The sequence below is a fragment of the Hippichthys cyanospilos genome, chromosome 13 (genome assembly GCF_059441005.1).
Source record: "Hippichthys cyanospilos isolate Australia breed blue-spotted pipefish chromosome 13, RoL_Hcya_1.0, whole genome shotgun sequence".
Lineage (NCBI taxonomy): Eukaryota > Metazoa > Chordata > Actinopteri > Syngnathiformes > Syngnathidae > Hippichthys > Hippichthys cyanospilos.
The window spans coordinates 18,282,266-18,353,344 of NC_142381.1; the positions used below are offsets into that span (position 1 = coordinate 18,282,266).

General features: G+C 40.0%; 27 non-coding genes across 27 annotated transcripts; 16 read left to right on the forward strand and 11 right to left on the reverse strand.

Moving 5' to 3' along the window:
• Positions 1–26,213: 26,213 nt before the first annotated feature.
• trnal-uag (transfer RNA leucine (anticodon UAG)) lies at positions 26,214–26,295 on the forward strand. Its single transcript has one exon. It is a non-coding gene; the product is annotated as a tRNA-Leu (tRNA).
• A 285-nt stretch (positions 26,296–26,580) lies between these two features.
• trnam-cau (transfer RNA methionine (anticodon CAU)) lies at positions 26,581–26,652 on the reverse strand. Its single transcript has one exon. It is a non-coding gene; the product is annotated as a tRNA-Met (tRNA).
• Positions 26,653–26,856: 204 nt separating this feature from the next.
• On the forward strand, positions 26,857–26,938 carry trnal-aag (transfer RNA leucine (anticodon AAG)). Its single transcript is given in 2 exon segments — positions 26,857–26,894; positions 26,904–26,938. It is a non-coding gene; the product is annotated as a tRNA-Leu (tRNA).
• A 579-nt stretch (positions 26,939–27,517) lies between these two features.
• trnal-aag (transfer RNA leucine (anticodon AAG)) lies at positions 27,518–27,599 on the forward strand. Its single transcript has one exon. It is a non-coding gene; the product is annotated as a tRNA-Leu (tRNA).
• Positions 27,600–28,260: 661 nt separating this feature from the next.
• On the forward strand, positions 28,261–28,342 carry trnal-aag (transfer RNA leucine (anticodon AAG)). Its single transcript has one exon. It is a non-coding gene; the product is annotated as a tRNA-Leu (tRNA).
• Positions 28,343–29,324: 982 nt separating this feature from the next.
• trnam-cau (transfer RNA methionine (anticodon CAU)) lies at positions 29,325–29,396 on the reverse strand. Its single transcript has one exon. It is a non-coding gene; the product is annotated as a tRNA-Met (tRNA).
• Positions 29,397–29,578: 182 nt separating this feature from the next.
• trnam-cau (transfer RNA methionine (anticodon CAU)) lies at positions 29,579–29,650 on the reverse strand. The gene has a single exon. It is a non-coding gene; the product is annotated as a tRNA-Met (tRNA).
• Positions 29,651–29,854: 204 nt separating this feature from the next.
• On the forward strand, positions 29,855–29,936 carry trnal-aag (transfer RNA leucine (anticodon AAG)). The gene has a single exon. It is a non-coding gene; the product is annotated as a tRNA-Leu (tRNA).
• Positions 29,937–30,833: 897 nt separating this feature from the next.
• Positions 30,834–30,905, reverse strand: trnam-cau (transfer RNA methionine (anticodon CAU)). The gene has a single exon. It is a non-coding gene; the product is annotated as a tRNA-Met (tRNA).
• A 182-nt stretch (positions 30,906–31,087) lies between these two features.
• On the reverse strand, positions 31,088–31,159 carry trnam-cau (transfer RNA methionine (anticodon CAU)). Its single transcript has one exon. It is a non-coding gene; the product is annotated as a tRNA-Met (tRNA).
• A 204-nt stretch (positions 31,160–31,363) lies between these two features.
• On the forward strand, positions 31,364–31,445 carry trnal-aag (transfer RNA leucine (anticodon AAG)). The gene has a single exon. It is a non-coding gene; the product is annotated as a tRNA-Leu (tRNA).
• Positions 31,446–32,038: 593 nt separating this feature from the next.
• On the forward strand, positions 32,039–32,120 carry trnal-aag (transfer RNA leucine (anticodon AAG)). Its single transcript has one exon. It is a non-coding gene; the product is annotated as a tRNA-Leu (tRNA).
• Positions 32,121–32,781: 661 nt separating this feature from the next.
• Positions 32,782–32,863, forward strand: trnal-aag (transfer RNA leucine (anticodon AAG)). Its single transcript has one exon. It is a non-coding gene; the product is annotated as a tRNA-Leu (tRNA).
• Positions 32,864–34,224: 1,361 nt separating this feature from the next.
• Positions 34,225–34,296, reverse strand: trnam-cau (transfer RNA methionine (anticodon CAU)). Its single transcript has one exon. It is a non-coding gene; the product is annotated as a tRNA-Met (tRNA).
• Positions 34,297–34,478: 182 nt separating this feature from the next.
• trnam-cau (transfer RNA methionine (anticodon CAU)) lies at positions 34,479–34,550 on the reverse strand. Its single transcript has one exon. It is a non-coding gene; the product is annotated as a tRNA-Met (tRNA).
• Positions 34,551–34,754: 204 nt separating this feature from the next.
• Positions 34,755–34,836, forward strand: trnal-aag (transfer RNA leucine (anticodon AAG)). Its single transcript has one exon. It is a non-coding gene; the product is annotated as a tRNA-Leu (tRNA).
• Positions 34,837–35,429: 593 nt separating this feature from the next.
• trnal-aag (transfer RNA leucine (anticodon AAG)) lies at positions 35,430–35,511 on the forward strand. The gene has a single exon. It is a non-coding gene; the product is annotated as a tRNA-Leu (tRNA).
• Positions 35,512–36,172: 661 nt separating this feature from the next.
• Positions 36,173–36,254, forward strand: trnal-aag (transfer RNA leucine (anticodon AAG)). Its single transcript has one exon. It is a non-coding gene; the product is annotated as a tRNA-Leu (tRNA).
• Positions 36,255–37,236: 982 nt separating this feature from the next.
• On the reverse strand, positions 37,237–37,308 carry trnam-cau (transfer RNA methionine (anticodon CAU)). The gene has a single exon. It is a non-coding gene; the product is annotated as a tRNA-Met (tRNA).
• A 458-nt stretch (positions 37,309–37,766) lies between these two features.
• Positions 37,767–37,848, forward strand: trnal-aag (transfer RNA leucine (anticodon AAG)). Its single transcript has one exon. It is a non-coding gene; the product is annotated as a tRNA-Leu (tRNA).
• An 895-nt stretch (positions 37,849–38,743) lies between these two features.
• Positions 38,744–38,815, reverse strand: trnam-cau (transfer RNA methionine (anticodon CAU)). The gene has a single exon. It is a non-coding gene; the product is annotated as a tRNA-Met (tRNA).
• Positions 38,816–38,997: 182 nt separating this feature from the next.
• Positions 38,998–39,069, reverse strand: trnam-cau (transfer RNA methionine (anticodon CAU)). The gene has a single exon. It is a non-coding gene; the product is annotated as a tRNA-Met (tRNA).
• Positions 39,070–39,273: 204 nt separating this feature from the next.
• Positions 39,274–39,355, forward strand: trnal-aag (transfer RNA leucine (anticodon AAG)). Its single transcript has one exon. It is a non-coding gene; the product is annotated as a tRNA-Leu (tRNA).
• Positions 39,356–39,948: 593 nt separating this feature from the next.
• Positions 39,949–40,030, forward strand: trnal-aag (transfer RNA leucine (anticodon AAG)). The gene has a single exon. It is a non-coding gene; the product is annotated as a tRNA-Leu (tRNA).
• A 661-nt stretch (positions 40,031–40,691) lies between these two features.
• Positions 40,692–40,773, forward strand: trnal-aag (transfer RNA leucine (anticodon AAG)). The gene has a single exon. It is a non-coding gene; the product is annotated as a tRNA-Leu (tRNA).
• A 587-nt stretch (positions 40,774–41,360) lies between these two features.
• Positions 41,361–41,442, forward strand: trnal-aag (transfer RNA leucine (anticodon AAG)). The gene has a single exon. It is a non-coding gene; the product is annotated as a tRNA-Leu (tRNA).
• A 965-nt stretch (positions 41,443–42,407) lies between these two features.
• Positions 42,408–42,479, reverse strand: trnam-cau (transfer RNA methionine (anticodon CAU)). The gene has a single exon. It is a non-coding gene; the product is annotated as a tRNA-Met (tRNA).
• Between the last annotated feature and the right edge of the window lie 28,600 nt (positions 42,480–71,079).

Consider the following 71,079-nt stretch of genomic DNA (forward strand, 5'->3'; position numbering starts at 1 on the left):
TAACGTGCTGCAGTTGTACAATTAACCTACACCTTATGTTACAAAATGCTGGACTGGCAATCGTTTATTTTTCTTCCCCATGAAGATAAACATTCAAGAGAAGTGCAGTTTGGCAGCTTTATTCTTGCATAAAGAAATATATAAAGCATTGAATAGTAACTTTAATTAAACTACAGAATGAGACAGAGTAACATGTTGGATTATGAGCTACTCAAAATGGCAGCCAGTTTTGAGTATAACACTCAAGCTTGGTTTTTGCATGAATACTCCGCGCTGGAATGAGGCATGAAAAATCTAGCTGGCATGTGTGTAGCAGTAGTCTATACTCTCTGCGTCTTGCTGATATTCTCCCATACTGTAGGCTGCAGTTAAAAGCATCTACACTACAGTGTATGAACCACTCTGTAGTACACTATAGCAGAAACAGAAAATACTTGAGCTAGAACTTGACAAAGTTGTGAGAATTTATATACATTGATCTTTCACAGCTTCATGTCTCCCCATTGCGCCCTCAGTGCATCACAGATTTAAAAAAAAATTGAATTGAAATTAAAAAAAAAAAAAAACTACTGCGAAGAGACGTGCTGTGAAGGTTCCCTGCGTAACAGACAAATGAGTTAACCATAAATACACTTGCCATGGGCACTCCTCAGAAGTCAAACAACTGCTGTACTCATATTTAATTAAATCTTTATTTAATTTAATGTATTTAATATTTATTATTATTAAAGCTTATACAGTCACTGTTTTGTTGTCCCTTCCCATCCCTTCGGCTGTACTCTCATGGAGAGCTGCTTTTATATTTGCGTCGTCCAAATGTCTAATTTGAGTGAAGCTCGTAGCTGACCAAACATGATAACAATCACAGTTAACATTTTAAATTTCAATTTTTTTCCAAATGAAATCTAGGTAAGAGGCTCCTTCGCATCTACCTAACAGCATGTCAGAATTTCATGAGGGAGACGGGCCTCCTACAAGACACGTGATTGGCTCGCGGCACAACCAGCGGCAAATGAGGGTAGTAGTTGCAATTGACTCGTGCCCAGGAGTTGTATCTACTCCTGCCCTCATTGGTCGATGGCTCCCAATGCGATCAATCACGTTTCTTGTAGGAGCGCCCCTTGAAAATTCTTGGTTTTCACTTATTGTATATATATATATATATATATATATATATATATATATATATATATATATATATATATATATATATATATATATATATATGTACAGTGGGCCCCCGTGTTACGAACTTAATCCGTTTCAACGGCTACGCTCGTAACTCGAATTGCTCGTATGACGGGCAATCCAAACCTATGTTAATTAGTGAATGCGTGCAACGCGTGCAAAAACCTTAGGTAAAAACATCATGACTTTATACACATATTAAAAATTAGTAACATCATCTACTGTACAGTTAAATTAAATAACATAAATATACAAAGGAAAAATGACATTTACCTTTGGGGCGACGTGACTTGAGCTGGGTGGAGGTGGAGGGGAGCAGAGATGAACCCACAGAATTTATTTATTTATTTTCTTAAACAAGAACTTTTCTCAAACTAGAACATATCACCGGCGAGTTCCTTCTCTTTAATCCATAATAGAAGAAGCCTCTCCATTTTGTTGTCGACCGAGGTTCGTCCCCTGGCAAGGAAAGTCTTGCCCTTAGAAGATTGTCGACCGGTTACGGCCATACTCACTAGCAAGGTTAACTATGCGTGTGCCTCCTTCCTATTTTTTTATTATCTCAATAGCATATCTGCATCTCCATGACTGAGACCGGGAATGTGAACTTAATCGACCAATAGCGTATCGGCATATCCGTGACTGACACAATGACTGAGACAGTGACTGTGACATTGTAAGAGCAATAGCATATCGGCATTACCGTGACATGCGAGAACATTTAGTTATGTTGATGCAACGAAGTGAAAGATTTAGCACGGACACATTGACCGGCAAGTTGGGGCATGTTGGATTGTTCGTAAGACGAAAGGTTTGTGCGTAAGAGGGGGACAATAAACGCCGTGGTCCACGTTCGTAAGATGAAAAGTTCGTAAAAGAGGGAGTTCGTAAACCGGGGGCCCACTCTATATATATATATATATATATATATATATATATATATATATATATATATATATATATATATATATATATATATATATGGGTTATATATGGGTTTTGGACGCTATGTGTGAGGTTGTGTATAAAAGTCTAGTAGCTGCTGATAAATGCCTTGGTACCATGACGTCACCTCACCTATTTACCAGATGGCCTGATAGTGTCGCTGCATGGGGATGTACGCGCACGCACATGGGCACGCACGTACACACGACACATTCACACATGCACATACACAACTACACACACACACACACACACACACACACACACACACACACACGCACACACAAACAGACTGTGGCAGTTCCCACCACTGATACGAATAGCTACATTTTCCCGATAGGAGCACATACAGATAAAATACAGCCAGTTCCACTCATCAAACAAAGACAGTCACCACAAACAGCCCTTTTATTTCTAATCTTAGCACATCTTTATAGAGAAAAATAAGGATTTCTGTTTTCCAACGCTTCTCATGGATTCTAGTGTGTTTGTGAGTGTGTGTGTGAAGGTGTGTGTGTGTGTGTAATGGAAATACAGAGCTGTCAAAACGCATTGAGCGTGGGACACATTTCTGTCCAGCCTCATGTGCTCATACAAACTTTGAATTTGTCATGCAAAGAAAAATACTAGTATTCGATGCCTCTAGGCGCTGGGCCTACTGAGAGAAGTAGCAAGTAGGGCCTTGCTCTATGGATCACAGATTAAGCCCAATGAAATTCCATGCGTTCCTGGCAGCGAATGCACAGATTCGTTAGACTTAATCTGTGATTGATACTGTCATTACTTTATACAGAAAGTTATTTAGTTATTTAGAAACATGCATTTTGAAAACCTACTATAATTTTCAAATTGGTGTAAATAACTGTCTTCTATCAAATCAGCATGTTTTTTTTAAAGTATATAATTGTAGGTCTAGTAATCACCATTATCTCTATCACTATTATAACCACTACATCAGTGCTGCTCAAATGAGGGCAGTCATGTTCCTTTTAGCTACGGAAAGCAAAGGAGGAAAACCTTCGCCATCGTAAGTCATATCACGCTTTGGATGTCAGTTTGTTCTTGTGTGCAGCTCAAAGATTTTTGGTCTATATGCCAATCACAAATAAAAACAGGAAAAAAAAGAATTGAAGGTTTGTATGCCAATTGTAAATAAAAGAAGGTGAAGAAAGAGGGGGTCAGCTCCACTTAGCACAAGTTTACGACGGTGCACAATGACTGGTCCGTTAGTTAGAATCGGTAGTTATTCTACGCATTTGAGTTCACCTACCAAACATAAAAGAAAGCGATAGGAGACACATTGTGATACAACAAGAATTTACCTTACCCAGTGGCTTCCTTGTCTCGTGGACGCATTGATCCTTGTGTAAGAGTTGTGTTTTCATTTTCTTTATACCCACGGAAGCTCGGGGTAACTAACCTGTGTTGACGTATTTTCCAAAGTTCTGTAGATTCTGCGCTATTGTACCCTGAAACCAATGGCGAAATGTATTTGTATTTGCTCGCTCACCTGCTTGCTTGGCGTTTGCTTCCAAAATATGGTCTCTCTGTGACACCGTAGTGAGCGTGCTGCAATCAAGTAACACCAGTAAACAGCAACTCTAAGCTCTACACATTGAATCTTTAAAGCTGCTTGACAAAAAATGCAAAATATTTAGAGACTTGTTATGTACTGCTTTTTTTTTTTTTTACCCATAAAAAATAACACTAGTGTAGCCCAAACAGTTCTTCAAGATTATCAATTCAACGGCGAGTTCAGCAGTTCCCACCACAATATGCATATCACAAAGAGCGCATTGGTCCACTGCACCCGTGGTTATCCTGTCTTTCAGCAAAGGCATCATTACGGTGTTAGCATACAATTCCTAATTACATACGATAATGCTACTTTACAGCTGTAAACTTTTAAAGTATCTTGGAACCATGAGTACCAGACCAGCAGGTCGTATCATGGGGTCTTCATGGGGGTGGACCAGTAGGGGAAACATAGTCCATTTCTATGGAGTCTAGTGACCGGGTAGGTGGTGGCGGCATTACCTTGCGTTTATGTTTCCCTTCAATTCTTTTCTGTAGACGTTGATTTGTCTATGCAGACTGGGTCTCTGCCAGAACAGTCTTACACCACCTTCTAGATGCATCATCTACTTCCATGCCGTAATTTGTATCACTTTAGGAATGACATGAGTGGTGTGCCTATGTGCTGCCCGGCATCTTTGCGGCGGCAATATTCATCTCCATTCTGCTTGAGGATGAAGTTCCAGTGGTCATACTGATCTTCTCCTTCCTTTGATCCATCAGTACAGACAACCCATTCATCGGGCTTCCCTCACGTTTTGTCTTGGGTCGTTCTTTTTTGGAGGATGTTGTTGCCTGTCCAATTTCCAAATTGGGGTCTTGCAGGATATCTTACCACCTTCTCAAACATTTTTGTCTCGGTCTTCCTGTGATCCTGCTGGGTCAGTTCTATATGCGGTTCTTACCAACTGCGTCTCATGCTGTATTGCGAAGGTTAATAAATGGAGGGCAGTACAGGTATTGTCAAACTACCACTATCCTGATCCAGGTCATTACAGTCTTTCAGCTCAGTCTCAGCTCATACATCACTATCGAAAAGTCTTCCCCAAAGTTTTTTGCCATGCCCGAGTAACTTACGAGAGTATGATAGAAAGGAGTTATTAAAACATTCTCCCCCTCCCTGTAAGTGGTTTTAACTGTTACACGTGGTGGAACAAATCACAAATGTAGTTACAAAACTAAAAATACAGTCTGGGGATATACAAAAACATTATTTTTAAACAAATATTATTTACCGTCAGGAGAAATCTGAGTCAAAAAACAAATGGAAAAAGCAAAAAGGTTGGCACGCAAACAAAGGAATCACTCTAAACTATCAAATACAAAATTAAATCACTGAACACCAACTAGGGCAGGGGTGTCCAAAGTCGGTCCTCGAGGGTCGCTGTCCTGCATGTTTTCCAGGTTTCTTTTCCTGACACACCTGATTCAAAGGATCAGGATCTTTATCAGGTTTCTGCTGAGTTTGCTGATGAGCTGATCATTTGAATCAGGTGTGTCAGGAAAAGAAACCTGGAAAACATGTAGGACAGCGGCCCTCAAGGACCGAGTTTGGGCACTCCTGAACTAGGGGATCACACTATCAAAAAACAAGCACAAAAGGGAACTCAACCATAAGTCGAATTACAAAAACACGAACTGAAGGCCAAGAGCATGCTTAAGAGCATGCTTAAGATGCTGCTGTGAAAATTGACAGTTCCTGCTGGCCTATCAAGGAAAGCCCCATCACTCCATCGTCCCCCAAACTGCACAGTCCACTGGCTTGCACTCACTTATTCTTATGCACACTTACACCATTCACTAAACTTGATGACCGGGGCTGTAGTAAATGCTTAGACCCTTGTGTATGTATATATTATGTATATAGTTTTCGGTGCTGTCGTGGGGTAGCTTATGACTCTAGCCTTCTTGTGTGGAGTTTGCACGTTCTCCCCACCCCTGCGTGGGGTTTCTCCGGGTACTCTGATTAACTCCCACATTACAATTACCTGCATGGCAGGGAATAATAGACACTCTTATTTGTCTTTCTGTGTTTTAGTGAGAGCGAATAGTTGTTCATCTTTCTGTGCCCTAGGATTGGCTGGAGACCAGTTCAAGGTATGCCCGACCTACTGCCCAAGACAGCTGGGATGGGCTCGAGCATACACCATGATGGATGTTATTATTATTATTATTATTAATAGTAGTAGTAGTATTGGTCTTTCCATGCTGTATCAGCTAAAGGGAATACATGTTTCTTTTTTGTTTATTTCCATATTTGCTCTGAAGAATGTTTATGTTGTTAATTTTTTAAGCTGCTGAAACACACCTGCCAGTAGCGCCTCCTTGGAGGCATATTAAACAGCCCACAGTCTATAAAATATTCTACCCTCAACATAAAGTCGGCCATTTTTACTTTCCTCTCAGAATATTCCAAATTTCTGGAGGTCATATTTTTTTCATCGTGGTTTCTATTCTGAACTATGTCATTAAAAAAAAAAAAAAAAAAAAAAAAAAAAACTATGTCATAAAAAAAAAAAATCCTAGTGTGCTATTATCTCAATATGCCAGTGCAGTACTCCAATGCTCTAGTAATTATTATTACTACGATTATTGTTATTATTATAAATGTGAAAATGATTTTCTCCTGTAAAATTCACAGTTTTCACAGCTTTTCCTTTAATATCAACCACCACTGTATTGTGTCTGATGTTCATGTATTCATTTTAGCAAATCACAGTTGCTTCCAGCAAAAGCAACTGTTAATGGCTTGGTGCCTCAAGCTTGGTTATGTCGCTCCCCCGCGTTAATCGGAATGTCACAACCGAGAGGCTTTGCATTATGCAAATCACTGGCTGGGAACAGCTGACATTTGTAGTGGAGCAGCACGACAATCCGATGGAGTCTGCTGATTTAGACATTAATCCCTGTCACAACATAACATTATACCCACAAGTACACATATTTTAGGTACATGAACACATAGTAAAAGATTGAGGGGAAAAAGACTGCTTCACTTCAGAAAAGCGGTGCTTAGTTCGAATGTGCCTGGGTGCATTTTCGTTCAGCATTCAAAAATGCACCCATACTGAAGACATCTTTTTTTTTTTTTTCATGGAACACAGGTACTTCCCACATTCCTAGGAACATGTATGGTAGGTAAACTGGATGCTCTATATTTCAGTGAGAGGTGTTGAAGGGTGTGAATGGTCATTCGTGTCTATGTGCCCTGGAATTGGCTGGTGAACAATTCAGGGTGTCTCCCATCTGCTGCCAAAAGACGGCTAGGATAGACACCAGCAAGTCATCAAACCTGGTGAAGACAAGCAGTTGAGTAAATGGATGAGTGGATAACCCGCTTTATTATCACAAACTCCCAACTACTTGTGATTTTCTTTGTGGTTTTAGATTCGGGCACTTTGGCTCATAAAATAACTGGGTACTTGCCCAGGGATTGGCACCCTTTAATAGTCAATGAGCTATTTTGACTGTCTCCCACAGGGGAAAAAAAAAGAAAAAAGAGAACAATCTCCACATAGAGTGAGGATAATACCCTATGTAAAAAAATGTAAAGTCATTCTCTCATTAATAAAATTAAAGCCACCCAAATTATTGACCTGTAGCAACCCCAAATGCAAACTATAGACAGATACCTTTTTTGTCATCATTTTCATTTCTTTCTTGTGGATTGTTCAGTCAGTTCAGTTGAACTAAGTACTATTGTGCATAATGTAAAGAAAATATTCAATATCAACATTTAATTAGTATATTTACAATATCAAAGTATGGCAACGCTTTAAAATTCAAATGTTCTCATACAAATCAGAAGATCATGAAATACAAGCTCCTAACTTTTCAAAATGCCCACCTGTGAACTGAGTGTCAGTCAAGATCCTAAAGTACAATCTGAATCATAATGTTCTGTATTCATTTATATATATCGAGAGAGAGAAAAAAAAAGACTGGTGCTGGCATGTACTGTAAAAATGATTATTTGGTGAAGTAGATTTTAATTTATTTAGATTTAAAAAATATTTTTATTTTATTCAATGGCAATTCATTAAAAAGTAGATAATTTGGTTTGGAATTGAATCCACTCATTCAAGTTAACTCGAACATGGGCATCCTGTTTATTTCATTCCAAACAGAGAGAATAGAGTGAATGGGTGACTAAAATTTAATGAAACCCACAGTTTTAAATTGAAAAGAACTTGTCAAATTGCGAGCGAGGTGCCTCGGAGGCATCCTAAGCAGACGCCCGAGCCACCTCAACTGTAGACCTCTCAACACAGAGGAGCAGCGGCTTGACATAGAGGCCCTCCCGGATGGCTTCTCACCCTATTACTAAGTAAGAGCTTGGACAGCCTGGGGAAGAAACTCATTTTGGCCACTTGTATCCGGGATCTTGTTCTATTGGTCACGACCCATAGCTTGTAACCATAAATGAGGGGCAGGAACGCAGATCGACCAGTAAGTAGAGAGTTTCCACATCACAGCTGTACCGATCCACCTGTCCTGAGGCGCCGGGTTGTGTACCAGAATTTCCTGGGAGTCATCCCCAAGTTGGTTTCCATGGCCTCCTCAAACTCCCTCCATGCCCAAGTTTTTGCCTCAGTATCAACTGAAGCTTCTTTCTGCTTGGCCAGACAGTACTCATCAGCTACTGCCATAGTCCCACAGGGCCAAAAGTCCCAGATGAGACTAATTTTTCAGCTGGACAGCATAATTACCGCTGGTGATCACCAGCAAGTTCTGGGATTAATCTGGTGAACGGCACCAACCACCTTACAGCCACAGCTCCAATCAATGGTGCAAGGGAACATGTCCCACTCAGTCTCACCTTTCCTGCAGGGTGAGCAAAATTCTGCCAGATGTCGGATTTTAAACTTCTTCGGACAGGAGATTGTGACAGACGGTCCAAGTAAACCCGACCAAAACTTTTGGGTCGGCAAGGTAGGACCGGCATTTTCCCTCACTATCAGAGCCAAAACATCACAAGGTGATAATCAGTTGACAGATCCACCCCTCTCTTCACCTGAATGTTCAAAACAAGTGGCCGCAAATCCGATGACATGTAAGGGACCCATGTTGCCCTTTCAGGCTGAGCCCAGCTGGGCCACATGAGTGTAGGCCCAGACACTACTCACTTGCCAACAAGCCCCACCTCCAGACCTGGCTCCAAATGGTGGAGTGGAATGACTTTCACTTCGCATTGTACATTCTCAAGCAGTAATAGGTTGAGTTTCTTTTGATCTTATTGTGTTTGAGAATATTTGAAGTTGTAGGTGATTTCACATTTTTGCCCATATACATATGAAAGTTAAATTAAGTGAAGTAGTGCTTAACTCACTAGAACTGACTGCACAATTTGCATGTGAGAAAATGTTAACAGAACTGGCTTTTTGGTTTGCACTGTTGTGTGGCTACCTTAAAAAGGTTTTGTGACAAGGCCATCAAGATGGCTCAGAGTATTAAAGGTTCTCGACCCCTGGTGTAGGTGTACATCCATTTGACCGGTGCAAGGCAGTATGGATTTATTTCCCACTCAGTGACAGTGTGGATGTGAGTGTTGGTATGTCTCTATATGTGCTAGTGTCAGCTGGGACAGGCTTCTGCTGAAAGCAGTGTGGAAAAAGGATGGGTGGACATTATGAAAGGCTAATAATATGTCACAGTTCCATTTCGATTGTTGATCTAGCAACATCCATCATCATCTTAACCGCTTATCCTCATGAGGGTTGCAGGCGTGCCGGAGACTATCCCAGCTGTCATTGACCAGTGGGCGGGATAACCCTGAGCTGGTCGCCAGCCAATCGCAGGGCACACAGAGACGAACAGCAATTCACACTCAAAATAATATCTAATAGCAATTTGGCGTGTCCGATATATCTATGATCAAGGGTTGAAAAAATATTATTTTTTGATAAGCAGTTTGGTGAATCACCTAACCTAATTTGATGATCAATGTTCTAATTTTGTGGAGCATTTAATTTTTTGGAGATTAATTGATGGGACCTTAAGCAAGGGTTTTTGAACAATACTATGACATTATTTTTTTTATTTATTTTTCTTATTTATATTTGCAACCATTTTTATTTCCTAAATTCATGGCAGAAAACTCTATTTTCTTGCATAGTTAAATTATCAAATAACAATATGGATGTGATTTACTGCAATACTGTACTTTCCATCTTGGAAAAAATAAATAAATAAGTAAAGTATACAGAGAGGTTAGCACATGCATGTCAAAACTCTGGTCCGCGTTCAAATTTTCATGAAGCCTCTGTTATCAAATCAATAAAATGCGCCTTAATGCGTCATGTTTGCACCTAGTTCCAAAATCTGTAAACGTTGCTGAGAGACATCGATGAGTGCTCCGCTTGTCTGACGGAAAACATTTCCTGCCCACACACCGTTTATATAAAAAAGGTGGATGTGATAGAGGACAGGATGCAGAAGTTAAAGGGGGAAGGGTGAACGTGAAAAATTGAATCTGTGAATGACATACAGTGTTCCCTCATTTTACACGCTTAAGGGACAGGCCCAAAAACGCCTCACGAAAAGTGAAATCAGTGAAGTAGACATGCAAGGCAACAATTTCAGAATAGAATGAACCGAGTCTTTTGAACAACGCTTCACTTTAAGCAATGGTAATTGAGTCGTTATAAAGAGCAGTTCAACCCCTTCCCCCTCCTCTGCTTCTGGAGGGAACACCATCTTAGAACAATACGGCTGTAAGTAGAACTCTACATCTGGAACAAGTGCAAAAAAGGAAAAAAAATCATAATGCATGTACAACACTGTTCTGCCCTACAGCTTTAGTGCTTTGGCTTTAGAGGGAAACAGTTACAAAAAGTCACAAGTCACAGGTCAAATAGTCACGGACAGAGTGCAAAGGATAGAAGGAGTAAGCAACACCAGTTGGAAATAAAAGGGGAAGAGGCGGAGAGGAGCTGCTGGCAGCTCAAACTCAGAACAGTAAACGTGATTGGCTACAAGCTAGATTTGATAGCAATGTTTGGGACGATTACCAACATGCCTAATGTAACACCTATAGCATTAATTCACCCACGTCATTCAAACTTTAATATTTTAAAAGAGAAACACGTAAAAAAATTAAAGTACAGGCTGAATGGGAATGTGTGATTAAGCCGAGTATTTAATTTATGAGTAAAAAAAAAAATGACGTTTTGAAATGTGCAAAAAACAAATGAACAAACAAACAAAAACTGAAAATGAATGTCTGTTTTTAGTGATTGGCCCCTGAATGAACGACTCCTCTTTAAAGTCCCATAACTACATTCGGAGTATTTGCATGTACTGATGAGTACATACAAATCTGTATATACAGAAAAATGCACGGAGGATTTTCTCTGTAAATTTGTTCTGACAATGTATTTCATCGACAATTAATCACAAACTATTAGAAGACGCATGTCTAAATTTCCTTATGCATTCTACGAGCATAAGATATTTAAAAACTATTTTTCTTTCAAAAAGTACATTTGCATTTTCATTTTTGGTTGCCCTCTTTGTGTCCTCCTTGTGCCTTCTTGTCTTGCCTACCTCTCTCTTGTCTCTGCACTTCTCCATTTCTCATCACTTCCCTCCCTCCTCCTTCTGGTCTCCAGTGCTGTGGCTGTTGGCAGCCTATTTAAATGCTCCATTGGAGAAGGATTAAGGTTTATGCAAGGTCAGTGTGGGATGTGATAATTATAATCACAGCTTTTTGCCTGGCCAGTGACTGCCATTTGTTATTCTCAGCTCAGTGAATTCAGAAGACCCTGGGGAATGTGTTGACATGAGGCTCACTGATTTAGTGGGCCTCCTCCTCCCCCTTCTCACTCAACATAAAGCTGGCTTTTAGTTTCTCATGTTTGTTCCCCATGCATGTTATTGCTCGTTTTACTGGACTTTGTATTTTTCATTGTAACGTTTAGGGATGGGCAAGTATCAATACAGGTATTCATGCCAATTCCTGATCCTGAATTTTCGTAAGGAGCCTTTGTTGATATTCCAATAACTAGTGATGGGCGGCAAATACAGTTCAGCACCAGTATTGTAAATTAATATCTCCCTTTTGCAGTGATATCACCAAATAAGGTTTAACGGTATCACAGTTCAGTAAACGAAAATACACAATCTGGTCTGTGTCACGTCTGAAAATTCATCCAAATGCAGTGAGAGACAGTGTCTGACTTGCTCTGCTTACTCTTGCAATGCTCATCCTTCCGACAGGGACAAGTAACAGGACTCAGGTAGGATAACACGTTTACCGGGCAGTAACTATGTGAAGAGATCTTGTTGGCTTAGAAGTGCAATGGGACATACGGCAGAATGCGCTGCCACTCAAGCTACTGTATTGTAGTATAACGACCAACCGTTATGAGAAATTAAGCCAATGCTTAAAAAAATAAACTGAATCATATCAAGTACAGTGGGCCCCCGGTTTACGAACTCCCTCTTTTATTTTCATCTTACGAACGTGGACCGCTGCGTTTTTTGTCCCCCTTTTACGCACAAACCTTTCGTCTTACGAACAACCCAACATGCCTCAATATGTCCGTGCTATATTTTTCGCTTTGCTGCATTAACATAATCTACTGTTCACGCATGTCACATTCACATCGAAATGCTATTGCTCTTACAATGTCACAGTCACTGTCTCAGTCACGGTGTCAGTCACGGAGATGCCGATATGCTATTGGTCGATTAAAGTCAGAGTCCCAGTCTCAGTCATGGAGATGCAGATATGCCATTGCCTGGCGTCACGTCAATCACAGAAATGCGATACGCTATTGACCGAACGCCAATGAAGACTGGGAAGACTTTGCAAACTTTATCTGTTAAACATGGCTTCTAAAATTGCAAGTGGCGGTAAAGGAAGAAGTAAGAGGATGATGACAATAGAAACCAAGCAGGAGATAATAAAAAAATACGAAGGAGGCGCGCACATAGTTAACCTTGCTAGTGAGTACGGCCGTAACCGCACGGCAATCTTCTAAGGGCAAGACTTCGCCGGTGATATGTTCTAGTTTGAGAAAAGTTCTTGTTTAAGAAAATAAGTCAATAAATTATGCGGGTTGGTCTCTGCTCCCCTCCGCCTCCACCCAGCTCAAGTCACGTCGCCCCAAAGGTAAATGTCATTTTTCATTTGTATATTTATGTCATTTAATTTAACTGTACAGTAGATTATGTTACTAATTTTTAATATGTGTATAAAGTCATTATGTTTTTACCTAAGGTTTTTGCACGTGTTGCACGCATTCACTAATTAACATAGGTTTGGATTGCCTGTCATACGAGCAATTCGAGTTACGAGTGTAGCCGCTGAACGGATTAAGTTTGTAACACGCGGGCCCACTGTAATTTATGATACTACTTTTTGATCATCTTTACCGCCCAGAGTGATCAGTAATGTAAACAGCATTGTGTTCTTTTTTTTTTTCTCAAATGACTTTCTTTTTTTAGTCTTGAGTTATTTTCCATGTAGTTCGATATCATGAAATTTTGGGTGACCAACAGGAGGCATGCGGTCCACCGGTCAACAGCGATCGACTTATGTAGCGCCTCTGATGTAAACTGTGTTTAACAGTGATTGATGATGCTTTTCTTCTTTTCAGTTGTAGTTTTACCTTTTCATTTTATTTGGTAATATGTTTATTCATTGATCCATTATCCACAGTACAGTCGCTTACCCTCACTCGGGCCGCAGGCCAGTAGGCTAGGGACACCCTGAACTGGTTGACAGCCAATCGCAGAGAACACAGAGATGAACAAACACAGCTAAGGGCAATTTGGAGTGTTCAATACAGCTAACATGCATGTTTTGGAGTTTTGTGGAAGAAAGTCGGCATACCCAGAGGGAACCTACACAGCCACAAGGAGTACATGCAAACTACACAGAGGAAGGTTGGAATCAAACCCAGGATATTGAACTGTGAGACAGATGTGCTCATCAGTCTACGAATGTTCTGCTCATACTATAATTGTATGTTCAATAAATCAAATCAAAATTAAATTAAATCATGTTCATTGTGCAGTGCCCATGCATGCCTGTCTGCTTGAACTTGTTCTTAAGAAAACTTGTATAAACTCACATTTGGTGAAAAATAATGGAATGACACGCTTATATGCAATTTGTTGCATGCCATTCTGGTCAAACAGTTGCACATTTTAGCACTGCATCATGGAGTTTTATTTTTCTTTATGTCCGCTTTTTGTTTATTGTCTATTATACAGCAGTGACTTTGCACACACTATCAAGTTGAACCCAATATTGACACATCCCTGTGTTGAAAAAGTTGCCATAAGTGATATACATCAAGAGAGCGGTATGTTTTTCAGATCTTATGTGTTTTTCCAAACTAAACTAATAAATTAGTATCAATGAAAAATGAAAGGGAGTTTATTTTAATATATCTGGGGCTTTTTAAAGCTCTTTGGGGAGCCACGGTGCACCCCATTTACCATTTTAATCAAAGTGGATTTTTCTTTTGCCGGGATGATAGTGTCTTACGTTTTTTTTTGTCAGCATGGCGGACGGAATACATTTATTGACTGAAGGATTGTCACAAGTGTGGTTAAATGAACAATAACGGACTGACGATCATAGTTCAGATTGGCGTAAAATAATCACAGATTGATTCGTGGCACAGTCATTAGCGAATGACTAACTGACGTTATCACCTCTGGTGTTTATTCTTCATTTTGCTTTTCATGAGTTAGTTGTGTTGCGTCACAAGTGTTTAGAAGGATTAGAAAGGTATACCATTATGGAACAAAGCTCTCATGGAGCAGAAAGTGTTCCAGCTGTTCCAAATGAAACCTTCATCTCCACTAATTTCACCAAAAAGTGACAATTAGCCCCCTAAACCTGTAATTCCAAGCACCACTCAAAAAAGTGAAAGAATTTGAAATATAGGTTTAGGGTGATATCACTATGATATCATTATTAGTTACAGGCAAAACATTTGTCGTCTGTTCAGTGAACTCAACTTAATAAGGGCATGAAAAAAAACGCTCAATAAAAACAAATTTTCATGAGTTGTAATATAGCTGTGATCAATGTTGATATTTGTATTTTTACTTCCCTAGTTGCATTTGTAGGGATGAATGACAGCTTCCTTAAAGTAAATGCACAAGAATAAGTGTAATAAATTCATAAACAACTGAATTAAATTAATTTGGATTCAATAACAAATTCAATAATATGATCATTAAAATTGTGTTTGCTTAATTTGACAACCAGAAGCAAGCACAAGCCTTCTAACAAACTTGTTCCCATGAAATTCCCACATTAAAGTTATAATTTTTACGAACAGAAATATTATTGCATTATGTATTTTAAAACAGTGGTCCCCAACCACTACTGGTCTGTGGATGAACTGGTACCGGAAATGCCCAGGGATTGGCACCCTTTAATACTCGAAATAATGTTTTGGAGATGATTTAGTTTAAGAGTTCATACGTTTGTGCTTGATCTTTGTTTTTTGGCGCCATCTCTGGCGTCGCTGTTGATATTACATACATACATACATACGTACATTACATACATAGTGCGAAGGATGATGTGGTTTTTAGAGCAGCCCCCCCCCCCACCCCAGTCTGGCGATGACCGGTCCGTGGTGATAAAAAGGTTGGGGACCATTGTTTTAAAATACTCATGCAGGTACTGTTGTCAATTTACACTGTTTTTGTTTTATCTTTTGTTGTCACATAGGTTTCATCCATTTCACTTTTCCAGCCTTGCTGAATGTAAGTTTGTTAAATGTTTGATCATCATTTCACATCAGAAACATTGATCTTAGATTAAATTAAACCTTCAAAGAAGCTAAATACAAGCATTAGTCAGACAATTTTGCTTATTTTTACTGTAAATACAGGTCATTTTTTTCATCCGCCGCTCTACAGTCACCCTTGTGTGACAATTACAGTTGTAAAAGTGCAGCCTGGGTCTCAAAGCTATACATTCTCCTTGCAGCAGCTGTGCAATGGCACCGCAGCTTTAAAGGAGCCAGTCACCCATATCCTTGTTTGACCCCCATCTTTTGCTCTCTCCTTTATCTTGGCTGCACTTAGTTCAGGTTCTAGCCTCAGTCATGCAGAAAATACTTTGACTGCTTGACTAGTCCCTTGGGTGTATATGTGGGTGAGCTGGACAAATCCAGCAATCTATTACTCAGTGCTAGTCCTGTCCAGTCAAACACTGCTGGTTGAGTTTATTGACCAAATGAATGATGGCTCATCATAAGTTTTGGAACTCAACATTATGTCCTGAACATCACGTATGTGAATTGCCACTTCAGTCTGGATTATACAAAATAAAAACTAAGAGATATTTTTTTTTTAAAGAAAAGCAACATTACTTTGACTGTGCAAATTGTTGTTTTGAGCATCTCCAGGCCGGTGGAAATATACATTTTGTCGTGATTTGACATGATGAAGTGTGGAGGTGGACAGGAAAAATAGGCAGGGGAAACTGATTGGTTGGCACACGGGGTCGGGTAAGCGCAGACAGGTGGCCAGAATACTACTAACGAGGACAGATGCAAGGGGAGCAAATCAGGAACATACAAAAAAATAAAACAGAAATGAACAGGAAGCCCAATGTTAAACCCACAACCAAAAACCACAACAAACAACAACAGAACGTGACACATTTCTGCCGCACAAAACCAACCTTTGCTATCCTAGGGCCATGGAGTAAGAATGCTTAATTTACTATGTACTTTTAGCCATCCATCCATTTTCGATAGCCGCTTATCCTCAGTAGTGAAAGCAGCATCTGCATTGCCTTATCTTGCCCGCTAGCCTTTCAGGCTAACCTGGTCCAGTAAACAGTGGGGACCAAGCATGGGCCGATCACCTGATTGGCAATTTACTGTGGTTTTATAAGTCAAAGTTATTTAAAACCAGATATGCCAAAGCCAATAACTTCCCTCCCGGGGACAACCACGGCATGTGTGTGTGTGTGTGTGTGTGTGTGTGTGTGTGTGTGTGGATAAACCTCAGAAGAAGCTGCACAAACTGACAGCAGTTCATTGTAATAATGTTTGTTATCAAATTATTATTCGTTTTATTATAACAAAGTTATTTTACTCTGCCTTTTTCTGCGATCATTGAAAGATCCCGATTTAAATGGGGTTTGTTTCATTCTTAAAGTTCCTCTTTTACTACAACAAATATTGCTTGAATCTTTGAAATGAATAACAACTTTAAATATCACTTATCGGCCTCCTTGACTATTGATAATCGTATTTCTATCGGCCATAAAAAAAAAAAATCAAAAAACATCGGACAATCTCTACTTTTTGTCAAGTGTTACTGCATCATCTTATTTGCACAACACAGTAATTTTAAATTGTTCATGAATTGTTTGATCACAGAAAATATGCCAACTAGCATGCAGCCAAACCCTTCCTGGCTTGAATGTAGAAGGTGGAAGCAGCCCTACCCAAAGTTGGTCGCTGCTCTTCATGGATGGAGCTCTGCTAGTTTGTCCTTGGCCCTCCAACTATCATTGCTGAAATTCTTACACTAGGCAGCAGTTCACAATGTGCCATGGGAGGACTCATTACCAACAGCTGCAATTTCCACCTAGGCCAATTTGACAATTTCTGCCTGAGGAGGTCTACTTGCAGTCACATATATACTTTGAACACTTGGACCGCCAGGACAAGCATATCAGACTCCTCTTGGGTGAAGTTTGGTATCTTCCCATTTTCCGCCAACGGGAATGTCTGTGTGAGTCAGGTGCACTACATTTAAAGCGAGAGGGAGGGGCGACAGTAACTGCATGATGGGAGCTAGCATCTTTGACGCCCACGACCTTTGTCTAGCTGGCCCAAGCTGGGTCTGTCTACCAAATTGCCAAATCTTGGTCTGCCAGGTCCGCATCTCGCCAGACTTGAGCATGAAAGTAGGGCCCTTGGTAGGGCCGGGTATTGGGTCTTTGAACTGTATTGTGTTATATTGGGCAATGTTTTTTTAAATAAAAAAAAGTATGGCATACACTGTATAATGGCGACTGAAATAAAGGAAATTATTCGAATCAACAAATTCTATTCATTCTTTTTATTTAGAAGCCACACATCATTAACATCTATGATTCAGCACATATTACAGCATGGAATGTGACAGTAGTTAAAAACAGGAATTATGGAATGGAGATTTGTTTTTCACCTTTTTAGTCAGCGAGCCTCTTGGTGAGTTGCTCTCATATTTCTTTGTTATATTTTTGGAGAACAAATCCCCATTATTGACGATTGAGTTTGACTGTCGCTGCCAGTAGCATAAGTCTTGCCTGGGTCGCTGGATGGTTTGGAGTTGGAGCACAATTTTGACTGTGACATGCTGGTAGACCTTTGGCTGGATGGTGATGTTGCATGTGTTTGTTGTTCCACCCCTTGGACACACTATTTGTTTGCAGTGGTAACAAACAGCAACTTTGTCCATGATGGTGTTGTCTGTGATTTTTTTTGTTTTTTCCAAGGCCAAAATGTGTTCATATGCTGGATTTAGCCCTATTATTGCGGACCACTGTACTCATTTGCTTTTTCTGCCATTTTTGCTCTTCAAACGTAAACAGATCTGTGACGTCACTCGCATTGATGAAAAAAATACGACAAAAAAAAACAAGGAAAAACCTATTGGTAAAATTGATCAAATACAGTGAAACGTTGAGATACGGTTGCTACTGTACAGGTTTTTTCTTCATATTACGAAAATTACTTAGCATATAAAAGAAACAAAATGAAATGAAACAACACAAAACTTGAAATCTCAAAGTTCCAATTTGATTAAAACGCAATATTAGATTTTACTGCTCGTTATTATGGCTGCGCAGATATTATTGCGCTTCTCAGCAAGACGGGGACACATACAGGAGCTTACGAGGATGACGTTAACACTTTACGGAATCCCGAGATATGGCTCCAACAGCAGAAACGAAGAAAAGGAATTTTCAGATCCTAAAGTTTTCTTTTTCTGCTGTTTTCTCTCCTCCTGCTGCTGCCAAGTTTGCGATGGGACAGGGGGTCACTCGAAAGGTAATCTATCATAATTGTGATAGATAAATTTACAAGTAAAAAAGGATTCATAATATGATTAAAATCATGATACAAAAGGAACAGATTGATTTGAAAATGAAACATTATGAAAATAAGGGTTTTCAAAACCGATAAAGAAATATTGGAAAATGAACGCTGTGTTACAATATGTCACTTCGTATCGCAATATATCGATAGTATCGCTGATCGCTAGCCCTTGGTGTTGTCTTGTCCTTGATACTCTTTGATTTTGATCTTTTCTTGGTTGATGTGTTCTGGAAAGCAACACTAGAGTTCTTTATTATTGAAAAACAAAAGAAAAATCTAGCTGAATTAAGTTGCTTTTTTTTCAGATAAACTACATGGTGTGATTTATTACGTGTGATCAAAAAGGTTTTATATAATCCTGTCTTGCCATTGACAATGACACACGACTTTGTGTACTCTAATAGAGGGCAGCATTCCAGCAGCAAGTCTTTGTATCCTGTACTATACTGAAAATTTTCCACCTGTTACAGTGGTCCTAATTGTGCTCTGTATAAGAGATAACTGTGATTATTTCATTCAACTGGGATTATTATTTTATTGATTAAAAAAATAGATTAAAAAAATAGAAAAAGAAAAAAAAACTTTAGCACAGAAAATTAGCTCCTCATGTAATATTTCTTGGTCCTCTAGACTAGTTTTCACCTTAAGGAACACTTTTAATTGTTCTTTCACTTGAACCATTGGCTCGGGCTGTGTGCCAAGCATGGAGCACGGAAATACCATTTCAGGAACCCAATCTTACCAAAAGCAATGTATAGTTTAGTACAATCATATTCTAATGTCATCTTGGGAAAACATTAAGCACCACATATTATTTAGCAATTTATGGACATTAATCTTTTTAAGTCTTGGGGGCTTGTGAAAATCATAGTACAGTGGACCCTCAGTTTACGACGACCCTACCTAACGTTTTTTCACCTTACGATGTGGACAATGATGTTTTCTGTCCCCTCCTCACGCATTTTTTTCACTTTACGACATGAAAGAACAAAGTCTCTTTTCTCAAACATGGTGATCAGTGGGTGTGCGTTCAACCGCTTCAAAATCTTTGAGGGGTTATTATGCTGCTCATTGATACCAGCAACTGTCACAGGAGTTTAGGACACCATACAACCTCTCTACAGAACACCATTAACAAAAAATAAAGAGATTTGGCGCTTCTGAACACCATAAAATCTCACAAATTTTTCCTTAGACAAATATTTTGGCAGTTGCTCTTCTAAAAGATTTCAAGAGAATTTCTGTGGTTGAGTTTGTAAGTATTGGATTTGTTTATTCAAGCACCTCTGCTTGTTGACCAGCTGGTTCTTTGTGTCACGCAATCAACTCTCTCAAACCCCTTGTAGCTGATCCTGCTGTTTCTTATTGTCTCGTCAGTTTGCTTGTAATTAGGTCCTTGTTTTCTTTCGGTCCTTGTTGGTCCGATATCATCACAGTTGTCCACGTTGGCTCATGTTACTTGCTCATATGTAAACCAGTCTCCCCTAGTTGGTGAAGTTTATGTCTATAGGTAAGAGTAAACCCACTAGGCCCATATGAGGCCCAGACATGGATGCCTATTTCTAACACATAACCCTGACAGGACCGATAAATGTTGACCAGGGTAAGGGGAAAGAGAAAGGGTGAATGGCTTGTTATAAAGACACAAGTCCCATCATGCACAGTGAAGAGCCATTCAAAACACTTGGTATGTGAATGCCACCTTACCACGAACCTCGCAAAAATGCAACATGGTGGACAAGTGGGAGGCAGAGAGATGCTGGATGGGCACAAGTTGGAGCATTTCAGTGGTTGGGTTAGAAAGGTTTCAACTGTACCCCCCCAAAAAAACAATAAATAAATACATGAATAAATCCAACCAGAAATGAAAACAATAAACAATAAATATTATTCAGAATAGATCATGTGGCCGAAATTTCTGTTTTATGTTATCATTTAATGAAGCTGTGACTACCTCTGTTTGACCATTTATTTGAAGGGCAGCAGCGCTCATAAGGTATTCACACCCTGAGCTCAGTCCAGTTGAATGCCCCCGGAATCTGAAGATAATACAATAGTTTAATTTGCACACAAAGTGGTCTGATTGATCCAAAATAAACCTCTCAACTTTAAATGTGTGGGTGAAGACAGACAGGGTGTAATTGCATCATTTAGTGAATTGATTTGCTCGGAGTCAATGAAAGGGAATCAGGAAACAGCAGATAAATGGTGACAGCAGTGCATTTTAGAGTAGGAGCTGATCTACCTCAAAGAATCACTCACGCTTTAAAAAATGCATAGCATGCTACGGCTTTGCAGAATTAGACACAGATAGAGACATAATATACACAGTATGGTAATGCAAATGCATGCTCAGACTCAGATTATATTGCCCAAGAGAAATCAGGTCCTCATCACACAAAGGGTCTTGCAGGATAGGACAATGGTAGAAAAATTCATGGCAACAATAGCTTCCATTAAGCCAAACTACACTAAACGAAGCAGTCAATTTGTCATAATTAAAGCAAGGTGACTGAAAAAGACTTTGACACTAAATTAAGCCATATTTAATGGTCAGCTACTGAAGGGCTTTGTGTTTACGCAAGTCATTTACCAAAAAGACACTTGAAGATTAGGGTTATATTAAATAACAAAGTGAAAGGTTTGTGTAATCATGGCAAACGGACCTGGCCCAGTTAAGAAAACAAATTCCAGATTGCTCTCATAGGGTACCGCAAAATTTCTGTTTTCCTGATTATAGTTGCATTTAGGAATTCAAATTGTTAAAAAAACAAAACAAAAAAAAAAAAACACCCAATACTTGCTCAAGCTGTGCCTATGTGTACAAACACCCCTGACATGGTACCGCGACAACCACAATAAGCTTATTCAGGTACTTACAAAAGTCTAAACTCAGGACGGAGACTCAAATGATTAGTGCTGGTTATTGCGGCTTGAAATTGTACTGCATTATATTTCAATACAGCAAAAGCGTATTGCGATACGTATTGCAATACTTTGAGCAATGCTTTAAAAAAAGTTGTTTTTAAAACTTTTATTCTGACACTTAAATCAATTTAATACAGATTGCTTAACGAAAAGCATGAAAAGAAAAACAAAGAATATTTAATTTAAGGCAGGGGTGGGCAACTCCAGCCCTCGAGGGCCGGTGTCCTGCATGTTTTCCTGTTTTCTCTATCAAACACACCTGATTCAAATGATTAGGATTATTCTCAAGCTCCAGCAGAGCTTGTTGATGAGCTAATGGTTTAAATCAGGTGTGTTAGGGAGAGAAAACTGGAAAACATGCAGGACACCGGCCCTCGAGGGCTGGAGTTGCCCACCCCTGATTTAAGGCCTTAGATGTGACCCTATGGGTTCTCCAGGGTTAAATATTCTATTGTATTTTTCTTGGTCTAATCTCTTTTTTAATAAGATTGAAATTAAAACTGTTTGTGTCTTACCTTTATTTGTAGATGAAGTCCATGTGCTAGTCCAGACATTGTCACAAGTTGAAAACAAACGGCAGGGAAAGCAGTAAAGGCGGTTTTTCGAAGGACAACCACATAGCCATTCTTGTCGGGTGTACCACTGCGTTTGAAAAGAGCGCGTTATCTTCTGTCCCGTAGTTCGAAACAAACCTTAGCTCTGGCATTGGTCTACCTGTGTTAATCATGTCCACTTTTGACTGAAAGTCCAGTTTTGAGACATTTTTAAGCTTAGATATGAACTCCTCTTCCATTTTGGCAGTCGCAAAATGCAAAACCAATAGCACTTGACTTGCCTGGTGCCTCTGCGTAGAAGAACGACGCATCAAGTACCCGTTTGCTCACGTACGCCCTCTTCATTGCGGAAGAGAACTATCTGCCTCACCCTGTGGCTTTTCAATGCGGTTTTATTTCCCATCAGCAAAACTAAATACGTCACAAACAAACATTAAACTTTAATGGTTAAAGACATTAACCAGACTGTGGAAAATCAGGTCAAAAAACGTATCTGCAAACATTATATTGGCGACATGCAGATATACGGCAAGCAGCACGCGCCAGTTGCACGTATCAACCCAGTTTGTGATGATTGCGCATTCAGAGGTGAAGCTTGACTCGTCGCTGCCTCACCTCTCGTTTCATCCTTGTATTTGAACAGGAAATTCAGCGATTTTAACAATACAACATTTTTTAAATTAGTCATACATAAAAATCAGTGGACAAATATTATATAAATTTAATATTATAATTCTTTAATTTTTTATTTGTCATGATGACAGGTGAGGCTCTGCCTCCCCTGACTGCACGTCCCTGACAATGGGTATTCTCACGTTTTTTGTGCACCTTTTGTTATTAAAGGTTTCAATTTGTTACTTTGACAGTATCAATTTGGGTAAACCTATTATTCCACCCGGTTACGATTTGTCACACAGTGGAAGGAAAATAAATACAACTTCTTTTCAAGGAGCAGAGTGAAGTGCAAAGACATTAAAATAGAATAAAATTATGCTGTAGTGTCTCATTTTGAATACTGTATGACGCCCATGTAAATCACAAATAACAGGAAGTTATGATGTCAAGTCAAAAGTCAAGCGCTGTGTTCTAACTGCTGGTTTAAAAAGAGGTTATGGTAAAAATGCTCATTTAAGATCGCATTTTACTTGTGCTGAGCAATAGCACAACAAATTAATTCACACGAGCGTGGCAAATGGTCACTTCCGCTTATAAGTTGTAATCCTCCTTAGGGCATAATTTTGATTTTACTCTTTAAGTTTGATTGTGAATATGCAGTAAATATAAAAATAATTGCACGTTATCAAAGTGTAAGAAAACATGCAGCATGGGTTAGGTAGAAACATTAATATTGTAGTTCCCAAATAATAAGTAGACTAATAACTCTTCACTTCAGAGTTGTAAATATTGAGGTCCCAAACATTGTATAGCCCAGGCAAGGGCAAACTATGGCCCACGGGCCGGATCCGGCCCATTGGTCTTTTTGATCTGGCCCGCCCATGATGACACAGAATTAAGGTTTGGTTTGAATGACTTCATTCATATCATCATTCATTTCATTTTGACTTGTAGTTCCATGAATTTCATTTTGACCTATTATGACAGACTACAAACACCAGGTGTCACAGTAGGCGCAATGACATGATTTTCAGAATCTTGAGGAGGAATGAGACAGTGAGAGAGAGAGAGAGAGAGAGCGAGAGAGAGAGAAAGAGAGAGAGAGAGAGAGAGAGAGAGGGAGAGAGAGAGAAAAAGATCAAATGAGCCATTTTCAATTATCGTTCTTCTACTGGTCAGGTTAGAACCCATCTGCATCAATGTCAAAGAAAAAAAGGTTGACAGTGAGTGCCAGGTGTTTAAGAAAGAATGGACAAAGTATCAAAAACAATTATTTCAGTAAGAAGTAAAGAAAGTGAAAACCTAGTCAGGGGTCAAACCAAAGAGTCCTCACGGACTGGTCCAGTACTTTAACCACTATACCAAATAGCCTTTTGTTATGTCACAGACATTATTTCAATTGAGAACGAATGGGACTGTCTCGCATTGGGAATGACATATATACATTTCTAATTGACAACGAATGAGACTGTTTCCCATTGGAAATTAATGTTGGATTGGTTCGAAAAATATGGAATTATGGAAAAAATATCTGCAATGTGTGAATTATTGGAATGTTGGGAGTGATAACATGCTCACAAGGCAGTGAAGCAATTGTGCGATTTGGATCAGTCCAGTGGTTGCATCGTGTTCACGGACGCACTTATAAAACACAGTTTGGCGAGTTTTTTCTTTTGACACAGTTCGATGAGTTCATGCGTTGGACAAGTGATTGTTTTAAAGCAGTATGTGTTCTCTGAGCTCGATATATATATATATATATATATATATATATATATATATATATATATATATATATATATATATATATATATATATATATATATATATATATATATATATATATATACACACACACACACACACACACACACACACACACACACACACACACACACACAGTGCGCCCCCGTGTTACGAACTTAATCTGTTCAGCGGCTACGCTCGTAACTTGAACTGCTCGTATGACGGGCAATCCAAACCTATGTTAATTAGTGAATGCGTGCAACGCGTGCAAAAACCTTAGGTAAAAACATAATGACTTTTTACACATATTAAAAATGAGTAACATAATCTACTGTACAGTTAAATTAAATAACATAGACAAAGGAAAAATGACATTTACCTTTGGGGCGACGTGACTGAGCTGGGTGAAGGCGGAGGGGAGCAGAGACCAACCCGCAGAATTTATTTATTTATTTTCTTAAACAAGAACTTTTCTCAAACTAGAACATATCAGCGGCGAAGTCTTGCCCTTAGAAGATTGCCGTGCGGTTACGGCCGTACTCACTAGCAAGGTTAACTATGCGTGCGCCTCCTTCGTATTTTTTTATTATCTCCTGCTTCGTTTCTATTGTCATCATCCTCTTACTTCTTCCTTCCGCCACTAGCAATTTAAGAAGCCATGTCTAACAGATAAAGTTTGCAAAGTCTTAACGACATTCCTTCCTTCCGTTTTTGACTGATTTTCTTTCCTTCCTTCCATCCCGACCAGCTGAGCCAGCAAGCTAGATGAAGGCGTTCGACCAATAGCATATCGGCATTTCCGTGACTGCCTTGACGTTGTAAGAGCAATAGCATATCAGCGTTACCGTGTTATGCGTGAGCAGATGACTTCGTTGATGTAGCAAAGCGAGGTCAATTGTACGTACACATTGACTGACAACGCGTGGTGAAATCATAGTTGAAACCATCATGAATTTACACACACATTTAAAATTAGTACCATAAACTACTGTACAGTCAATTTAATTAACATGGATATACAAAGGATAAATGACATTGTCCTCTGGGGCGACATAACTTGAGCTGAGTGGAGACGGAGGTGAGCAGAGACCAACCTGCAGAATTTATTTATTTTCTTAAACAAGAACTTTTCTCAAACTAAACCATATCACCGGCGATTTCCTTCTCTTTAATCCATAATAGAAGAAGCCTCTCCATTTTGTTGTCGATTGAGGTCCGTCCCCGGCAAGGAAAGTCTTGCTCTTAAAAGATTGCCGAGCGGTTCCGTCCATACTCACGAGCAAGGATAACTATGCGTGCACCTCCTTCGTATTTTTGTTTTATCTCCTGTATTATCTCCTGCTTGGTTTCTATTGTCATCATCCTCTTACTTCTTCCTTTACCGCCTTAATGTAACCATTCCAGTTCTCATTCCAGTTCTCTAATGTGTTCTTGAAAGAGTTCAACATCTAATGCACAAGGCTATTAAGACCGCACTGACCAGGAGGTTGAAGTGAAGACCAACTCTCTTTTATCCATTTCTTCTCCCCCATTCAACCGTATTTCTTATCTTGGCACGAGTGTGCCTGTTCACATGCATTGTGCAGGTAGTGTGGCCGAGCGGTCAAAGGCGCTGGATTTAGGCTCCAGTCTCTCAGGAGGCGTGGGTTCAAATCCCACCACTGCCATGCAAACAAAATTAAAATATTATTTGCAGATTTTTTGCAGATTAAGCAGTTCTTCCTAACAAGTGACATGTTGTCTTTGAAGAAAACAGCACCTTAAACACAAGGCTATGACTGGATGGTACTTCTTAAAACCAAAAGTTTACTCTGCACATCTTGCCCATTCAACCATATTTCTTAGCTTTCCATAATCTCTTTGAGAATTTCAAAACGTAAGTCACAAGGGTGTCAAGACGACTACAACCTGGAGGTTTGCACAAAAACCTTCCCTATGTTCTAAAATATTGCTAGCAGAGGATGGTTTCGATCCATCGACCTCTGGGTTATGGGCCCAGCACGCTTCCGCTGCGCCACTCTGCTGCTGTTTGCTAGGGTTATGTACTGTAAAGTTCCGGTTCTCTGGTGTCTTCTTCAAAGAGTTCAAGGTCTAATGCACAAGGCTAATCCGAAAGCACTGACCAGGAGATTAAAGTGGAGACCAACTCCCTTTTATCCACTTCTTCCCCCCCATTCAAACGTATTTCTTAGCTAGCCACAACTGTTCCTTTTCAGAGGTGATTTGCAGGTAGTGTGGCCGAGCGGTCTAAGGTGCTTGATTAAGGCTCCATTCTCTCATGAGGCGTGGGTTCAAATCCCACCACTGCCATTTAAAGACCAATGAAACATGAATTCTAAATCATCAAAGATGGAATAGTTATTCCTAATAAGGAAGAAACCAGCATCTTATAAAAAAGGCTTCTGAACCATCAATAACCGCATGGTACCTCTTATAACCAGAAGTTTACTCTCCATATCTTCCCCATTCAACCACATTTCTTAACTTGCCAAGACTGTTTGTTTTCCTAGGCAGGTTCTCTTTGAAGAGTTTAAAACATAAGTCAAAAGGGTGTAAAGACAACTCCCATCTCGAGCTTCACACGAAAACCTTATCTATGTTCTCAAATAATGCTACCAGAGGACGGTTTCGATCCATTGACATATGGGTTATGGGCCCAGCACGCTTCCGCTGCGCCCCTCTGCTGCTGGTTGTCAGGGTTATGTACTGTAAAGTTCTGATTTCCTAGTGTGTTCTTGAAAGAGTTCAAAGTTTAATGCACAAGGCTAATCCGAAAGCACTGACCAGGAGATTGAAGTGGAGACAAACTCCCTTTTCTCCGCTTCTTCTCCCCCATTCAAACGTATTTCTTAGCTTGCCACGACTGTTCCTTTTCACAGGTGATTTGCAGGTAGTGTGGCCGAGCGGTCTAAGGCGCTGGATTAAGGCTCCAGTCTCTCATGAGGCGTGGGTTCAAATCCCACCACTGCCATTTGCAGACCAACAAAACATAAAGTCCAAAACATCAAAGATGAAACAGTTCTTCCTAACAAGGGACATGTTGTCTTTGAAGAAACCAGCATCTTTAACACAAGGCTACTGAAACAACAATAACCGCATGGTACTTCTTAAAACAAAACATTTCCTCTCCACATCTTCCCCATTCAACCACATTTATTAGCTTGCCGTGGTTTTCCTAGACAGGTTCTCTTTGAAAATTTCAAAACATCAATGACAAGGGTGTCAAGACAACTACAACCTGGAGCTTCGCTCAGAATCTTTCTCTAGCTTCTCAAATAATACTAGCAGTTGATGGCTTCGATCCATCGATCTCTGGGTCATGGGCCCAGCACGCTTCCGCTGCGCCACTCTGCTGCTGGTTGTCAGGGTTATGTACTGTAAAGTTCTGATTTCCTAGTGTGTTCTTGGAAGCGTTCAAGGTCTAATGCACGAGGCTTACTCCCAACTCCCTTTTATGAAAGATGAAACAGTTCTTTCGAACAAGGGACATGTTGTCTAATGCACAAGGCTATTTCGAACGCACTGACCAGGAGTTTGAAGTCGAGACAAACTCTCTTTTATCCACTTTTTCTCCCCCATTTAACCGTATTTCTTAGCTTGCGTCGACTGTTCCTTTTCACACGTGATTTGCAGGTAGTGTGGCCGAGCGGTCTAAGGCGCTGGATTAAGGCTCCAGTCTCTCATGAGACGTGGGTTCAAATCCCACCACTGCCATTTACAGACCAATTAAACATAAATTCCAAATTATCACAGATGAAACAGTTCTTCTTAACAAGGGACATGTTGTCTTTGAAGAAACCAGCATCTTTTACACAAGGCTACTGACACATCCATAACCGGATAGTACTTCTTAAAACCAAAAGTTTACGCTCCACATCTTCCCCATTCAACCACATTTCTTAGCTTGCCATGGTTTTCCTAGACAGGTTCTCTTTGAAAATTTCAAAACATCAATGACAAGGGTGTCAAAACAAGTACAAACTGGAGCTTCGCACAGAAACTTTCTCTAGCTTCTCAAATACTGCTAGCAGAGGGGATGGCTTCGATCCATCGACCTCTGGGTTATGGGCCCAGCACGCTTCCGCTGCGCCACTCTGCTGCTGTTTGCCAGGGTTATGTACTGTAAAGTTCCGGTTCTCTGGTGTCTTCTTGAAAGAGTTCAAGGTCTAATGCACAAGGATAATCCGAAAGCACAAACCAGGAGATTGAAGTGGAGACCAACTCCCTTTTATCCACTTCTTCTCCCCCATTCAACCGTATTTCTTAGCTTGCCAACACTGTTCATTTTCACAGGTGATTTGCAGGTAGTGTGGCCGAGCGGTCTAAGGCGCTGGATTAAGGCTCCAGTCTCTCATGAGGCGTGGGTTGAAATCCCACAACTGCCTTTTATAGACCAATAAAACATAAATTCCAAATTTTCACTGATGAAACTGTTCTTCTTAACAAGGCACATCTTGTCTTTGAAGAAACCAGCGTCTTATACACAAGGCTACTGATACATTAATAACCGGATGGTACTTCTTAAGACCAAAAGTTTACTGTCCACATCTTCCCCATTCAACCACATTTTTTAGCTTGCCATGGTTTTCCTCGACAGAATCTCGTTGAAAATCTCAAAACAGAAGTGACAAGGGTGTCAAGAAAACTACAACCTGGAGCTTTGCACAAAAACCTTCCTTATGTTCTACAGTATTGCTAGCAGAGGACGGTTTCGATCCATCGACCTCTGGGTTATGGGCCCAGCACGCTTCCGCTGCGCCACTCTGCTGCTGGTTGCTAGTATTATGTACTGTAAAGTTCCGGTTCTTTGGTGTGTTCTTGAAAACGTTGAAGGTCCGAGGTTCCGAGACAGGTTCTCGTTGAAAATTTCAAAACAGAAGTGAAAGGGTGTCAAGACAACTACAACCTGGAGGTTTGCACAAAAACCTTCCCTATGTTCAAAAATATTGCTAGCAGAGGATGGTTTCGATCCATCGACCTCTGGGTTATGGGCCCAGCACGCTTCCGCTGCGCCACTCTGCTGCTGTTTGCCAGGGTTATGTACTGTAAAGTTCCGGTTCTCTGGTGTCTTCTTGAAAGAGTTCAAGGTCTAATGCACAAGGCTAATCCGAAAGCACTGACCAGGAGATTGAAGTGGAGACCAACTCCCTTTTATCCACTTCTTCTCCCCCATTCAAACGTATTTCTTAGCTTGCCACGACTGTTCCTTTTCACAGGTGATTTGCAGGTAGTGTGGCCGAGCGGTCTAAGGCGCTGGATTAAGGCTCCAGTCTCTCATGAGGCGTGGGTTCAAATCCCACCACTGCCATTTAAAGACCAATGAAACATGAATTCTAAATCATCAAAGATGAAAATGTTGTTCCTAATAAGGGACATGTTGTCTTTGAAGAATGAGCATCTTATAAACAAGGCTTCTGAACCATCAATAACAGCATGGTACCTCTTAAAACCAGAAGTTTACTCTCCATATCTTCCCCATTCAACCACATTTCTTAACTTGCCAAGACTGTTTGTTTTCCTAGGCAGGTTCTCTTTGAAGAGTTTAAAACATAAGTCAAAAGGGTGTAAAGACAACTCCCATCTCGAGCTTCACACGAAAACCTTATCTATGTTCTCAAATAATGCTACCAGAGGACGGTTTCGATCCATTGACATATGGGTTATGGGCCCAGCACGCTTCCGCTGCGCCCCTCTGCTGCTGGTTGTCAGGGTTATGTACTGTAAAGTTCTGATTTCCTAGTGTGTTCTTGAAAGAGTTCAAAGTTTAATGCACAAGGCTAATCCGAAAGCACTGACCAGGAGATTGAAGTGGAGACAAACTCCCTTTTCTCCGCTTCTTCTCCCCCATTCAAACGTATTTCTTAGCTTGCCACGACTGTTCCTTTTCACAGGTGATTTGCAGGTAGTGTGGCCGAGCGGTCTAAGGCGCTGGATTAAGGCTCCAGTCTCTCATGAGGCGCATCTTGTCTTTGAAGAAACCAGCGTCTTATACACAAGGCTACTGATACATTAATAACCGGATGGTACTTCTTAAGACCAAAAGTTTACTGTCCACATCTTCCCCATTCAACCACATTTATTAGCTTGCCATGGTTTTCCTCGACAGAATCTCGTTGAAAATCTCAAAACAGAAGTGACAAGGGTGTCAAGAAAACTACAACCTGGAGCTTTGCACAAAAACCTTCCTTATGTTCTACAGTATTGCTAGCAGAGGACGGTTTCGATCCATCGACCTCTGGGTTATGGGCCCAGCACGCTTCCGCTGCGCCACTCTGCTGCTGGTTGCTAGTATTATGTACTGTAAAGTTCCGGTTCTTTGGTGTGTTCTTGAAAACGTTGAAGGTCCGAGGTTCCGAGACAGGTTCTCGTTGAAAATTTCAAAACAGAAGTGAAAGGGTGTCAAGACAACTACAACCTGGAGGTTTGCACAAAAACCTTCCCTATGCTCTAAAATATTGCTAGCAGAGGATGGTTTCGATCCATCGACCTCTGGGTTATGGGCCCAGCACGCTTCCGCTGCGCCACTCTGCTGCTGTTTGCCAGGGTTATGTACTGTAAAGTTCCGGTTCTCTGGTGTCTTCTTGAAAGAGTTCAAGGTCTAATGCACAAGGCTAATCCGAAAGCACTGACCAGGAGATTGAAGTGGAGACCAACTCCCTTTTATCCACTTCTTCTCTCCCATTCAAACGTATTTCTTAGCTTGCCACGACTGTTCCTTTTCACAGGTGATTTGCAGGTAGTGTGGCCGAGCGGTCTAAGGCGCTGGATTAAGGCTCCAGTCTCTCATGAGGCGTGGGTTCAAATCCCACCACTGCCATTTAAAGACCAATGAAACATGAATTCTAAATCATCAAAGATGAAAATGTTGTTCCTAATAAGGGACATGTTGTCTTTGAAGAATGAGCATCTTATAAAAAAGGCTTCTGAACCATCAATAACAGCATGGTACCTCTTAAAACCAGAAGTTTACTCTCCATATCTTCCCCATTCAACCACATTTCTTAACTTGCCAAGACTGTTTGTTTTCCTAGGCAGGTTCTCTTTGAAGAGTTTAAAACATAAGTCAAAAGGGTGTAAAGACAACTCCCATCTCGAGCTTCACACGAAAACCTTATCTATGTTCTCAAATAATGCTACCAGAGGACGGTTTCGATCCATTGACATATGGGTTATGGGCCCAGCACGCTTCCGCTGCGCCCCTCTGCTGCTGGTTGTCAGGGTTATGTACTGTAAAGTTCTGATTTCCTAGTGTGTTCTTGAAAGAGTTCAAAGTTTAATGTACAAGGCTAATCCGAAAGCACTGACCAGGAGATTGAAGTGGAGACAAACTCCCTTTTCTCCGCTTCTTCTCCCCCATTCAAACGTATTTCTTAGCTTGCCACGACTGTTCCTTTTCACAGGTGATTTGCAGGTAGTGTGGCCGAGCGGTCTAAGGCGCTGGATTAAGGCTCCATTCTCTCATGAGGCGTGGGTTCAAATCCCACCACTGCCATTTGTAGACCAACAAAACATAAAGTCCAAAACATCAAAGATGAAACAGTTCTTCCTAACAAGGGACATGTTGTCTTTGAAGAAACCAGCATCTTTTACACAAGGCTACTGAAACAACAATAACCGCATGGTACTTCTTAAAACAAAACATTTCCTCTCCACATCTTCCCCATTCAACCACATTTATTAGCTTGCCGTGGTTTTCCTAGACAGGTTCTCTTTGAAAATTTCAAAACATCAATGACAAGGGTGTCAAGACAACTACAACCTGGAGCTTCGCTCAGAATCTTTCTCTAGCTTCTCAAATAATACTAGCAGTTGATGGCTTCGATCCATCGATCTCTGGGTCATGGGCCCAGCACGCTTCCGCTGCGCCACTCTGCTGCTGGTTGTCAGGGTTATGTACTGTAAAGTTCTGATTTCCTAGTGTGTTCTTGGAAGCGTTCAAGGTCTAATGCACGAGGCTTACTCCCAACTCCCTTTTATGAAAGATGAAACAGTTCTTTCGAACAAGGGACATGTTGTCTAATGCACAAGGCTATTTCGAACGCACTGACCAGGAGTTTGAAGTCGAGACAAACTCTCTTTTATCCACTTTTTCTCCCCCATTCAACCGTATTTCTTAGCTTGCGTCGACTGTTCCTTTTCACACGTGATTTGCAGGTAGTGTGGCCGAGCGGTCTAAGGCGCTGGATTAAGGCTCCAGTCTCTCATGAGACGTGGGTTCAAATCCCACCACTGCCATTTACGGACCAATTAAACATAAATTCCAAATTATCACAGATGAAACAGTTCTTCTTAACAAGGGACATGTTGTCTTTGAAGAAACCAGCATCTTTTACACAAGGCTACTGACACATCCATAACCGGATAGTACTTCTTAAAACCAAAAGTTTACGCTCCACATCTTCCCCATTCAACCACATTTCTTAGCTTGCCATGGTTTTCCTAGACAGGTTCTCTTTGAAAATTTCAAAACATCAATGACAAGGGTGTCAAAACAAGTACAAACTGGAGCTTCGCACAGAAACTTTCTCTAGCTTCTCAAATACTGCTAGCAGAGGGGATGGCTTCGATCCATCGACCTCTGGGTTATGGGCCCAGCACGCTTCCGCTGCGCCACTCTGCTGCTGTTTGCCAGGGTTATGTACTGTAAAGTTCCGGTTCTCTGGTGTCTTCTTGAAAGAGTTCAAGGTCTAATGCACAAGGATAATCCGAAAGCACAAACCAGGAGATTGAAGTGGAGACCAACTCCCTTTTATCCACTTCTTCTCCCCCATTCAACCGTATTTCTTAGCTTGCCAACACTGTTCATTTTCACAGGTGATTTGCAGGTAGTGTGGCCGAGCGGTCTAAGGCGCTGGTTTAAGGCTCCAGTCTCTCATGAGGCGTGGGTTGAAATCCCACAACTGCCTTTTATAGACCAATAAAACATAAATTCCAAATTTTCACTGATGAAACTGTTCTTCTTAACAAGGCACATCTTGTCTTTGAAGAAACCAGCGTCTTATACACAAGGCTACTGATACATTAATAACCGGATGGTACTTCTTAAGACCAAAAGTTGCGCCCGCTGTACCGCTGCGCCCCTCTGCTGCTGGTTGTCAGGGTTATGTACTGTAAAGTTCTGATTTCCTAGTGTGTTCTTGAAAGAGTTCAAGGTCTAATGCACAAGGCTATTTCGAACGACACTGACTAGGAGTTTGAAGTGGAGACAAACTCTCTTTTATCCACTTTTTCCCCCCCATTCAACCGTATTTCTTAGCTTGCCACGACTGTTCATTTTCACAGGTGATTTGCAGGTAGTGTGGCCGAGCGGTCTAAGGCGCTGGTTTAAGGCTCCAGTCTCTCATGAGGCGCATCTTGTCTTTGAAGAAACCAGCGTCTTATACACAAGGCTACTGATACATTAATAACCGGATGGTACTTCTTAAGACCAAAAGTTTACTGTCCACATCTTCCCCATTCAACCACATTTATTAGCTTGCCATGGTTTTCCTCGACAGAATCTCGTTGAAAATCTCAAAACAGAAGTGACAAGGGTGTCAAGAAAACTACAACCTGGAGCTTTGCACAAAAACCTTCCTTATGTTCTACAGTATTGCTAGCAGAGGACGGTTTCGATCCATCGACCTCTGGGTTATGGGCCCAGCACGCTTCCGCTGCGCCACTCTGCTGCTGGTTGCTAGTATTATGTACTGTAAAGTTCCGGTTCTTTGGTGTGTTCTTGAAAACGTTGAAGGTCCGAGGTTCCGAGACAGGTTCTCGTTGAAAATTTCAAAACAGAAGTGAAAGGGTGTCAAGACAACTACAACCTGGAGGTTTGCACAAAAACCTTCCCTATGCTCTAAAATATTGCTAGCAGAGGATGGTTTCGATCCATCGACCTCTGGGTTATGGGCCCAGCACGCTTCCGCTGCGCCACTCTGCTGCTGTTTGCCAGGGTTATGTACTGTAAAGTTCCGGTTCTCTGGTGTCTTCTTGAAAGAGTTCAAGGTCTAATGCACAAGGCTAATCCGAAAGCACTGACCAGGAGATTGAAGTGGAGACCAACTCCCTTTTATCCACTTCTTCTCTCCCATTCAAACGTATTTCTTAGCTTGCCACGACTGTTCCTTTTCACAGGTGATTTGCAGGTAGTGTGGCCGAGCGGTCTAAGGCGCTGGATTAAGGCTCCAGTCTCTCATGAGGCGTGGGTTCAAATCCCACCACTGCCATTTAAAGACCAATGAAACATGAATTCTAAATCATCAAAGATGAAAATGTTGTTCCTAATAAGGGACATGTTGTCTTTGAAGAATGAGCATCTTATAAAAAAGGCTTCTGAACCATCAATAACAGCATGGTACCTCTTAAAACCAGAAGTTTACTCTCCATATCTTCCCCATTCAACCACATTTCTTAACTTGCCAAGACTGTTTGTTTTCCTAGGCAGGTTCTCTTTGAAGAGTTTAAAACATAAGTCAAAAGGGTGTAAAGACAACTCCCATCTCGAGCTTCACACGAAAACCTTATCTATGTTCTCAAATAATGCTACCAGAGGACGGTTTCGATCCATTGACATATGGGTTATGGGCCCAGCACGCTTCCGCTGCGCCCCTCTGCTGCTGGTTGTCAGGGTTATGTACTGTAAAGTTCTGATTTCCTAGTGTGTTCTTGAAAGAGTTCAAAGTTTAATGTACAAGGCTAATCCGAAAGCACTGACCAGGAGATTGAAGTGGAGACAAACTCCCTTTTCTCCGCTTCTTCTCCCCCATTCAAACGTATTTCTTAGCTTGCCACGACTGTTCCTTTTCACAGGTGATTTGCAGGTAGTGTGGCCGAGCGGTCTAAGGCGCTGGATTAAGGCTCCATTCTCTCATGAGGCGTGGGTTCAAATCCCACCACTGCCATTTGTAGACCAACAAAACATAAAGTCCAAAACATCAAAGATGAAACAGTTCTTCCTAACAAGGGACATGTTGTCTTTGAAGAAACCAGCATCTTTTACACAAGGCTACTGAAACAACAATAACCGCATGGTACTTCTTAAAACAAAACATTTCCTCTCCACATCTTCCCCATTCAACCACATTTATTAGCTTGCCGTGGTTTTCCTAGACAGGTTCTCTTTGAAAATTTCAAAACATCAATGACAAGGGTGTCAAGACAACTACAACCTGGAGCTTCGCTCAGAATCTTTCTCTAGCTTCTCAAATAATACTAGCAGTTGATGGCTTCGATCCATCGATCTCTGGGTCATGGGCCCAGCACGCTTCCGCTGCGCCACTCTGCTGCTGGTTGTCAGGGTTATGTACTGTAAAGTTCTGATTTCCTAGTGTGTTCTTGGAAGCGTTCAAGGTCTAATGCACGAGGCTTACTCCCAACTCCCTTTTATGAAAGATGAAACAGTTCTTTCGAACAAGGGACATGTTGTCTAATGCACAAGGCTATTTCGAACGCACTGACCAGGAGTTTGAAGTCGAGACAAACTCTCTTTTATCCACTTTTTCTCCCCCATTCAACCGTATTTCTTAGCTTGCATCGACTGTTCCTTTTCACACGTGATTTGCAGGTAGTGTGGCCGAGCGGTCTAAGGCGCTGGATTAAGGCTCCAGTCTCTCATGAGACGTGGGTTCAAATCCCACCACTGCCATTTACGGACCAATTAAACATAAATTCCAAATTATCACAGATGAAACAGTTCTTCTTAACAAGGGACATGTTGTCTTTGAAGAAACCAGCATCTTTTACACAAGGCTACTGACACATCCATAACCGGATAGTACTTCTTAAAACCAAAAGTTTACGCTCCACATCTTCCCCATTCAACCACATTTCTTAGCTTGCCATGGTTTTCCTAGACAGGTTCTCTTTGAAAATTTCAAAACATCAATGACAAGGGTGTCAAAACAAGTACAAACTGGAGCTTCGCACAGAAACTTTCTCTAGCTTCTCAAATACTGCTAGCAGAGGGGATGGCTTCGATCCATCGACCTCTGGGTTATGGGCCCAGCACGCTTCCGCTGCGCCACTCTGCTGCTGTTTGCCAGGGTTATGTACTGTAAAGTTCCGGTTCTCTGGTGTCTTCTTGAAAGAGTTCAAGGTCTAATGCACAAGGATAATCCGAAAGCACAAACCAGGAGATTGAAGTGGAGACCAACTCCCTTTTATCCACTTCTTCTCCCCCATTCAACCGTATTTCTTAGCTTGCCAACACTGTTCATTTTCACAGGTGATTTGCAGGTAGTGTGGCCGAGCGGTCTAAGGCGCTGGTTTAAGGCTCCAGTCTCTCATGAGGCGTGGGTTGAAATCCCACAACTGCCTTTTATAGACCAATAAAACATAAATTCCAAATTTTCACTGATGAAACTGTTCTTCTTAACAAGGCACATCTTGTCTTTGAAGAAACCAGCGTCTTATACACAAGGCTACTGATACATTAATAACCGGATGGTACTTCTTAAGACCAAAAGTTTACTGTCCACATCTTCCCCATTCAACCACATTTTTTAGCTTGCCATGGTTTTCCTCGACAGAATCTCGTTGAAAATCTCAAAACAGAAGTGACAAGGGTGTCAAGAAAACTACAACCTGGAGCTTTGCACAAAAACCTTCCTTATGTTCTACAGTATTGCTAGCAGAGGACGGTTTCGATCCATCGACCTCTGGGTTATGGGCCCAGCACGCTTCCGCTGCGCCACTCTGCTGCTGGTTGCTAGAATTATGTACTGTAAAGTTCCGGTTCTTTGGTGTCTTCTTGAAAACGTTGAAGGTCCGAGGTTCCGAGACAGGTTCTCGTTGAAAATTTCAAAACAGAAGTGAAAGGGTGTCAAGACAACTACAACCTGGAGGTTTGCACAAAAACCTTCCCTATGTTCTAAAATATTGCTAGCAGAGGATGGTTTCGATCCATCGACCTCTAGGTTATGGGCCCAGCACGCTTCCGCTGCGCCACTCTGCTGCTGTTTGCCAGGGTTATGTACTGTAAAGTTCCGGTTCTCTGGTGTCTTCTTGAAAGAGTTCAAGGTCTAATGCACAAGGCTAATCCGAAAGCACTGACCAGGAGATTGAAGTGGAGACCAACTCCCTTTTATCCACTTCTTCTCCCCCATTCAAACGTATTTCTTAGCTTGCCACGACTGTTCCTTTTCACAGGTAATTTGCCGGTAGTGTGGCCGAGCGGTCTAAGGCGCTGGATTAAGGCTCCAGTCTCTCATGAGGCGTGGGTTCAAATCCCACCACTGCCATTTAAAGACCAATGAAACATGAATTCTAAATCATCAAAGATGAAAATGTTGTTCCTAATAAGGGACATGTTGTCTTTGAAGAATGAGCATCTTATAAACAAGGCTTCTGAACCATCAATAACAGTATGGTACCTCTTAAAACCTAAAGTTTACTCTCCATATCTTCCCCATTCAACCACATTTCTTAACTTGCCAAGACTGTTTGTTTTCCTCGGCAGGTTCTCTTTGAAGAGTTTAAAAAAGTCAAAAGGGTGTAAAGACAACTCCCATTTCGAGCTTCACACGAAAACCTTATCTATGTTCTCAAATAATGCTACCAGAGGACGGTTTCGATCCATTGACATCTGGGTTATGGGCCCAGCACGCTACCGCTGCGCCCCTCTGCTGCTGGTTGTCAGGGTTATGTACTGTAAAGTTCTGATTTCCTAGTGTGTTCTTGAAAGAGTTCAAGGTCTAATGCACAAGGCTATTTCGAACGACACTGACTAGGAGTTTGAAGTGGAGACAAACTCTCTTTTATCCACTTTTTCCCCCCCATTCAACCGTATTTCTTAGCTTGCCACGACTGTTCATTTTCACAGGTGATTTGCAGGTAGTGTGGCCGAGCGGTCTAAGGCGCTGGTTTAAGGCTCCAGTCTCTCATGAGGCGCATCTTGTCTTTGAAGAAACCAGCGTCTTATACACAAGGCTACTGATACATTAATACCTGGATGGTACTTCTTAAGACCAAAAGTTTACTGTCCACATCTTCCCCATTCAACCACATTTATTAGCTTGCCATGGTTTTCCTCGACAGAATCTCGTTGAAAATCTCAAAACAGAAGTGACAAGGGTGTCAAGAAAACTACAACCTGGAGCTTTGCACAAAAACCTTCCTTATGTTCTACAGTATTGCTAGCAGAGGACGGTTTCGATCCATCGACCTCTGGGTTATGGGCCCAGCACGCTTCCGCTGCGCCACTCTGCTGCTGGTTGCTAGTATTATGTACTGTAAAGTTCCGGTTCTTTGGTGTGTTCTTGAAAACGTTGAAGGTCCGAGGTTCCGAGACAGGTTCTCGTTGAAAATTTCAAAACAGAAGTGAAAGGGTGTCAAGACAACTACAACCTGGAGGTTTGCACAAAAACCTTCCCTATGCTCTAAAATATTGCTAGCAGAGGATGGTTTCGATCCATCGACCTCTGGGTTATGGGCCCAGCACGCTTCCGCTGCGCCACTCTGCTGCTGTTTGCCAGGGTTATGTACTGTAAAGTTCCGGTTCTCTGGTGTCTTCTTGAAAGAGTTCAAGGTCTAATGCACAAGGCTAATCCGAAAGCACTGACCAGGAGATTGAAGTGGAGACCAACTCCCTTTTATCCACTTCTTCTCCCCCATTCAAACGTATTTCTTAGCTTGCCACGACTGTTCCTTTTCACAGGTGATTTGCAGGTAGTGTGGCCGAGCGGTCTAAGGCGCTGGATTAAGGCTCCAGTCTCTCATGAGGCGTGGGTTCAAATCCCACCACTGCCATTTAAAGACCAATGAAACATGAATTCTAAATCATCAAAGATGAAAATGTTGTTCCTAATAAGGGACATGTTGTCTTTGAAGAATGAGCATCTTATAAACAAGGCTTCTGAACCATCAATAACAGCATGGTACCTCTTAAAACCAGAAGTTTACTCTCCATATCTTCCCCATTCAACCACATTTCTTAACTTGCCAAGACTGTTTGTTTTCCTAGGCAGGTTCTCTTTGAAGAGTTTAAAACATAAGTCAAAAGGGTGTAAAGACAACTCCCATCTCAAGCTTCACACGAAAACCTTATCTATGTTCTCAAATAATGCTACCAGAGGACGGTTTCGATCCATTGACATATGGGTTATGGGCCCAGCACGCTTCCGCTGCGCCCCTCTGCTGCTGGTTGTCAGGGTTATGTACTGTAAAGTTCTGATTTCCTAGTGTGTTCTTGAAAGAGTTCAAAGTTTAATGCACAAGGCTAATCCGAAAGCACTGACCAGGAGATTGAAGTGGAGACAAACTCCCTTTTCTCCGCTTCTTCTCCCCCATTCAAACGTATTTCTTATCTTGCCACGACTGTTCCTTTTCACAGGTGATTTGCAGGTAGTGTGGCCGAGCGGTCTAAGGCGCTGGATTAAGGCTCCAGTCTCTCATGAGGCGTGGGTTCAAATCCCACCACTGCCATTTGCAGACCAACAAAACATAAAGTCCAAAACATCAAAGATGAAACAGTTCTTCCTAACAAGGGACATGTTGTCTTTGAAGAAACCAGCATCTTTTACACAAGGCTACTGAAACAACAATAACCGCATGGTACTTCTTAAAACAAAACATTTCCTCTCCACATCTTCCCCATTCAACCACATTTATTAGCTTGCCGTGGTTTTCCTAGACAGGTTATCTTTGAAAATTTCAAAACATCAATGACATGTGTGTCAAGACAACTACAACCTGGAGCTTCGCACAGAATCTTTCTCTAGCTTCTCAAATACTACTAGCAGAGGATGGCTTCGATCCATCGATCTCTGGGTCATGGGCCCAGCACGCTTCCGCTGCGCCACTCTGCTGCTGTTTGTCAGGGTTATGTACTGTAAAGTTCTGATTTCCTAGTGTGTTCTTGGAAGCGTTCAAGGTCTAATGCACGAGGCTTACTCCCAACTCTCTTTTATGAAAGATGAAACAGTTCTTCAGAACAAGGGACATGTTGTCTAATGCACAAGGCTATTTCGAACGCACTGACCAGGAGTTTGAAGTCGAGACAAACTCTCTTTTATCCACTTTTTCTCCCCCATTCAACCGTATTTCTTATCTTGCGTCGACTGTTCCTTTTCACACGTAATTTGCAGGTAGTGTGGCCGAGCGGTCTAAGGCGCTGGATTAAGGCTCCAGTCTCTCATGAGACGTGGGTTCAAATCCCACCACTGCCATTTAAAGACCAATAAAACATAAATTCCAAATTATCACAGATGAAACAGTTCTTCTTAACAAGGGACATGTTGTCTTTGAAGAAACCAGCATCTCATACAAAAGGCTACTGACACATCAATAACTGGATAGTACTTCTTAAAACCAAAAGTTTACGCTCCACATCTTCCCCATTCAACCACATTTCTTAGCTTGCCATGGTTTTCCTAGACAAATTCTCTTTGAAAATTTCAAAACATCAATGACAAGGGTGTCAAAACAACTATAACTAGGAGCTTTGCACAGAAACTTTCTCTAGCTTCTCAAATACTGCTAGCAGAGGATGGCTTTGATCCATCGACCTCTGGGTTATGGGCCCAGCACGCTTCCGCTGCGCCACTCTGCTGCTGTTTGCCAGGGTTATGTACTGTAAAGTTCCGGTTCTCTGGTGTGTTCTTGAAAGAGTTCAAGGTCTAATGCACAAGGATAATCCGAAAGCACAAACCAGGAGATTGAAGTGGAGACCAACTCCCTTTTATCCACTTCTTCTCCCCCATTCAAACGTATTTCTTAGCTTGCCACGACTGTTCCTTTTCACAGGTGATTTGCAGGTAGTGTGGCCGAGCGGTCTAAGGCGCTGGATTAAGGCTCCAGTCTCTCATGAGGCGTGGGTTCAAATCCTACCACTGCCATTTAAAGACCACTGAAACAAATTCTAAATCATCAAAGATGAAATAAATGTTCCTGATAAGGGACATGTTGTCTTTGAAGAAACCAGCATCTTATAAACAAGGCTTCTGAACCATCAATAATCGCATGGTACTTCTTAAAACCAAAAGTTTCCACTGCATATCTTCCCCATTCAACCACATTTCTTAACTTGCCAAGACTTTGTTTTCCTAGACAGGTTCTCTTTGAAGAGTTTAAAACATAAGTCAAAAGGGTGTAAAGACAACTCCCATCTCGAGCTTCAAATGAAAACCATCTATGTTCTCAAATACTGCTGGCAGAGGATGGTTTTGATCCATTGACAGTCTGGGTTATGGGCCCAGCACGCTTCCGCTGCGCCCCTCTTCTGCTAGTTGTCAGGGTTATGAACTGTAAAGTTCCGGTTCTCTGGTATGTTCTTGAAAGAGTTCAAGGTCTAATGCACAAGGCTAACCCGAAAGCACTGACCAGGAGATTGAAGTGAAGACCAACTCTCTTTTATCTACTTCTTCTCCCCCATTCAACCGTATTTCTTAGCTTGCCACGACTGTTCCTTTTCATAGGTAGAGTGGCTGTGCGGTCTAAGGCGCTGAATTAAGTCTCCAGTCTTTCATGAGGCGTGGGTTCCTATCCCACCACTGCTTTTTAAAGACCAATAAAACCTAAATTCCAAATTTTCACTGATGAAAAGGTTCTTCCTAACAAGGGACATGTTGTCTTTGAAGAAACCAGCATCTTATACACAAGGCTACTGACACATCAATAACCGCATGGTACTTCTTAAAACCAAAGGTTTATGCTCCACATCCTCCACATTCAACCACATTTCTTAGCTTAGCTTCCTCGACAGAATCTTGTTGAAAATCTCAAAACAGAAGTGACAAGGGTGTCAAGACAACTACAACCTGGAGCTTCGCACAAAAATCCTCCCTATGTTCTCAAACATTGCTAGCAGAGGATGGTTTCGATCCATCGACCTCTGGGTTATGGGCCCAGCACGCTTCCGCTGCGCCACTCTGCTGCTTTTTGCCAGCGTTATGTACTGTAAAGTTCCAGTTCTCTGGTGTGTTCTTGAAAGAGTTCAAGGTCTAATGCACAAGGCTAACCCGAAAGCACCGACCAGGAGATTGAAGTGGAGACCAACTCTCTTTTATCCACTTCTCCCCCATTCAACCGTATTTCTTAGCTTGCCACGACTGTTCCTTTTCATAGGTAGAGTGGCTGTGCGGTCTAAGGCGCTAGATTAAGTCTCCAGTCTCTCATGAGGCGTGGGTTCCTATCCCACCACTGCCATTTAAAGACCAATAAAACATAAATTCCAAATTTTCACTGATGAAACAGTTTTTCCTAACAAGGGACATGTTGTCTTTGAAGAAACCAGCGTCTTATACACAAGGCTACTGATACATTAATAACCGGATGGTACTTCTTAAAACCAAAAGTTTCCTCTCCACATCTTCCCCATTCAACCACATTTCTTAGCTTGCCATGAGTGTTGGTTTTCCAAGACAGATTCTCTTTGAATAGTTCAAAACATAGTAGACTTGTAGGTGTCAAGACAACTACAAGCTGGACCTTCGCACAAAAACCTTATTGATGTTCTCAAATACTGCTAGCAGAGAATGGTTTTGATCCATCGACCCCTGGATTCTGGGCCCGGCACGTTTCCACTGTATCACTCCACTGCTGGTTTCCAAGGTTATGTACTCTTCAGTCCCGGTTCTCTAGTGTGTTCTTGAAAGAGTTCAACGTCTAATGTACGAGGTTATTAAGACCACACTGACCTGGAGGTTGAAGTGGAGACCAACTTTCTTTTATCCACTTCTTCTCCCCTATTCAACCGTATTTCTTAGAGTGCCACGAGTGTTCTGCAGGTAGTGTGGTAGGTTTTTTTTTTTTTTTTTTTGCTAGCCACCAGTAAGCAAATGTGTCTATCTATTTGAGGTGTTGTGTGTAAAAACAGTTAAAAAATATATTTAAAAAATTATATATCCCTAAATTGAATAAGAGAATGTATAAAATTTGAGGTAGTTTGTGATATGTAAATGTTGTATACAGTACACAATATACAGTGGGCCCCCGGGTTACGAACTTAATCCGTTCAGCGGCTACGCTCGTATCTCGAATTGCTCGTATAGCGGGCAATCCAAACCCATGTTAATTCGTGAGTGCGTGCAACGCGCGCAGAAGCCTTAGGTAAAATCATCACGCTGTATACATAAATTAATATTAAGTGACATAATCTACTGTACAGTTGCATTAAATAACAAATACAAAGGATAAATGACTTTTACCTTTGGAAAGACGTGACTTGTGCTGAGATAAGCAGAGATGAGCAGAGATGAATGCTCTAAGTCAATACGGTAAATCAGATATGCTATTGGTCTTACAGTGTCAAAGTAACTTTTTCAGTCAGGGTTTTCTCTACTTCCTTCCATCCCAACCAGCTGTGCCATCAAGCTAGATAAAGGCGTTCGGCCAATAGCATATCGGCACTTCTGTGATTGACGTGTGACACCGGCCAATAGCATCTCCGTGAGTGAGACCGGGTGACCTTAATCGACCAATAGCATATTGGCGTCTCCTTGACTGACTGATAATTATTTGCACTTTTTTTTTAAACGGTTGGAATGTATTGACATCTTATTGATTAAAACACATTTAAATCTGTGACGATTTTTTGTCCTGCAATCGGCACACTTAATTTCATGTCAACTGTTTTTCCCGACGTGAATTGAGCACGGTGGAAGCGGAGAGGTGGTTGTGTGTGTTGCATTTACTAGGCAGCACACTTATGGCTTGTTCGAGCGTCAGTTCACCTTTGGTTACAACTCACAAAATTGCAACAATGACGCTGTCCCAATGCATATCGGGAGATCGCCGACTAACCTGACATGCAATCTTGTCTAGCAACCATTATATGGCGCTTTATCATCACCCGTAATAGGGTGCAGAGATTAACCTCTTGAGTTAATACGGCAACGCATATAGGCTATTGGTCTCACAGTGTTACAGTAACTCTTTCAGTCATGGTGCAAATCACGGAGATACTAAAACATCATCCTCTTATTTCTTCCTTTACCGCTGCTAGTAATTTTAGAAGCTATGTCTAACAGATAAAGTTTGCAAAGTCTTCAAAACATTCCGTTTTTCACTCATTTTGTCTACTTCCTTCCATCCTGTCCCATCAAGCTAGATAAAGGCGTTCGGCCAATAGCATATCGGCATTTCTGTGATTGACGTGTGACGCCGGCCAATAGCATCTCCGTGAGTGAGACCGGGTGACCTTAATCGACCAATAGCATATTGGCGTCTCCTTGACTGACTGATAATTATTCGCACTTTTTTTTAAACGGTTGGAATGTATTGACAATTAATTAAAAAAAAAACACACATTTAAACCAATGACAATTCTTTGTCCTGCAATCGGCACATTTAATTTCATGTCAGCTGTTTTTCCCTTTAGCTGTACAAACACTACACTTAAATGGTAATATATTTAGACACCGTGAGTGAGACAGTCAGTGTGAGATTGTAAGACCAATAGCGTTCACGTTACCGCCATAAGTATCTATTAATGATTGTAGATGACGCAACTGCTGAATATATTGACTCAGTTAGGCGAGAACATTTCTACATACTCAATGGCTGGTTTGTCGGAATGCTCGCAAGACGAGAGGTTTGCTCGTAAGCGGAGGACAAAATTCTCCCTGATCCACGCTCGCAAGGCGGAATGTTCGCAAATCGGGATGCTCGTAAGCAGGGGGCTGACTGTATATGATTTTATTTATGTATTTATGATTGTATGTGTGATTTATGTGGAATGTGTTTTTATGTTCACTATGTGTATGTATTAGACAAAAAAGGATGATATTGAAGTATTGATTTTGGTTTTAAACTAAATTTAACTGCGATTTAACCAACAGTATTTTGTTAGCGTTGAAAATATCCATTCAGCCATCCATATTCTATAAATATGCTGGGACTAAATATGCAGGCATGTTTAGTCTGTTGAAGAGATGATGTTGGCAGACAATTACAAAAAGAAATAACGAAAAAAAATTATAAACTTCACATACCATTTTTTTGCATAAAGATCTGATGTTATTACCTGCGGCTTATACGAGACGAGACAGTAGTCTTTTAACAGTCGAGGTAGTTTTATTTCTTTTTACCATTCGTAGTACAATGTCAATCTAATGTCAGCTAACATGTAGCATTCTCTCACCTCGCTAACTCCAACAACTAACTTAAGTTCCCTTAAAGGCACAGTCCTCTTTTTGTCTCCGCCGACTCCCGACAAGTTAACTATTAATGTACTTGTCAAGGACACTCCTTGGACATCCGACTACTGCAGTACACATATTTACTTACATCTTAAATTATTAAACCTTATACAGTAAATGTATGTTTAAGTGGCTGTGGTCTCACAGAGAGCTGTGCCATATTAGGCCATGCCAGGAAGTCTAATTAAAGTGACGGCTGTAGCAAACATGATAAGAATCGCATCTTACACTTTCAATCATCCATCAAACAAAAAGGACAAAAGAAGATGCTATTGAAGTATTGATTTTGAACTGATATTTGATTAAGAGTATTCTGTTGGTCTTGAAAGAATCCATCCATCCATCCATTTTGGGACTATGTTGGGACTAAACATGCAGGCATGTTCAATCTGTTAAATAGAGGATGTTGCTGTTGGCGATGACAAAAAAAAAAAAAAAAAATCTAAATCCAATCGTTTTGCATACATATTTGATGTTATAACCTGCGGCTTATAGACAACTGCAGCTTATCCGTGACAAAAATATATTTTTTGCTCAATTTTTGCAGCTTATATACCAGTGCGGCTTGTAGTCCGGAAAATACGATATATATATATATATATATATATATATATATATATATATATATATATATATATATATATATATATATATATATATATATATATATATATATATGGCTTCTTTTTCCACAAAAATAATTGTTTAAGCTCACTATAAACTGCTTAGCTTTTACAGTATTTATACTATAAATATATATTTATATTAACAAAGTGCAACAAAAACTTTAAAAAAAGTAGAACATATTGTCATTTTATAGTACCAAAATATGTGAAAAACTGTTGCTCAATATGAAAAATATTGATATTTCTCAGTACATTTATAACAAACAAGATATGAAAAATAACTTTTTCAAGTAACCAGCTAAATTCATAGTATGGGGAAAGGTAAGGGGAAAACGTGTCAGTTGGTTCATCTCTGAGCACATAGGGAGCATTTTCAGTCAAAATTATCTGTAATTATTTAGTACAGTAGAAACAGTATTTTTATTCATTTACATGTATGTGAGTAATTTAATTTAATTTTATCTCTAGTGTTATTTTATTTTGTTTTGTGGACATGTTGAAGTTTAATGTTGTGTTGATTACATGCCATTTGCTTTATGTTCTGTTTGAATATTTTTCCCTGGTTAGCTCATTTATTTGAATAGAGTCTCTTCCTTAACGAGTATAAGTACAAGTACATCCTAACCCTGCTAGACAGCAAGCTAAACTCTGAAGTTATGAGATAAGACATTCTCATACTACTTTGTAGCTTTCAATGCACATCTTGGCATCAACATCAACATAGTGAAATGAAGAAGGTAAACTCAAATCAGCCATTTTCTTCGATAGCACACATTAACAGAAGGTATAAAAGAGAACTTGAACTAGCTGACAATTCGACAGCAATTTCCTTAAAATAATATCATACATCACTTTAGCTTTCAAATATCACCTTAACAATTTAACAAAAAACTTTATACATACGGGCGTTGCCACTTTAGAAGTTTACGCGTCTCACTTGGCACAGATTTGAAGCACGTCGTTCCCACATTTGCAATCGTAACACACTTCCTGTTTACACAGGTTGCGGCAAATTAAAAGCATTGCTTCAAAACAAGAGTAGCATAGAACAAATAAACTGAAACTTGCCTGAAAGGCAGAACAGAAACATTAAAACTAGCGGCTGTGAGACAACAAAGAATGCTTTCAAGCAGCGCAAGCTTGACAGTCTTAAATGGGCTAAACCTAAAGGACAATAAAAGCAACTCAATATGATTGATGTAGATGCTTTAATAAAGAATAAACTTAGCACTTTGCCGCTTGGGCAAAACTTAGAAATTAAACATTTAGCTGGTGGATTTTAACATCATTCAAGCAGGAAAGAACCAAATCTACACCTTTAACTCTGAATGGCTCAATAGGAACATGGCTAATTGCATGTGTGATTAGAAAAATCGCTGGACACTACATGGACTACAATGTGATTCAATGATCAACTTGACTGAGAGAAAAAGTGGATGACATTGGTCAAGGAGGGGCAAGCGCCGAGGATACAGAGGAAAACTTGGAAATTAGGAAGATTGCTAGTTTGCTCAAAGTGGAGGAGAGATTTTGCAAAAGTGATCACCTTAGAGTAGCAAAGCTCATGGACAGCACACTTTTCAGTCCAAATTACAAATTAAACATTTAGCTGCTGGATCTTAACATCATTCAAGCAGGAAAGAACCAAATCTACACCTTTAACTGAATGGCTCAATAGGAACGTGGCTAACTGCATGTGTGATTAGAAAGATCGCTGGACACTACATGGACTACAATGTGATTTAATGATCAACTTGACTGAGAGAAAAAGTGGATGACATTGGTCAAGGAGGGGCAAGCGCCGAGGATACGCAGGAAAACTTGGAAATTAGGAAGATTGCTGGTTTGCTCAAGTGGAGGAGAGATTTTGCAAAAGCGATCACCTTAGAGCAGCACAGCTCATGGACAGCACACTTTTCAGTCAGTTCTGCAAATCTTCAGCACATGTCTTTGCTGCAGTTGCTTTATGATAACATAAAGGATGCATGATCTGGAAATCTGGAACTGTGACACTGGTCAAAATGATCATCACTACTCAAATGACAACAAATGAGTCAGAAAAATACTTTTCAACGCTAAAAAGGATCACGACATTTACAAAAAGCACAATGGCCCAGCAGAGATTAAATGCACTAGTTACTGTATATTGTCCAGTGAAAATGAATTCAGTCATGGCTTATTGAACTTAACAAATGGGTATTCATAAGTTTGTTCAGATGAAAGATCAGCATGCATCATTTCTATTCATGAAATGAACAGTTTTGGTGAGTGATGCTTTCTTTTAAATCTTTTATTCATTATTTGTAAAGTCATGAATAAAAAGGATTGTTTTCTTGAATTGAATTGTTTTGCTGCTTGTGCCCACTTTGGTGCCCCCCCCCTCAACGTTTTGTGCTAGAGATGCCACTGCTCTTCTATATTTTTAAATGCTTAATGTCACAAATACATATTTCAAATAGGCTATTCTTATTTTCTGAGCTTTTTTTTTCCACATTGACCAACTCGTGCATGCTTGGTATTTTTCCATTTACCTACTGTTGTTGTCGAGTTTTGGGTGAGATGAGCTCTAATTTAGGTCACTAATTGATAAATGATGTAAAATGTTTGGATCTAGATAAGATTGCTATTATCCAACTTTGCTTTGCGCAACTGGGTTGAAACTAAAACAGAATATGTGAGCTGAATTACAAAAACAAGTAGTTCCAAAACCCCCAGACCAGATAACCCATTTTAAAATGATGATCCTTAGTAACTGCTGTTGAGCAGCCTTCACTGCTCTTCTAATAAACTAACAAGATCTGTTGTCACCACAATTCAAATCAAAGAAGTTCATTCAATGTTCAGCTCGAGTATGTCCAAATTGTCAATCACAAGAGTAGTTAAGTAACAAGCTAGGATGATGTGATGAGAAGCCATTTAGATGAGTAAACCTATGAAATATGAACCTTTCACATTCCAGAAATATTTTTCAAATAATTTCTTAAAAATTGAATGTTAACGCTACACTGTAAGATTTCAATACTTATCAATACATTGCTTAGCATGTACTATAGTGTCCTGGTATTGCTTGACTATCCAGAGTGCAGACCCTTTCAGCCACAAGGTCATTGTCTCTTTTAGTGACATAGACATAGACACACTGCCCCCCACCCTGTTAGCATCACACAAAAGCACACGTTTGCGCGGAAATGCACACGCACGTTCACGCGCGCACACACATACACTCACGCACACACTCCACCACCACCCTCAACCAAAATGATGAACGAGCCCACCTTGAGAAAAGGGCCCTCTCCAATAAACAAGCTTATCTCACCTCTCTCCTGCCGCTGCATGTGAAAAATGAGCTCTGGGTGTCACTGTTAATCACTGTAATTGTTAATGTTAAGAAGGGGGCAGTTCCTCGTTGCCCTACACCTTTATTGATTAAATTTTTCTTTTACATTAAAATTCTGTGTGCTTTTGTGGATCCACCTCTCATCACCTCAACCGAAAGCAATAGCTAATTAGTTAGATATTGGGCTCTATGTGACGTAATATAGTGGGCTGAAGCAAAAGCCTTTTATTACTAGCCCGATTAAGTGGCTTTGGTTGTCCGAAATTACCCACAATAGGATTTAACCGATAGTATTGTCGTGATTATTTTGATGAGACCGGCTCTTGCATCATAGAAAACATAGCTGGACTGTGTAGAAACAGTAATAAATGATTATATGTGATAATGAATTTTATATACTGTATGCATCCATCCATCTAGTGAGTTGTGGAGAGCTTCAGTCTAAATACAACACACCAGCTTGCATTGGATAAAGGCCAGACATTAGTAACTTCAACTCATGATAAGGATCGCACAACTTCTTGTGTCAACTTTATCTTGGGAAAAGTGTTGAACTTTGTATTTACATTACACACTGAATGATAAACCACAAATGGCTCAGCAAATTAATATACTGTCAGTCCATCCATCCATCCATCTTCTACCGCTGTCTTCCGGGGTCGGGTCGCTGGGGCAGCAGCTTGGGCAAGGAAGCCCAGACTTCCCTCTACCTCCCTTCATCCAGCTCTTCTGGAAGGATCCCTAGGTGTGCCCAGGCCAGCCGAGAGACATGGTCCCTCCAGCATCTCCTGGGTCGTCCCCGGGGCCTCCTTCCAGTGGGACGTGCCCGAAACACCTCAACGGGGAGGCATCCGGGGGGGATCCTAACCAGATGCCCAAACCACCTCAGCTGGCTCCTCTCAACGCAGAGGAGCAGCGGATCGACGCTGAGCCCGTCCTGGATGACCGAGCTTCTCACCCTATCTCTAAGGCAGAGCCCGGACACCCTGTGGAGGAAAATCATTTTGGCCGCTTGTGTCCGGGATCTTGTTCTTTCGGTCATGACCCACAGCTCATGGCCATAGGTGAGGGCAGGAACGTAGATCGAAAGGTAAACAGAGAGCTTTGCCTTCGACTCAGCTCTTTATTCACCACAACAGACCGGTGCAGAGTCCGCATGACAGCAGACGCCGCACCGCTCTGTCTGTCTGTCTCGCGCTCCATCCGACCCATCAAGACACCGAGATACTTAAACTCCTCCACTTGGGGCAGGACCTCATCCCCCATATATATATATATATATATATATATATATATATATATATATATATATATATATATATATATATTTCTTGATTATCTCCAGATTATCTCCAGTAATCCCTCGTTTATCGCAGGGGGTTACGTTCCAAAAATAACACGCGCAAAGTGAAATCCGTGAAGTAGCCAGCTTTATTTATTTTTTTATTATTTTATAATGCAATACTAAACTATAGAATAAAACCAAAAATCAAAACCTGTTATAAAGCTTTAAAGTTTCAGATTTGTTTAAAACAGTCATTTTAATATAGTAATACAAAGTTGGAAACATTGTCATTTACGTATTTCACAGTCCCAGTTTATGCCTCTTCGTCCTGAACCCGCACATTGTTATTACAGTGGGCCCCCGGTTTACGAACCCCCTGTTTTACGTATTTTTCATCTTACGACATGGACCGCGGTGTTTTTTTGTCCCCCTCTTACGAAAAAACCTTTCGTCTTGCGAACCATCCAACATGCCGGTCAGTGATATGCTATTGGCCGGCGTCACGTCAATCACAGAAATGCCGATATGCTATCGGCCGAACGCCCTCATCTTGCTTGATGGCACGAGCTGGTCGGTGTGTTGTGAAGACTTTGCAAACATTTGTCTCTTAGACATGACTTCTATAATTGCAAGTGGCGGTAAAAGAAGAAGTAAGAAGATGATGACAATAGAAACGAAGCAGGAGATAATAAAAAAATAGGAGGGAGGCGCACGCATAGTTAACCTTGCCTGTGAGTATGGCCGTAACCGCTCAACAATCGGTACAATTCTCAAGAACAAGAAAGCTATTAAAGCAAGCAAGTCTTCTAAGGGCATGACTTTTCTTGCCATGGGACGGACCTCGGTCAACAACAAAATGGAGAAGCTTCTTCTATTATGGATTAAAAAGAAGGAAAGCGCTGGTAATATGTTCTCGTTTAAAAAAAAAGTTCTCGTTTAAAAATAAGTTCTCGTTTAGAAAAAAGTTCTCGTTTAAACAAAAAAAGTCATTGTTTAAAATAAGTTCTCGTTTGAAAAAACTTCTCGTTTAAGAAAAAAAAATCTGCGGGTTCGTCTGCTCCTCTCCACCTCCACCAGCTCAAGTCACGTTGCCACAAAGGTAAATGTCAGTTTTCCTTTGTATATTTATGTTATTTAATTTAACTGTACAGTAGATTATGTTACTAATTTTTAATATGTGTATAAAGTCGTGATGTTTTTACCTAAGGTTTTTGCACGCGTGGCACACATTCACTAATTAACATACTGTAGGTTTGGGTTGCCCGTCATGCGGCAAATTAGTTACGAGCCTAGCCGTTGAACGGATTAAGGTCGTACGTGCTGTCGTACTGTACTTGTTGGTTGAGCTTTTTCTTTTTCTGAGCAAGAAAATTTTATAAACGGATATGACATCGAATTAAAGTTAAGCCTCTTATACAGTAACAATACACACAAAATTTTAATTTAATTTGAGACAATCGTGATTCAGAGCACAATGCGCTGTCAAAAATATCCACACTGTAAAAAATCCGTCAAGCAGCGAACCCGTGAAAGATGAACCGCGATTCAACGAGGGATTACTGTATATCATCTTCTTACTTCTCTCTTTAACATCACTAGCACTCTTGGGATCCATGGCTAACCCATTCAAGTTTGAATTAAGCAGTAAAATTGCGCATAAATTAAGCACTCAGACGAGATCCAGTCTTTAGTATGCGCCATTTTGACCGTGATGCCGACCAATAGCAGACCAGCATTCTAGTGACGTAAGCGGTGACGCATGTATAGACGTATAAGCACAGACACATCCAACATGGCAGTCACGCAAGCACACTAACCGCCATGTTGAATGTGTCACAAGGAGAAAAGAAATGTCGTTGTTCTACCTTTTTAACTTTTTTTGTTTAATCTTATTTTATATATAAAGCTATATAATTTATATCGAGCTTTAGAGAGGAGTAGTTGTTCACATGTTGTTTTGGGGTGTAAAGCATGTTCATTACAAACAAAAATTTAGTAAATGTAAAAAACAAACAAACAAAAAAAAACAACAAAGACACTTCACTTTTTTATTATGTTTTGCAAAGCAGACTGAAGTTGCATGATGATTCTTTGCAAATCTATTGATTGACAAGAAACTATTTTTGACTGAATCAAATTGAATTTTGAATCAGACACCCCAAAATTGGGATTAAGTCTTGAGATAGTCAGAATCCCACCCCTAGTTTTTGGAAATCAAAATATTAATCATTGTCCATTTTCTCTTTTATTTAACAATACTTGACCACTTACTAACATTTTTTACAATTTAATCCACGATGTTTGTTTTGTTCTCGCAGGTCACATTTTTTTGTTTTTACCTGAGATCTCGTTGTCGTGAGATTTTGTCTTCAGGATCATCTTCAGATCGCAATAGAAAAAAAAAAGCCCCCCAAAATGTTATTTTTAAGCCCAAAACATTACATCCTTGTGGGGTTTTAATCTTTTCCCGCCTCAACTTCCGTCCCACAGGGATATGCCATTTCAGTCATGAAGCGCACCCACAGAAAAGGCACACGCATTGTCATGAGGAGCAGACATTCACCAGACCATTGGTAATCTCTTACCTAGATTTCTTTTATATTAAAATGGTATTTCTAGTGTAAACTCTCCATTGTAATTATGTTTGATCATGTACAGATTAGACTTTAATTGAACAGCCAGGCCGCTGCTAATATGACCGCAGCTGCGTGAGACTTCAAAGGAAAGGGCTAACTGTTCACTTACTGTACAGTGTATAAGGTTTAATCATTTAAGATTTAAGTAAATATGTGTCCTGCAGTAATATTGTCTTAAATAATATGTATAGCATGAAGACTTTTCTCGTTTAACACTTTTTTATTTTATATATATATATATATATATATATATATATATATATATATATATATATATATATATATATATATATATATATTTTTTTTTTTTTATTTTAATGTGAAAAGTGGGGGCGATACTTCACATATTTTCAGCTATTGCGGCCTGTCCACCGCGATAAATGAGTTTTCACTGTAACACAAAAAATCTCTTAACACCTAATTTTTAACATTACTTTTAAGTTTTGGTCGGCGAGATTGAGTACACTGCAAGTCGGGCTGCATGATTATGGCAAAATAATAATTATGGTTATTTTGGTCAATATTGCGATCACAATTATTAATCACGATTATTCTACGTTTGGTCAAACCTGTCTATTTATAGCACTTTTTTATACTTAAAAATAATAATAAACTAAAATTAATTAAAAAAAAAATCAAAGGCAAAAACTTGCTGAGTGAAAACCATTGAAAAGAATAAAGCCTACTTAGAACCAAGCACATAACTACAACAGACCTGCAAGAACACCTACAACAGCCTTAAAGTTTTTTTGCAAGAAAAAAAAAAACACAACAAAAAACAGGAAAAAAGTACCAGAATTGCTCATAGTGAGTACGGACTTTTCTGGTCATTTCAAACCCAGTTTATTCGAATTTTTGCCAATCATTTTTTCCAAAATGGGTCTCAATTGACAGCCCGTACTGTGTACGAGGGGCTGAGAAAAGCAGAGGCTTTTGGCATGCGAACGTGTGGTAAACATTGTCATCTAAATGCTTTTAGGGTGGAAGTGAAACCTGATACCTCCGGAGCGCCAGTGAAACTAACTTCAGTGTTGTCATGGCGTCCCACTTTAGACACGTGAAAGAAGATGCGTGGAATCTCGACAGCTAGTTCTGACGTTCCCTCTCTGTCTCCATCTAACTTTCGGTCTCTTCAGAGGCAGGTGTTTCCCTGACGGGGGGGGGGGGCTGAGCCACCAGCCGCGCACCTGAATACCATCAGCCAGTATTTTCTATGTCTCCTTTATTTGGACTTTGACAGGCGTTTTCATTCCGCGAATTTGAGTTGATACTTTGCCAACTTTATGTTGTGCTCATTCACGCGTTGGGTGCTCTTTTTGTTTAATAAATCACTTATATTGAACTCAGTCTTGTTTGTGTCCGGTCTGTTGGGGTCCTACTGTCAAGTTCTTGGTGTTACAACATAACACTAGTAGATTCAAATGATCGAAAATTTTCCAAGCTTTTTTTTTTTTTTTTTTTCAATTCACTCCTCTGTGTGTTTGCTCGCCGGTATTCATCGGCAAACACCAATAAGCAATAGTTCATCCGACATGTTTTCTGACCGGTGCTTCCACACGGTAAACAAATGTCTTAACCCTGCATTTGCCCCCTGGTGGTAGGATGACCGAAAGTGCTTGATTTGATATGTACTGGTAGGCTGCTTTTGCTCTACTGTAGAGTATGAGTTTTGATTGATCAGGACTAAGACAGGGAGCAGCTACGAATAAATCTCTTGCCATAAACATTACGCAGTGACTTGAACCGTCCCAGTTGGTTCACCACGGTGTATGTGTTTCTCTACTGCTTGGTGCTGCTGTAAACTGACTATTGTCACATTGCCTGGTGGCTGATTACAACTTATGTTGTAAAATTGAGCAACATTGCGAACATTCATAAAAGATAGTTGACTTAGAATTAAAAAGGCAAAAAAGGGCATGGCGGACTGACGGACATAAAAAATTACCCTTCAGATATTTGTAATTCCCCATTGTTTCTTGGTATTTATTTGTCCGTCATTTGTCGGTTCGTCAGCAAAGGTATGCTCAGCAAAGGTATGCGTAGTTGCCATCAGTGCTAACAAAGTGCCCACCTCTGATTACAAGATACATATAAAGCAACTGGTTGAAATGAGTTTCCCCCACAGGGAGTCAGGCTTTTCTTTAGAGAGGCTGAGAAGCTCAGTCATCTGGAAGGGACTTAGAGTCAAGCTGTTGCTCCTCCACGTTGTAAGGAGCTCGTGGCTTGGGGATCTGTTTTGGAGGCCTCCTGGACTCCTACCTTGTGGGATGTTCTGTGTATGTCCACTGACAGGAGGCCTAGAGGATGACGAGATTGTGTTTGTTGGCTGGCCTAGGAAAACTTTGGAATCCTCTCAGAAAAACTGGAAGAAATGGCAGGGGACTAGGAAGGCTGAGCTTCCCTGCCAAAAATGCTCCCCCTGTGATCCGGACCCGGATAAGCAGTAGAAAAATCGATGGATGAGTAATAAAGGCCAAAAAATAACCTTTTTCTTTTCTTCAACTGTTGCCATATTCTTTAATGATTCAAAGTGTGCCAACTTTAAGCTTAAAAAGCTTAAAAATGGGTGACTTCATTTTGGCACCAGCACCATTCTAGTGTAATGTGTTTGTGGCCGTGTCGCACCTGTCTGGGTGTTCTGATGTGCACGTGGTTGCCACATCCTCGACACATTTATCATTTGTTTACAAAATGTGGACTGTGCTTGATTTGAAAATGGGGGAGGCTTCATTTTTGTGCCAGGGTAAGTCTAGTTTAACATTTTTATGAATTTGGTTGACCAGCTATGCTTTATCAGGCATTATAGCAGGCATGACTCATTTCGTAGAGCAGCTGCTAATTACTTTCAAAAAAGGAAATTAGATTTTAGATCACCTAAAAGGTGGTCTGTAGGGCGGTACAGATAAAACAATTTAGGTGGATTAGATGAGGGCACAGCTGACAGATCTTGAGCACAGTGATGTGTTTATAGGGTTTTCACAATTTATTTTCAATAGCATTTGAAGAAATAGGTTTCTTCCTTACTTTTCAAACATTGTGGAGCTGAAATGTTAATCTGAACCCGAATGAACTCTGAACCCCCAGCTTTTGTGTTGATTTTTAAAGATTTTCCCATTACTCTGAATAACTAAATATATCACAACTGCTGTCTTCTGATGTCCACTAATACTATGTCAGTTTGATTGGCTATTATTAGTTTGTCAGTCTGGATGTGGAAGTCCCACAGGATTTTGGCCTGGTTGTTCTCAACCACCTTTGGAGGTATCTGCCATCACGATTCTGGGCTCTCTAATTTGTATCTGGTACAAATGTTCTTGTACACTATTACTGATATGTGTAGAGACGGATGACAGTGTGGCTGGCACCCAGGAGGAGCGTCTTTTAGGAGTTAAAGTTGCCACCCATTGTATATATATATATATATATATATATATATATATATATATATTTTTTTTTTTTTTGGGTATTGTTTGCCAACAGCAACATCCTCTGTTTAACAGGCTGCACGTTTAGTCCCAATATATTTCTAGAAAATGGATGAGATGGATATTTTCAACAATAACAGAAGTTAAATAAATTTGTGACGAAATTTGTGAGTTAGTTAAATAGCGATTCAAAATTCAAATCAATACTTCAATAGCATCTTTTTTTTTAACTCATTTTGCTTCATAGATTATTATAGTGAACATAAAGACATATTGCACATAATGTATATATACAATCATAAATACATAAAATCATATATACTGTGTACTGTATATACAATTTACACGTCACAAATTTACCCAACATTTTATACATTCTCTTATTCAATTTAGACATATATATTTTTAAAACTCTTTGAGCACAGCCATTGATTAACATCTTTTCAGCTGTATTTCATAGTTGTTCCATAACTTGAAACCTCGAACAGATACATTTGCTTTCTGGTGGCTAGCAACAAAAAAAAAAAGAAAAACAGATAAGCTGCACTAGACTAAAAGCCACGGGGTTCAAATCATGAGGAAAAAGTTGCAGTTTATAGTCTGAAAAATACGGTATGTTAAGCAAGGGAAGAGGGAACAAATTTATACTTACAGTTAATATATACAGTACCTGCCGTTGTGATCCGTGAGTACTGAAGCAATTTGAAATGGGACATTTTTGTGAAAGAGAATGGCAACACCTCTAGCGTTGGATGAGAATGGAACTTGGTAGACCTGGAAATCCAGTTACTGTAGCTCTGTTCAGTCGATTTTACATGGGTTTCATGAAGAAACACTATGTCTGCTTTTAGGGACTTAAGATGGACTAAAACGTTACCGCAGATTAGGCATGCCCTTAACCCCGGACCATTCTACGAGGCCAGTGAAGTGGTACTTATGTCTGACCGATGTGCAATGTTTGGTACTTTTATTAATAATGAAGGAAAACAACATTCTAGACAACTCAAAGAACACCATTATTATTGACAAATGAATACGGTGCATTTGGCACCCCCCAAAATAAATAAATAAATAATAAAACAAACAAACACTGCTACCAGAAATGAGTTCTTGGGATTCTTGGTCTGAAAGAGGCCATGAACGCTAAGCTAAGACACAACGAGCTAGGACAGGACCTTAAGGGAAAAGTAAGACTAAGTGAGTAACATGCAAGTACTATACAGACAAAATGTGGAAGGGATCGGAATTAGTCTTAGCTTTGGTGAAAGTCTAACCTTCTCAATAGCGGGGGTGGAATTAAAACAAAAGGAAGGTATGCCCTGGGTCCATATATGTGTTGGGTTGTTGCCATGGGGTAATTTTTATATTCATGTGGCAGTACGCAGCCTGGCAGACAAAGGTTAATCCAAAGAAACCCAGTAAAGCAGACAGAGTGAGATGCTTGAATAACTTCCGTATTTGCATTAGTTGCTGGCAATCAGCAGGAAAACATAGCAAAGGCTAAATTCCCAATCTGCCACAATTAGCTGCCAGTCCAATTTACTTAAAATGTTATCAGGTGCCACTATGAAGTACTTTACATTCAACTACTATTTATGGACACTTGCTAACCAGGTTATTTTGATATTAATCCATGGAAATCCAATTCATCTGGCCTGGGTGGGTCGAAAATCAGTTGAGTAAAATCCTGTTCAAAGAATCCAGTGGAAGTGATTTTAATTAAAGATAAGTGGTTCAGAGGGCTGCACATGTTAATCTGAATCCAATAAAAGGGATGTTGTAGCTAGGAGGGCTTTGCAAAGCACAGGCTCTATTGAAGAACTGCATTTCATTTAGCTGGGAATCGATGCAGATTGACACCACTTAACATGCAAATAATGTTCAGGTAAACTAATGGCTTCCTGATGATTGCCCACCATCAACTTTATCTCTCCATTTCCTTGACCGCTCCTTCAACACACTTTTTACCTCTTCTATAACTTTCCTTCAATTAATGCCCCGATCTCCCTATGGGAAATCACCTAACCCTCCGTCGCTTACTCTTTTCACGTATCAAAAATTACAAATTTTCATGATGTTTGGCCCCTTAAATAAATAAGAAACTAAGAGGTTATTGATCACTTGATACAAAAGCACTGATAACAACAAAATGTGAATTAAGTCAATATAACTCCTTGTTGATGTGTATACGCAAGCTTGAGGCCCTTTATTGGTGATTCTGTGGATCAATAAAATGTATTTGCGAGTGAGTCAGCCTTTAGCTACCCTTCTAATTTCACATTTCCAACAGTGAGACCAAGCACATCTCTTTATAAATGCTCTATTGGATAAGCTCAGAGAAGCATTAGTGTGCACATGCACACAGAAATAGATAGAGGTTTACAAGCTAAGCATTCTTGAATTGATTTGTTAAACACTGCTGTGAGTCGGGGCTCTGTCTGCATCTTTGTAATTACTGCGAAAGCTGACACTGTACATGTGTTATAGTTTTGTGAGTGTCTGGGGCATCGAAAACAGGCTGGATTGGGGCTCTCAAGGAGCGGACTGGGTCACCTTTAGTCTTGGGTTCTGTTCATTTGTTTTTTTTCAGGTTTTTTTTTTTCAAACTACGGTCAGCATTAATAAGACAAAATTAGGGGAGGGAATCTTTGTCTCATGATTTGATTCTGATATTGGAGTTCTCCCATTCGATTCAGAATCGGTTTTCAATTCAAAACGAGTTTTGATTTAAAACAATATGATTCAATTAAATTAAAAATGAATTCTGCTTCAATCCATAGATGCGCAAAGAATTATACTAATTCAAACTGGAAGGAGACCAAGAGTCATGGTTTTTTTGTTTGTTTGATTTTTTTTACATTCAAGCTTTGATTTGTAAAGAACATGCCTTTTCCCACAACAATATTCTAACAACCGCGATACGCTGTAGGTAGGGCAGCACGATTAATCGGATTTTAATCGCGATCACAATAGTGGCTACCACGATTAATTAAGATGGTAAGGAAATATTAACATTTAAAACGCCGTCTACTGGTACATGTCAAATCAAGCATTTTCAGTCATCCAGAGGGCAAACACAAGGTTAAGACTTCATTAAGCTTAAGAAATAGCAACCAGCTTGGTTTATGCTTGATGCGCTCCGAGAGTTCAACGAGACTCCACATGTCAAAATGACGTCTGATTGGCAACCAAGTCACTTCGCGCGGTGTCCGCACTGGTCAGAATTTACGCAATGCATACCTTCTGGAATTTCTTCACCACGCTGAAGCGCAGGGCAGAAAACATGTCGGACGAACTATTGCTTATAGGAGTTCGCCGGTGAATACAGTAAACAACTCCTGGCGAGCACGCACACAGAGCTGAGGAGTCTGAGTAAAAAAGAAAAAAAGCTTGGAAGAATTTCAATCGTTTGAATCTACTAATGTTGTTTGTATGCTGTAGACTCAGCTTCGTGAAGAGTGGGATGCGATCACAACGCTGAAGTTGGTTTCACAGGCGAGCTCCCGAGATATCAGGTTTCAATTCCACCTTAAAAGCCGTTAGATGACAATGTTTCCCACATGTTTGCATGCCAAAAGCCTCTTTTTTCACAGCCCCTATTATACTGTTTTGTAGGTATTGTATTTTATCTTGTTTTATTTTGTGAACATGCTGATGTTTTGTGTTGTGTTTATTAAGGACTATTTGCTTTCTGTTCTGTATAAATATTTGTTTCTGGTGTTATTGCATTTAATTCACGTGTGTGCACGGGAAGTATGAGAAGTGCTTTAGAACAAGGATAGTCACCTGTGAGAAATAGAGGAAAAATAAAGATACACTACTCCTGCGGTTGTTGATCTATTTATTAGGAAGAAGATGGTAAAAATATGTATCATGGCTTCAACGTGTTTGGGATCCACGACAAGGAGAAGCCTCTTATAATGCTTACACAAACATCAGATCAGTGATTGTCAAACTGTTGTTAGCGGCGGTATGAAACGTCACACTCATATTCGCGGCCAGGGTGCATTTGAATTTCTTCAATTGTTTCTTATTGTGCGTCGTGTGCGCCGGCTTGACTTTCCAGAACAGGCTGCGTGGTAAAGTCATGGAACAGCGTGCCTCCGACATAGTACAGAACCGACAGGGAGTGGATTGACTTTATTTTATGCCTAATATTGTTTTAGGGACATGTTATATCTATTTAAATCGTAGTAAATGAGAATCCCAATTCTGATGAAAATGTTTATTTTTGGCACACCTCTAATAAACATAATTTACACTTTTCAGTCAAAACCAATATTATAACTCGCCACTAAGGAGTGGGGAAGATAAAACTTATTCAGTCACACCCTGTTGTCACTAATATTAAATGTGTTTGTGTTATGAACAAATGAAGGGTGGGTCAAATTCATCGAAAAGAAAACATTTGATTTGATCATTGAAGCCGGTATCACTGCCCACACCTACGAGCAAAACCTCTACTTCCCTCCCGATTTATTATGAACATTCATGACTGGATGACAACGATTTGAAAATTCGTGGAAAAAGAATCAGATTACCGTATTTTTTTTACTATAAACCGCGACTTTTTCCTCATGATATGAGCCCTGCGGCTTATAGTCCAGCGCGGCTTATCCACTGTTTTTTTTCCCCACCGGTCAAGCAATTGTGTGTATCTGCTCAAGGAGTCCGTTTATGGAACAGCTATGAAATAGAACTTCAAAAATGTGAATCAATGGCTGTGCTCAAAAAGAGTTTTAAAATAGCTTAAAAATATTTTTAAAAAATATCTAAATTGAATAAGATTATTCTGCCCTTCAGAAGTGCAGTACCATCTTTGATGTTTTAGATTTGTACACAGACGTACAGCACCCTCTTCGGGTCACTTTGAAATATTGTTTTTCTCAGTAGACGTCAGTTCTCCAATGTAGCAGCATGCAGAGACGACAGGTTAATGTTCGAGGATTGCTGATCTTATTTTGTTCTTCCTTGGACGAAAATTGTTCGTAAGTACGCAAGTTGTTAAAATGATCACACTGTTCATCTGTTTTGTTTATCGTTAGAGACTTGGAAATAAGAGTATTTTTTCGTTGTGCAACTTGCTTGTTAGCTCGAGAGGTGCTATGTATCATTAGCTGATTACGTGTTTTATTTTTTCTAGTTTTACGGCGACCTAAAGAGGGTCATGGTCAATGGCCATTGTTCAAATAAAGCAGAGCAAAAGGACAGACAGTCTGGTCGTTTGAAACGTCGTTATCCAGCCGTCTAGCTGGCGAAAAATCAGACGCTTCGGAGTGAGGACGGCATACAGATCTTGTATAAAAGTTTGTGTTTGATATACAGTATACAGTATATATGATTATATTTATAATATTATGATTGTATATATTATTTATGTGCAGTGTGTGTAATGTTCACTAAATTAATTGATCAATTAAACAATGGGAGACAGAATGCTGTTAAAAGAGAGAATGTTAGAGTTGGTAGACGATTTAAAAAAAAAAAAAATATATATATATATATATATATATATATATATATATATATACAGTGAGCCCCCGTGTTACGAACTTGATCCGTTCAGCGGCTACGCTCGTAACTTGAACTGCTCGTATGACGGGCAATCCAAACCTATGTTAATTAGTGAATGCGTGCAACGCGTGCAAAAACCTAAGGTAAAAACATCACGACTTTATACGCATATTAAAAAAGAGTAACATAATCTACTGTACAGTTAAATTAAATAACATATACAAAGGAAAAATGACATTTACCTTTGGGGCGACGTGACTCGAGCTGAGTGGAGAAGGAGGTGAGCAGAGACCAAGCCGCAGAATTTATTGATTTATTTTCTTAAACAAGAACTTTTCTCAAACTAAAACATATCACCGGCGATTTCCTTCTCTTTAATCCATAATAGAAGAAGCCTCTCCATTTTGTTGTCGAGCGAGGTCCGTCCCCCGGCAAAGAAAGTCTTGCCCTTAGAAGATTGCCGAGCGGTTACGTCCATACTCACGAGCAAGGTTAACTATGCGTGCGCCTCCTTCGTATTTTTTTTATTATCTCCTGCTTGGTTTCTATTGTCATCATCCTCTTACTTCTTCCTTTACCGCCACTTGCAATTTTAGAAGCCATGTCTAACAGATAAAGTTTGCAAAGTCTTCACAACATTCCTTCCTTCCGTTTTTCACTCATTTTCTCTCCTTCCTTCCATCCCAACCAGCTGTGCCATCAAGCTAGATAAAGGCGTTCGGCCAATAGCATATCGGCATTTCTGTGATTGACGTGACGCCGGCCAATAGCATCTCCGTGACTGAGTCCGTGACTGACACCGTGACTGAGACAGTGACTGTGACATTGTAAGAGCAATAGCATTCAACGTTGCCGTGATGAGCGTCAACCTCTGAATTAGTTGACATAGCAAAGCGAAAATAAATGTATGATTACAATGGCCGGCATGTCGGATTGTTCGTAAGACGGAAGGTTTGTGCGTAAGTGAGGGACAAAAAACTCTGCGGTCCACGCTCGTAAGTCGAAATGTTCGTAAAAGAGGGTGTTCATAAATCGGGGGCCAACTGTATATATATTTAAAAAAATTAAAACTTTCATACACCATCTTTTTGCATACATATCTGATATTATGACCTGCGGCTTGTAGTCCAGAGCGGCCTATTTGTGGCAAAAGATATTTTATGGTCAATTTTTGCTGCTGCGGCTTATATACCGGTGTGGCTTATAGTCTGGAAAATACGGTAATTTAAAACATCCATCCATTATCATAACAGCTTTTCCTCATGAGGGTCTCAAGAGTGTTGAAGCCTATTCCAGCTTTTTTCGGGCAGCGGGTGTGGTACACCCTAAGCTGGTTGCCAGCCACTCTCAGGACACAGAAAGAGGAACAATCATACATACTGTAAAAACATCTGAGGACAGATTGGAGTGTCCATTGCACCTACCATGTAGACTTTTGGAATGTGGCAGGAAACTCATGAAATCACGGAAAGAATATGGAAATTCTACACAGAAAGACGGGAGCCGGAAACAAGCCCACAACCTCTGTGCTGTACGGCGGATGATCTAACCATTTTAGAACTATGCTGCTATAATGTACGTATGTGTAATTAATGAAAAGCCTGCCTGTGTCTTGACCTTTCCTGTTCCTGATTTGCCCCACACCTGTCGTCCTGCTTTGCGTGCTTGTGTTTGGAACTTGTGTGTTTCTGACTTAGACTAAAGCCAATCTCCCCAGTAACAAGACATGTTCAGCCTGCACCCGAATAAACAATCTGCCTCAACTCATCAGGTCTGGCGGGACACCCGGGCGGCCCTGTCATATACCACTAAGTGTAATCGTGAACTGACCGACCGCCGAAGGACTGAGCTCCTTGCCAACCGAGTAACGAGGTGTGGCTCTTCACCAGGGACCTACACTTAGCGGGGTCATCCAAAAAACTGGACCTCAAGTTTAGTCAAACATCAAACTTGTTACATTTTGCTCACATTGACTTTTGCAATGTTGCCTTATGTTGATACTTTGCTGTATTGATTTATGTCATGTTTTTGGTTGATACATTGATGTAAATACAGTATCTGCCCTTGCATGTTATGTGCTCCTTTGTTAATAAAATATCCCATTTTTGTTCACATAAACATTGTACTGTCTGGCTGGGATCCAATTACTATTATTCCTCACGCTACTAAATGTAAGTTTGAAAACTTTGTAATTTTTCCTTCTGCAATGTAATTTTTCCTTCTGCAATAATTTAAGATTCGTTGTGACCCAGTTTTTTCTCCTGTACTTTATAGTTTTATTAGTTTTCTTAAGCTTTTCATAGTGAAGTTTTCTTTTCTCTCTGTCACTTCCTTGGGTGTCACTCAATCACACCTGTAACTTCTCAAAAGCCAAAAACCTACTCTTTACCCAAATTTTAGCATACCTTGCCCGACAGGAGTCAATTTCCAAATTTCATGTTTTTCCTTCTGTCTCAGGCACACCCTCATTCATATTAGTGTTTATGTTTTATCATTAACTAACTCGTCTAACTTTGTCATGCTAAGTTTAAACAAATTAAATGAATAAGTTTAGTCTCATAACCATCAAGTAAATCATGGAAGAATATTTTGTGCAACAGTTAACAGAAATTGTATTCAATTCTTAAAATTCATTTTGTTTCTAATATTCTTCCTCTAACAAATCCTCATCTCTTTAGTAAGCGATTACTGAATTTTAACACAGATTGGTACACCTCCCTTTCACATTTTCACAAAAAATTCAAAAATCACATCATATGATGTTTTAAATTGTGCATTGTTAATTACAAATTTGTTAATTACAAATTCGCAGAGGGTGTAAATACTTATGCTCCTCACTGGTGTGTATGTATATATATATATATATATATATATATATATATATATAAAATCTTTTTTTTTTTTTTTTTGGGGGGGGGGGGTAAAATATCTTGGGAATTCTTCCCCGTTTGAGTTGGGTTTTGTTTAGTATGGTCATGTTGACTTTTCCTATGAATCATTGTTTCTTTTAGTTTGTTTGTGACATGTTCTCTTTCTCGTTCAAACAGCTCCCAGCATCTTTTGTGAACTGTCCAGGGGTAAATCGTTATCTCATCTGTTTGGCTCGTATTTAGTTCCATTTTGTTTTATGTCAGCTCTTATTGTATTATTGTCAAAGTCCACAGCCTTGTTTAATGGTATGTAGTTTGTCCAGAGTTTAATTTTGTAGGACATGTATTCCTGGTTTTGGTTTGGTACCAGTGTTGGGCAAGTTACTTCAAAACTATAATGCATTGTTTATTTTTTATTACTGCCATTCCTAAATAATCAGTTTCATTACAATATTACCACATTTGAAATGTAATGCATTACACTACTATTGCAATACTTCTATATTAATCTCACCACCATAACTGGAAATATGGAATTGCCATAATAATGTAGCTCATTACATTCATTACACATCGAGTAAAAGGTTGGCTTTAACCTGAAACCAGTACACATCATTTAATCTGTAATGTATTGAAAACCTTGAAAGACAAGATATGATTTTTTTTAATATTGTAAACCCTTTCTAATTTAGCTTCACAGAATAGTGATGCATTGTTTATGCAATAGGCAAAAAGAGTTAGTGCATTTCACAATTTCAATGTTAATATTCAAGTTAATATTCAATTCAAGATGAGTTAGTTAAGTTAGAGACATATGTTTCAAAAATCGATGGTTTTGGTGAAGCTAACGTTAGCAGCTACAGCATTGTTTAGATGTTTAATGTACTGGCTAACACGAGTTTTGTATGCTTCATCTTGATACACATTGATCAGAACTATTTATCGACTACTATTAATAGCAATTGTACAGTGAAAATTAGCTTTAACTTACCTTGTCAATATTTCTAGTTGCGACCGGGATCTTGTCGACAAAATTTCGAAATGCTGGTGAATCCATTGTGGGAAGCGGCAGCCTTTCTTCTACATACGACAAATGTAATCCCCTGAGCGAGAGAGCGCAATCCTCCACGTGTTTTCTTTTCGTTAACTTCGTTACTATGCCACTTCTTTAAATGGTTTGTCAAATTACTAGTCCTCTTTAGCGAAGTGGACAGCTCCTTAGATGTCGCGCACAAAGTGCACCAAACAACTGTACAGTATATTCTTTTTGTCTTTAACGCTGACAAACTGGAAGTATTGGGCATATGTGCGATTTGTGCACGGACTTTTCTTCTCCGGTCTCGCTGTGTTTTTTTGCGTTACTCTCATTTGTAACGAGTACGATATTACTATTTTTTGTGCGTAATGTATCACACCATCGCGTTACGGAAAAAGTAACCCTAAATGATGAGGGTTAACAAAATTTTACAGACGCAAAAACAAACCATCAAACAATGAAACCCTTTCCACAAAATGCAAATAAAATACACAAATCCACAATTTATTGCTTCATCAGCCTGAACAGTACTACTGTAAGAAAAACTCATCACCAGTGTTTGAATAACTTTATTGACATTTTTGTTACTTGTCATGGTTGGTTGGATTTTGGTTGGTGGATTTATTTTGAGGGGTTCTGTTCTTTCGTTTGCATAGTTCCTGTTTCTGTTACGCTTGTGTCACCCCGCGTTAGTTTTGATTTAGTCCACCTGTCTGCGTTTACCTGCCTCTTGTGTGTCCCCAATCCGCTTCACCTGCTTATTCTTTCCTCCCCACCTGTTGCGGATCAGTCATTAGTTCGTGTGAGTGTTTTTTTTTTTTTTACAGCTAGCGTCGGATCCTGGTCGCTATTCATGTGTGTCGCAATTAGTCTGTGTATCCCTGTGCCCACCTGCCCGTAGTGTCGTCCTGTTTCGCCAGCCTGCACCTTAGTATTTTTTGCCGCCATCACGCCCCCCTTTCTCCCTGTCCAGCCCGACCGTGACATAAAGGCCTACAGCAGGTATCACCTGTTAGCTAACATCTATCAGAAATATAATCCTTCCTTAGTTTACATTTTTACTTTATAGTTTCTTCATCTAAACTTTGGTATTGGTTTCAATTATTAACTATTCTAAATTCCTAATTCACAAGCCCTATGACTTAAATCCCCATAGTGATCCATCAAACCTAAGTAAATTATGGGAAACGTTCCAAAGTCTCCTCGTGGTATCACGGAAAGTCAATCAAAAACATATTGATAATGAAACACCTATAAATATACAGCAATGCTTTCAGGATTAACTTGGCTATTCCTCCTCAAAGTAATTATTTCAGTAAATTCAAGAGTTGAAGATCTTTACTATCATATGTATAGTTGTACCATACAATGAACATCTTATTCTGTTCACATCCCTGAGCAGCAGACTACATTCCATAATTGTGCAAGCAATAAAGGCAGATTATTTTGTAAGGAATTAATGGAGATTCCGGGGGCTTGCGGGTAGAAGTTGTTTGCCAGTCTGGCAGTCCTGGCCCTCAGACTCCTGCAGTGCATGCCTAATGGTAGTATTAAAAACAGGTAATTTTTTTGGGGTTGTTTCCTGTACTTGATTTTCTGGTACACATTCATCAACAACAGGTAAACAACTGTCATAGGCTCGATTAGTCGAATTTACAGAACAATGGTACGTTTTATTACATTATTTAATAAATAAATACATTTAATCACAGTAAAAGGGTTGCAGTAATGTCTATCCCAACAATTACAATGAAAATTGCACTTCCAAATTTCTTAAACTTTTTTTTTTTTTTTTTTTTAGCATTCCCATCATTCGTCGGTCCATCAGCAAAACAGACGTCGGTTGGCAACAGACTAATATGCTGACAGAGTTCCAACCTCTGACAAAGAACAGCTACGGATGACAACACACCATCCAAATGTCATCATTTTAAATTTACATTTGGCCTATGTTAATTAATCGTCTCGCAGGACATGGCAATTTTTGATGTGCTCAGCTCAGCTCCCTCAAGCTGGGAAATGGCGACCAGAAGCAACACTGCCTCCCGGAATCATGTACTTAAAGCACATGTGTGTGTCACATTAGAGTACGTCTCAGTTATCCTTGCTAGTACGCTCATCATCATCATTATATTAATAGTATCATTTTATGCTCACGATCAAGAATCTCTGAAGTTCCTCTTAACCGCCTTATTTTTGTAGCTTTAATATGTTACAAAGTATTTTTTGTCACGACGGGGCATGGCGGTTTGAGGAGGTGCGGGATGTGGGAAAGGCGGAACCAATAAAAATGCAGGGCTGACTGGGGTAGGTTCGAGTAAGGTGATTTAATAACACAGGCAGGGTTGAAAGAATCGAAAAATACAAAGTGCAAACCAAAACGTTGAACTGAAGCTGACTGGGGGCGACAAGGAACGGGAGGCAGCACGAGAAGGAGGGCAACGCGAGGCAAGACGGCGAAGGGAAGACGTACAAAGACCCGACAAGGAATGAGGCAAAACACTGGGGCTTAAATACTAACAGAACTAATGAAAACGCGAGACACCTGGGAACAAGGGGCGGGGTAGCTGACAGGAGGACACACACACGGGCGACAGGTGAGGTTGATTAAGGTAATGACACGCGGGGGAAAACACAGTGAACTTATAACTAAAACTAAACAACTCAAAACCCACAACAAAACACAGACAGATCATGACATTTTTATTCTCACAATCCTTACTTCTGTAAATTTCTAAACGTATCAATACAGTGCACATTATTGTTTTTATTAATATTATAGATGGTAGATTGTAGAGAATTATTGTCACATATAGTTATTATGCTGATGGTATACTATTAATAAACCCCTTGTATGAGACCTAAGTGCCGGTCAACATTTCTCAAGACTTTTTCTGGAAACATAATTACCAGATATGTCTCTAAACATCATATTTGAACCAGTTTGATACAGGACCCTTATAACATTGACAATTTCTCCACTCCTTGCCCCAGGTTATCCGCACTGACAAGCATGGCTTGTGATTATATGTATTTCATTTTGTGAGCTATAACCAAATAATATAAGAACGCATTGTGCTCACTGCTGGGGCTCATACACATGCAATCTTAATTCTTTACTGAAATACTTGACATCATCTCTTTCACTTTTCCTCATCTCTAATTCATTCCAGCTAAAACTTACATTGTGGCCAGGATACGAATCCAATTAGGATCGTCAATTATCCACATTTCATGTATTAATTTCCTAACACATTCTTCAATCCTTCAAATAATAGGCTCATTTGACGCAACTTCCAGAATGCATGACCCATTTACATTTACAGATCGTACTCTAAATATGCTTTGTTTACTACATTCACACCCAATTTTTCAATATCTTATTTCTCAACTCAATTCTCTTGGACACAAGACATGTCTTGTGGACATTTATGAACATGCATGGAAATGAAAACTTTGACTCAGCCGTTGTTGAGGAAGAATATTTTATTTTCATCACATGCTGATGTCTAAAGGAGTCTCTCAAAAATGAATGTACAGTATGTGACACTGTTTTACCTACATTCATGAGCGTAGAAGGAATATTCAAAGGTCCCTTTTTAAATCTGCATGGGTACATGTAACTTACTTTGTTGTCACACAATCTGGTTCCTTCAAGCTTCCCTGTTCCAGATGTCCATTCCAAAGGCAATAAAAAAAAACAGGGCTCGATTTATTCCTGTTGTGACCCCCTGTTTCACACCTAGGGAACCCAGACAAGTTTTAAATTACTCTGTGTAATGGCCACGATTAGTGCTGGGTATTGTGGCTTGAAAGCCTATTGCAATATGCTCCAATATGGCAAAGGTGTATTGTGCTCTTTAAGGCTGAACTTGTATTCAAATGGACAATTTTACCCTCTTTTACAAACAATTTCATACTCGACTTTGTCTCAGTCAGCCATTTTTGCTACTTACGTCCCTAAACCATAAGCAAAACATGCCAGATCTGTGACACTTGCATTTGTGAGAAAATAAAATGACAAAAACCAAAAAGAAATTGATACTTATGATTTAGTTATTGAACACTTTGTTCCAATTAAATAATATGAAAAATCAATACAGTGTGTAAATATATATATATATATATATATATATATATATATATATATATATATATATATATATATATATATATATATATATTATTCTGCCCTCGCTGACGTTTCAGCTAGCTAGGCAGATAGTCAACTCCTCCAAAAAAAGACACCTGTTGGTGATTCTTCCCCTTTTTAATCACTTTAGGTGCTTTAAGTAGGTGTAAAACTGAAATAAGAAAAACATAAAAACTATTTACATGCTGCGGCAAATAAAATACAACAAAGTAACTTGAATGCCGCATGACATAGCACGAGGTTAGACAAGCATGCTAACAGTCGCGAGCTAATGTGCTATCCGCTAGCTCGATGCTAATCGCTAACTCGATGCTAATCTCCATAAGCGAACTGATTTTCCCCCGTCTTTATGATACAAACATTCAAACAATAACCCCAACAAACGTATACAACTCTAAACATAACAAACATATATACATACAGGCTGTGCTTGGCTCAAGACTTGAGGACTAG